Below are 56,237 nucleotides of genomic sequence, written 5' to 3'. Positions count from 1 at the left end.
ATTTATTCGTGTGATTATCTAATCAGCCAATCGTGTGGCAGCAGTGCGGTGTGTATTATCATGCAGATACGGGTCAGGAGCTTCAGTTAATGTTCACATCAACCATCAGAATGGAGAAAAAAATGTGATCTCAGTGATTTGGACCATGGCATGATTGTTGGTGCCAGACTGGCTGGTTTGAGTATTTCTGTAACTGTTGATCTCCTGGGATTTTAACACACATCAGTCTATAGAGTGTATCGAGAATGGTGCAAAAAACAAAAACAAAAATAGCCAGTGAGTGGTCAAAAATGGCTGGTTAATGACAGAGGTCAGAGGAGAACGGTCAGTCTGGTCCAAGCTGACAGGAAGGTGACAGTAACGTAAATAACAACACGTTACAACAGTGCTATGCAGAAAGCATTTCTGAACACACAACACATCGAACATTGAGGCGGATGGGCTGCAGCAGCAGAAGACCCCTCTGGGTACCACTACCGTCTGCTAAGAACAGTAAACTGAGGCTGCATTGGGCACAGGCTCACCAAAACTGGACGGTAGACGATTGGAAATACATTGTCTGATCTGACAAATCTTGATTTCTGCTACAACATGCAGATGGTAGGGTCAGAATTTGGCGTAAACAACATGAATGTATGGATCCATCCTGACTTGTGTCAATGATTCAGGCTGGAGGTGGTGGTTTAATGGTGTGGGGAATGTTTGCTTGGCACACATAAAGCACCTTAATACCAATTGAGCATCGTTTTTGCCACAGCCTACCTGAGTATTGTTGCTGACCATGGTCTACCCATCTTCTAATAATGGCTACTTCCAGCATGATAACGCGCCATGCCATTTAGCACACGTCATCTCAAACTGGTTCCAGGAACATGACAAGAGCTCAGTGTACTCCAATGGCCTCCACAGTCACTAGATCTCAATCCAATGGAGCACCTTTGGAATGTGGTGGAACGAGACATTCGCAGCATGAATGTGCAGCTGACAAACCTTCAGCAACTGCATGATACTGTCATGTCAGCATGAAGCACAATCTCTAAGGAATATTTCCAGCACCTTGTTAAATCCATGCCAAGAAGAATTCAGGCCATTCAGGGGGCAAAGAGGGGTCCTACCCAGTATTAGATATACTGTACCTAATAAAGTGGTCGGTGGGTGTACATTCTCATGCTCATTTATTCTAAACGTAATAAGCAAGAACTCTGAGGAACATGATGTTGCAAATGTTCCAAAAAACATAACAGTGTAGTAAATTGTAACTGTTCAAATGTAAACAATTGTGTGTAGATAGTGATGGCCTAATCTTAGCTTTAAAAAATAAAATAAAAAAAGTTTCCATGTTCAAAACTGGGTAGGGATGTATTAATTGGCATCTCATGTGCTTTTGAACAAAGTGCCATTATTTCTCCAGGGAAATGGTCCATTTTGACAGTGTGCAGTAAGCTGAATGCTTGTTAGGCACCAAACATCTAATATAGATGCAAATGCATGCACACATAATTCACTTAAACATCTGTTTAAGTTATTAAAAAAATTATGTGAATGCCATAAATAAAAGTAATGCAACAACTCAAAAGCCAGCTCCACTTCCATGCACTGAGGGAAAATGGCTGAGATTGTTTACATTTCAGTAAACAATAAGACAAAGCAAAGCTGTATGTTTGGCGACTAGCCATAGTATACTTGGATCAGTTTAATTTTGGAAACTCAATTATTAAATATGGTGCAATGACAGGGTGCCAGATTTAGTGGGACAGTCTGTGAGGTGGAAACTGGTACCAGCTAGTTGTAAGAGGATAATGTCATGTCTGTTTGACATACCCCACTGTTGCCATTCCAAAGCTCAGATGGGTTGACATTTCTGAATACCAACACAGCATGTTGCTTTATCAGAACATCCTTTTTACCCTATACAAATATCAGTGATACATCCTATCCAGTAAATACAAAGGATGTTTGATTTTGGCCAAAGGAAAAGGAAATGAATTGCAACATTCCTACCACAGAATACCCTGAAGAGTTATGCAAGTATAAGGTATGGCTGAAAGAGATGCATTTCAGTAGTCTGCATGACAGACTGTCAAGCATTGTATGTCCATTGCTAGAGGATAATGGATAAAAATAGCAGTGGGAAATGGCTTGTTAACAGCTACTACTTTTGGGCTAAAACAATGACTTTTAAATGCATGAGCAGACTTCATTACTTATTAAAAGTAGAAAGACTTTGTCTTACAACAGCAAGATCTTGTATATCTTTTTAATCAGACACCACCTGCATTACAACAAACAATAAACAATGATATATTTTTTTAAATTCTTCATTTACATTGCACTGCTTTCAAACAGTTCATATATTGTGAGAAGTGCATTCATGTTTTATTTTTATAAAATTATAAAATCATCTTTATGTACATACAAACATGTGGATGTAAAAATGCACAGTTCTTGCATTTCTTAAAATCCATTTATACCATTGTCGGTAGATCGATGCATGCCAGCACTGCTAGCGAAGCCAAAAAAGAATACAACTAAAACATTCTTGATATAAATGAACTTAACTGTTCTGACAGGAGATGAGGTGCTTAAATCTGAACGGTTAGATCTGCCGCAATGGCACAATGAAAAGTTTTAAGAAGAAGGTCCGGGGGGCCAGGGCTGGCAATCTGTGTGGCAGCTGAACACAGAGTGAAGCTTCTCTCTTAAAATGCAGGCACATGAGTGTATCTGTCTGAATCGCTGCCGTCCCGAATCAAGTCCACGCGGAGGGCGAGCTCCTTGAAGGTTGGCCGAAGACTAGGATCGTTGTCCCAGCATTCCTGCATGATCTCGCACATCTAAAAGAGTTAAAGTCAATATTTACCACTCCTGCCTATATGTTCTGAAGCACAACTGTCAGGAATTGATGAAGAATTATTTTTGCATCAGTATTTAATACATTTTCACTTTATCTTATATTACATTAAATGAGAAGAGACTGTATTTACACCATTATAAATTATAGCAGGATTTCCCAAATGGGGATTTGCAAAACCCTATGACGGTGACAAAACTGCACCTTTACTGAAAAGTACATTCCATACAAAGTTACGCTGTAACAGTTACTTTCATTATCAGCAACGCAATCATGTTCTAAAATAAAAGTTGCAATCATGTTTTAAAAGTAATGTTGGAGTCATAATCCTAACATTGCCCTGTAGTTGGGAAAAGGCAGTGGGCTCTGGCTGTTGTAGATTACTGTTTACTACTTTTGCATAGGTTAAGTTCACTGCGGAACAGACCAGTTGGTAGAGACATCTGCTGGGTCTTAAAGCTGTCGTTTTATGCAGCCTGCTACTATGTCCTTGTATGATGGCTGAAACTCTTCAAATACAATGTATAATTTCCTAAAATATAAATATAAGGTTTTATTTCCTAAAAATATTTTCAGAAGTAAGGGGTACATGTTCCCCACCCCAGGTTGTAATGGTTGCTACGCCCCTGCTTTGTTACTTCTATAAAAAGTTTTTAATTATTTAAATCGTAAAAAATAAAAATAAATTTAAATACAAACTTTTTCCGTTGAATATTTGACAACTGTTACGGTTGTGACAGATAATGATTATTCAGATGTGACGCATGATTATTTGTAGTCAAATCTCAGATTTGAATGCCAATGGTGAATTAAATAAAATAAATAGTATAAATATTATAAGAAAAACAATCGTAAATGTAATACGGATAAGTATAACAATAATATGAAAAATGCAGTGTAAAGTAGTACAATTAATTATGTTTTGAAAGACTAACATTTCTTAAAATATCAGGGGGTACTTCAAGTGAATAATTTAGGTCATAGAAGTTAAGCTGAAAAAAAAAAAAAAAAAAACAACCATGAAAAAAGGTGGGGACCCATTACAGGATGGGAAAACAATAGGAGAATCAAAAACGAATCAAGACAAATGAGCGCATTTAAATCAACATACATAAAAGTTTTCTGTATAAAAGTAATTAAGTAATCTGTATCAGTATAAACAAAACATACCAAGCAATCAATCGCAAAATCTCCTATGCATGTTAAAGACATTTTAAAACAAAAATAAATAAAATAAAATAAATAAAAATAATTATAAAATAAACTAGTTTTTCATACATTTTCCCCTGATATTTAACAATGTTTCAGATTGGAGATTTTGAGTGTATAAATGTCTAAAATTGTAAAATATTAAAACCTGATCATCTGAAACAAAAGTAAATATGATACATTCATAGGAAATCAGCTCTGTTAAAACAGAAACTACTCTCGGCAGGGGCACATTAATGCACAGGCTTACACAGGCTGAAGCCCAGGGGCCCAAAACTCCCATGGGGCCTAACGCATGGCATCTGCCACTCCATTTTCCCCTATCCATGTTCAACGCACTGCAGTTCCACCAATTTTGCAACTAGCAAAAATGTTTATAAAACACTATGCTGTACAGAAGCGAGCTAATAAGATTAGAGATTAACCAGCTCTGAACAGCCAGTCCATTCATGGCTATGTTCATTGTTATTAAATGATTCTGAGGGGATTTGAGGGGATTGATATGTGGTACCTCTGATGGACAGCCCACAGGTTGAGGTAAACGGTTTCCTCTTTTCAACAGCTCGATGAGATGATAGACTATGGTCTGTCCCTGCTTGTCACCTCCCATCATACGCAAGAAAACCTGAGCAGAACAAAATAATGGATGGGTATAAGGCACTCATCAGCAGCAATTCTATCAGAAATTGACACATTTTTAAAAGGTGGCATTGACAAGATTTGTGGCCATGCCTTATGTGATTTACACAACCAGAGCAATTCAAATACATTCTTACAGCAACTTTAAATGTTTGTCAGTTTTACATGACAATTACAGGTGCAAGGAATTCAAATATACAGGAAAAAAAAAGAAATGACAATTAAGCAAGCTGTAATACATACTGTAGGTGGGCTACAGAGCTTGTCGCTGTATGTAAAGAGCTCATACAGAACCACTCCAAAACTCCAGATGTCTGATGCTACTGAGAACTTGCTCTCAGTAAGGGACTCGGGCGCATACCTGTCAAAATGTATAACAATTCAACTGCTTGTCATGCATCTATTTTTCTTAACTCCTCATGAATTGACTCATGTGAGTCCAAAGGTGTGCAGCAATACAAACCCTATTACTCTGAAAATCTGGCTAAAAATGTAGAGTCTTAAAGTATTTGAGCCCTTCTTTATACACGTTGATCTGGTTATAATTGTCTACACACCAAATTCAAACAAAACAGGATTTTCTAAAGATGAAGTGTGTAACACTTCCTATGTTAAAATACATACTCCTATCCCAGCTTAATATGCAGACACAACTACAAATAAACCATTCGTAGGTTGATTGCTGTCTCTTTAGTGCTAAAAGTTTTTATCTGTTTGTTTTGAGCGGCCCGTCCAACCAATGGCCAATGGCAAAACCAATGGCGTGAGTTTGTGGCAGGACTATCTGTTTGTTTGTTTGATCAACAGTAGATGGGGGGAGTGTTCGAATAAGCTGTTTGAAAACAATGTTTATATTTGCAATTCCGTTTAGTGATGCTAGTGGCACATAAATTACACATTTCAGCTTTAAGTCAAAGTTAATTTAGTGCAGAGGGGCTAGATAAAACTTACCAGAATATTGGACTCTCCCCAGGTTCTTTAACCTTGTAGTATTCTTTGCCCTGAGGCAAGACCTTAGTCAGGCCAAAGTCACCAATCTTCACCCGGAACTCGCTCTCCACTAGGATGTTTCGTGTGGCCAGGTCTCTGTGAATGTAACGCTTCGTAGCAAGGTATTCCATGCCCTGTAGAGACACGCGTGGATATTTCAGGATGTTCAACATGGAAATTCAATGCAAAGTGGAAATGGAAAAATGGAAAAGAAGAAAGCATGTTGGGATGTAAAAACTAGTGGTACCATGGTACCATTGTTGGGTGTAAAGTGACTCACTTTAATTAAAAAAGCAGTGTTGGGGGCCTGGGTAGCTCAGTGGTAAAGACGCTGGCTACCACCCCTGGAGTTCGCTAGTTCGAATCCCAGGGTGTGCTGAGTGACTCCAGCCAGGTCTCCTAAGCAACCAAATTGGCCTGGTTGCTAGGGAAGGTAGAGTCACATGGGGTAACCTCCTCGTGGTCACTATTATGTGGTTAGTTGAGCGTGGATGCCACAGTGGATGGCGTGAAGCCTCCACACACGCTATGTCTCCATGGCAACGAGCTCAACAAGCAATATTCTCAAGAATATATTTAAAACATGAATGCACCCCATAACGAGTCATTATAGACGAAGAGGAAATACTGTTTTAGAAAAAAGTTACTAGTAATGTGTTTACTTTTCCCATGAAGTAATGAATGGTGTAATCTGAATACAATCTAGAGAAGTAATTCGTAATCTGCAGTGATCTCTTTTAGTAACGTGTCGAACATTGTTTGGTACCAAGTCAATGCTAAATTAAAAATGTGCAAGTATAACATTTATAAAAAATGTAATACAGACTCAATTCTGTGCTGTTACCGCTACGAAAATATTTGTCTGTACCTATTATGAAAATGACAGTAATCTCCAGGAAGACCAGAAATTGAGTTGGCTTTTGAGTCTTGTAGGCTAGTCTGAAGCTTGAGATTTTCTGCCTTTACCACACATTTTATTAGTAGTACACAAATGACATGGTTAAGCTTTTCAATGTCCTTAACGGTAGATAGATGATCCCCTGCACACTCAAACAAATAGTTCCGCCCTAAACTCACACTACTGGTTGAGTCAATCTTGCCATGTTAGGCTGGTCAGGATGCTCAGCATAATAGTTTTGCTTTGGTATCTCAAATGGAATTGTGAACTGGTACTAAAATTGACTACAGAAATGTTGGTATCTTGACAACCCTTAAAGCATGCATGTTTGGACAGTAAAGAAATACTGAAGAGAAATAAGAGGCTTACATATCAAAATTATTAGAGCTGATAGACTCACACTAACATTACTACAGAAGGAATAGTCCTCATTACCTTGCATATTTGAGAGGCATAATGCACAAGTTTCATGTGGTCAATCCTGTCTCTATTCTTGTTGAGATAGTCTCGTAGACTGCCGTATGGTAGGTACTCCATAATCAGCCGAAGGTTTCTCTTTCCTGAGGAAACAAGAATGCACAAGAATGAACAAGAATTTTCCCTTTCGACCAGCCTTTAGATTAATTTAGAAGATCTACTGTATTTCTTACTGGGTTCCAACACTTTTTGACCAATAAACTTTGATGACTTTTCAAGTTGTGTAATACCTCGATAAGAATTTCAAAAATAATTCACATTCAGACCGAATCACTAATGAATCACTCAGACCAATTTGTAAATCTGTTAGACTGATTTATGGAACTGAATCATTACTTTGATTCAGTACTCTCATAAATCTGTGACCACTATGGCTTGCAAGCAAGTTTTACTCTTCTGTAGAGTAATATCTGGCTGAAGAAACACTGTAGAGCAGAGGATAACTAGAAAATGAATATTGGCAATCGAAATTTCTGACTTTTACGTTTTTGTCACAATTAACACTCAATAACACAAAATTCCTTGATATTTCCAGGTTTGCCATGACAGTGTGAACCCTGTTCTAAAAAATGCAGCATACTTGATGACTAGAAACACACAGAAACTGTATCCTTTTTAATATTTTTTGCACTGATTGCGGAAAATCTATGAAATTCTGCACCGGTTTAGATTAAAGGGTTAGTTCACCCAAAAATGAAAATTCTCTCATCATTCACTCACCCTCATGTCATCCCAGATGTGTATGGCTTCTTTCAACTGCTGAAGACAAATGAAGATATTTAGAAGAATATCTCAGCTCTGTAGGTCCTTACAATGCAAGTAAATGGGTGCCAAAATTTTTAAGCTCCAAAATCCACATAAGGGGAACATAAAAGTACTCCAGACGACTCTGGTGGTTAAACCCATTTCCTCAGAAGCGATATGATAGGCGTGGGTGAGAAACAGATCAATATTTAAGTACATTTTTGTCATAAATTCTCCTCCCTGCCCAGTAGGGGGCGATATACACGAAGAATGTGAATCACCAAAAACAGGAGGAGAAAGAGAAAGTGAAGGAAAAAGGCTTAAATATTGATCCGTTTCACACAACCCTATAATATCACTTCAGAATATATGGACTTCACCACCAGTCGCCTGGAGTACTTTTATGTTGCCCTTATGTGGATTTTGGAGTAATTTGGGCACCCATTCACTTGCATTGTATGGACCTACAGAGCTGAAATATTCTTCTAATAATCTTTGTTTGTGTTCAGCAGAATAAAGAAAGTAATGCACATCTGGGATAGCATGAGAGTGAGTAAATGATGAGAGAATTTTCATTTTTGGGTGAACTATTCCTTTACGAACACTTTCACACTAGAGCTTTTGGTGTGGATCAGAGTCAGACTTTTTTTTGTATGAAAGCAATCAAGCCTAGTAGTGGAACCAGTATTGTTGACATATAATTTGCCAATTACACCTGCATTTCTCATTGTTAGCAGAGTATGTAATCAAATTAGGTTTAAATAAAGAAGTAGTGTAACGCAAACTCTTGTACTCAGATTACAGTTACTGATGTTCAATTGTTACAATTACATTATTTTGGGTTAATACATCTTACTAAAATAATATTATTTCCCAGGAATACATTTAAAACATCAATGCACTAGTTTTTCAATGGCCGATGCTGATACCGATATCTAGAGAGCAGGATGGTCGATATAAATTCCAATTAACATTACATTTTAACAAAAGCAAATCAAATGTACACAATTTTTTTTAAAAGTGAAAAACACTTATTGGTAGATTTTTTAAACTGACACAAAGGAAAGTTAACACTTCTGTCAAATGGCAAACGCAGTTAGCAGCAATGCCGATAATCGCAAAATGGCCAAATATCAACTGTTTAATCAGCCTGGCCATTAATATATGTCTATCACTAGAATGCTCCCCATACACAATGGCCCCGAAAAGTATTTGGATGCTTAAGCTGAATTTAAAAATGCATAAATTCCTTTGCATTTGAGAACAAAACATCAAACCAATTTGCATTTATTGTAAAGAAAGATAACATAAGCACACTTTTCAAGCAGAACATTTGACAAAAAGAAGCTTGCTACATTTTAAATTATAAAACAAAAGCTATATGGTTTAAAATTAAGGCAAAAAGTTATTTGGACACTTGATAATGGCTTCATTAAAGATTACAAGTATTTTGGTTTGTAATCGGTTCGTTCGCAGAACTTCTTGGCAACGTCTGGGCAGAGTATCAGCAAGTTTCTGTAAAAGTAGCGGTGAAAGCCTCCTCCAGGTTTCAGCCACCAAAGCTTTCGGTTCATCCACACTAGAACATGACGATCTGACATTTTCTTCTCCATTGCGTCCCATAGGTGCTCTTTAGGGTTTAGGTCTGGGCTCTGGTAGGGCCATTCTAGGACCTTAATATTCCTTTCTTTTTTTGCTAAGTATTCTTTGAAAGAGCCACATGTGTCTTAAACTCTTCACTGATTTCTGTAAGTTTGCATCCAGATTTCTCTGTACACTTCAGAGTTCATGTTTCCACCAATGAACACAAGCTGATTGACACCACTGTAAGAGAAACAGCCCCAGACTCTGAAGTTTCGACCTTGTGCTTTCCAGTACCCTTAGTGCAGTGTGGCTAGAATTCTTCCCCTGCCTTTCTCCACACAAATACTCATTTTGCCATCAGATCCATGCAGGTTCAATCTGGAGTCATGTGATAAGACAGTTCTCCAAAAGCTGCTGTCTTTCTGCGCATGTTATTTTGCCAATTTCATCCTGGCTTTCTTATTCTTGAAGGTAATGAACGGTTTTCGCCGCATACCTATGTGCCCATAATCATTGATCCTGTTTTGAATGGTCAGTGAACGAAGTTAAATCTGGTAATTCTCATTGATGTTTGAGGCAATCCGCAACTGTTTCTCTTGATTTTACTCACAATTATCCAGTCCATTCTGCTGGTTGTCTTTCTGGATCTGACTGTGCGCTTTCTGTTCTCATCCACAAGTCCTTCATCTTTGAACTTTTTTGTAATATACCCAATTGTGGAGGATGGAAGATTTTGTTTTTTGGCTTATGTGGCAAGAGCACCAATGAAGAAAATGCCAGATCATCATGTTCTAGTGTGGATGAACCGAAAGCTTTGGTGACTGAAACCTGGAGGAGACTTTCGCCACAGCTTTTCCAGAAATTTGTTGATTCTCTATCATTTATCGGGCGGTAGGGATATGTGGGGATGGGGGTAGTGTGTCTGTCTGCGGGAGAGCGTTAAGGCTCGTCACCTGGGTTGTAATTATCTCAAACACCCGTCTCTTGTTATAGTGATGGCGGAGGTAGACTTAAAGGCCACCAGCTCACCACAGAAGGAGAGAGACAGAGAGAGTATGAGCTTGACACTTACTGATGATCTGGCTGTGTGTTCCAGAAAAGGATATTTGTGTGACCTGATTGAGTGAAAAGACTATTAAAATACCATGAACCTGAGGTGGAAGGAAATAAAAAACCTTGCCTGCACTGCTTCGTTGCCTCCTGTCTCCTCCATTGCCCAAAGAACTTGTTACAAAGCTATTATCAAGTGTTTAAATAATTTTTTGTCTTAATTTTAAACCATAGATCTGTTGTTTTACAATTAAAAAATGTAACAAGCTTCTTTTTGTCAAATGTTCTGCTTGAAAAGTGTGCATTTGTTATCTTTCTTTACAATAAATGCAAATTGGTTTGATGTTTTGTTCTCAAATGCAAAGGAATTCATGCATTTTTAAGTTCAGCTTAAGCATCCAAATACTTTTTAGGGCCACTGTGTATATACCCGAATGCATTTCTCATTGTGAACACACAAGGAGCAGAGTATGTGTTTGTTTGTGATTTAAGACCGTGCCAGCTTCCATGACTATTTTAATGGCGGAAACCTAGTTCAAATGTAATAAAAGGTACAATGATAAAAGACCTATAATGTTTTTAAAAACAATATATTTTTTAAACTTTGTAAAACTAAATCTGGTCTGACTTTGTTAAAAATCCTTTCAAAATGGTTAACTGAATAAAACAGTTTCCTCAAGGAATTAAAATCACCACAATATAATAAGAGTGTGGTAAAAAGTTTGTGATTGGCAGGCATGCAAATTCTGTAGAAATCTGTGGAAACAGATTCTATGTGGGTTTACAGTGTATGATGAAACTGTAAAGTGCAACTTCCAGTACCTGCACCGTAGCACACGCCCTTATATTTCACAATGTTCTCATGCTGAAGGGATTTGAGGATCTCAATTTCCCGCTCAAAGTCCCGGATGTGCTCAGTGGTGCTGTGTTGCAATTTTTTCACTGCCACTACCTCACCAGTGTTGTCCTGCAGGGGATCATACCTGCACATTTCCACACTGCCAAAATTTCCCTACAAACAAGAGATGATTACTGTGGTTAGATAAGTGATGGGTGGCACACTTCAGAATTTTTCTTTAGGCATTTTTATGAAAGCTTTTCACTAAATAAGCAATAAATACTTGAAAGAGCAATGCTGCCATTTTATAAAGCTATCATGTTGTAATGTTTTTCAGAGTTTAAAGAAATGTTGTTATATTTGGTAAAGTATGTGGTCACCACTGACCTCAAGAATAACATGGATCATCATCATTATTTAATGTAGAAATTAAGTGCTACACAAATTCAAATTTGGAACATAAAGCAATTAAACAGAAATTTTTAAAATGTTTAAAACAGTATAAAAGGTTGTCCTACAGGGTAGGGATGACAAGTGTACCTGCTAGATTGAGCACAAATGATGGAATGGAACAGAATGCAGTTTTTTTTTTTTTAACTAATTGTAACTTGATACAAAATCTTTAAAACCTGATGCTTATGCTGCAAACTAAAACAAACAAACACAAAACTACCAAATACTTCTGTAACTAGACTTTTGCACACAGACCAACCATTTCAAAATACTGCAATATGAATATCTCTTCGTCCCACCACTTCGGTCTCTGAAGTTATTCAAAAAGTATTCTTATCTACCTTGCCCAGCTGCTGCAGGAAAATGAGATGTCTCTCCTCAAACTGCACTGGCTCCTCATTCTCAAACACTCCAGTACTGAAACCAGATGCTGCTGCTCTGCTGGGCAGTATGTCACTCTCCTTCACAATCTCATAATCTGACAACGCATTTAATCAATGAGTTAAAAAGCGAAAATAAGGTGAGACATGTCAAAATGCCAGTGTGTATATCTGTGTGTGTGTGATTAACCTGGACAGAAAAGACTGTTGAGGTCTCGTATAACAGCTCTGAATGAAGGTCTGAATGTTGGCTCATAGTCCATGCAACTGTTGATCAGGTTAGCGAGCTCAGTCCACTTGGGAGCGTGAAGTTGATGGCGGTTTTCATAAAATAATTGTTTCTAAAAAGAGGAACATAAAAATTGCTCTTCAAAAAGTAAAGACTTTGAAGATTTTTGATAGTAATTCCAAATTACAACAAAGATGAATTTGCAAGACTATGGATGGGATTAAATCACTTACATTACAATGTGATGTTATGGTTCTTTCATTAATGCAATTTCTACCTTCAAACAGTTTTTGTTGGCATTTATATGTATCATATACTGAGGACGCAGATTCTAGGTATTGTCCTACCTTGGAATTGTCCATATTGGCGAGTGGCTTTTCCCCTCCGCTGCATATCTCCCATAAAGTTGTACCAAAGCTCCACTTGTCTGTGGCAAGACTGAGGTTTTTGGGGTCTAGGACGCATTCAGGGGGCACCCAGGGGATTCGCTCCACAAGAACTAGGAGAACATTTACAGTTTAGTGCCAAAGGACAAAAAGACTTACTGGCAAACTTAAAGGCCAATATTTTGATAATATATATATAAAAAAATCATAATCTATTCTCAAATGAGACTGTATTTGTACCATAGCAACAAACCTTCACACTTTAACATGGGAAATTCTGCCCTCTACTGGTCAAGGCACTGGTAGAGTAAATTGTGCTCAAATAATTCCAACTAGTAATTTCATGGATTTACATTCTACTTCATAGGTATCTCCGCTTTAAAAACATACTTTGTCATGCCAACATACTGTTATTCTACAGACATTGTTTAGTTTGTTTTTCCCCCCAAAATCCCTAAAACCAAGACCAACATTTCTAACTGTAACTCCTCCTTGAGCTTTCAAGCAACATCCACCAAAATTAGCACTGATCTTCAGGCAAGTTCTGACTCGGGTATTGCTATGATTGTTCTAAATGATAAAAATGAAGGTTTTCGCACAGCGGGTGATCAAAAATCCCCAAAATCCCATTGAACTACATTAACGTAATGTTCAAATGGGCCAAGACTATTCAAACTCCAACTGTCAAAAAATGTAAACAAGGCCTTTAATCTGCTTCAACTGTCTCTCTCTCTCAATTTCTTGCCTTATCTTCCTTCCTTCCTTTCTGTCTGTTACATTCAAACTTTTTTTTTTTTTTAAATAGTGTTAAACTAAAACTTTTAGACAAGGCATTGTCAAGCCAACATCAAAGTTTGTCTTGACAAACTTAACCTATATAGTTTGGATTATTCTTGTTCATCTCTGATTGTTTAAATTTGGTTTGAAGCATATTGAGGTATTTTGTCTTCAGCTTTGAGGTAATAGCAGTCATTTTCCCTCTTAGCAGTCATTTAACATGCATCCCACAATATGACATCAATAAAAATAGAAGTTATGTAGTTTGACTACTTTTGACTCAAAATGAATGAAACCTTTGTTTCTTTTCATTAAAAATTGCACAAATGCACGCACAAACACACACATGCACACGCACGCACACACGACTGGTCAAACATTTCACATGGTAGTACAAATAAAACAGCTGGAGATTCACACAAGTTCCTAACAGCATTCACACCCTTTACTCACTCTCTCGGGGCAGCACTGTGATGCTGATGCCAGGGTCACTTAGTTTGATGAAAGGAAGGTTTCCCAATGTTCTGTCCTCCTCTCTTATCAAAAGGATATTTTTCGCACAAACATTCCCATGAGCCAGATTCTTCTCCTCCTGGGTGTAAAAATAAATAAACATCAGCCCATCAGCTAACCCCCCCCAAAACATTGTTCTCTTAAATCATTCCTGAATTGTTGTGTTTCTTACCAAGAAGAGCATAGCCCAGGCGAGCTGCTTGGCCACCTCCAGCTTCCACAGGATATTGACTGATATGGAGTTCTTGTTTTTCTTAAGGTATGTGTCTAAAGATCCAAATTTCACATATTCCTGTACCATGATGTCTAAGATAAAAAAACAAAAAACAAGCTCAGGTATTTGGTAGCATCGCAGATAAGTAAACCAGAAAGGCGTGTCATTTTGGTCACGTGTTACTCACTCTCTTCCCCACACACACAGATGCCATACGTCAACACTAGATGCTTGTGTGTGAGCTGGCTCATCATACTGGCAGCTTCAAAGAATGACTTGGAGGAAAAACAATAATATAGTTGCATAAGAAACACATTAAAATGTCCATTAAAGTGTTTTCAGACCACTTTTTCTTATACATATCAACATGTCAGCTGTTAATTCAAAGGAAAAGGGATAGTTAAGATCAGGGTTTCCCAACTGGGGGTTTTCAAACTCCTATGGGTTCATGATGAAACTGAGATAGAAATGTCAAACCTAAAATAAATAGAATTTAAATGTCAATGTTCTCAACATATAAAATGTATACAATAAAAAATAATACTTATTTATATACACAATTTTATGTAAATTTGTGATGATGATGCAAAATTTATTATAGCTATTTAGTGAAAGGTTAAACAGATAGTTTACCCAAAAATGAAAATTCTCTCATCATTTGCTCATCCTCATGCCACCCCAGATGTGTCTGACTTTCTTCAGCAGAACACAAAGATTTTAGAATATTATTTCAGCCCTTTAGGTCTATACAATGCAAGTGAATGATGATCAGACATTCGTAGCTCCAAAATCACAAAGGAAACAGAAGTAATCCATATGACTCCAGTGTTTTAATCCATATTTTCTGAAGCGATATAAGTGTGAGTGAGAAACAGATCAAAATGTATGTCCTTTTTTACTCCAAATCTCCACTTTCACTTTCAGATGTGAAAGTGAAACTAAACAGGCACCACATGTGACTTTCAGATGTAAAAGTGAAAGTGGAGATTTAGAGTAAAAAAGTACTCAAACATTGTTCTGTTTCTCACCCACACCTATTATATCGCTTCTGAAGAGATATATTTAAACACTGAAATCATATAGATTAATTTATGTTTCCTTTATGTGATTTTTGGAGCTACAAAAGGTATGATCACCATTCACTTGCATTGTATGGACCTACAGAGCTGAGATATTATTCTAAAATCTTTGTGTTCTGCTGAAGAAAGTCATACATATCTGGGATGGCATGAGGGTGAGTAAATGATGACAGATATTTTCATTTGTGGGTAAACTATTCTGAAATGTAATCTATTTCTTACCTCAGAGTAATTTCTGTGTGCCTTGTCCAAGACTTTGACGATGACCTCAGTCTTATGAGTCTCTCCATAGTCTCCCTGTTCCCTACGAATCCCTTTAAAGATCATGGTGAATGTTCCCTGACCCTGACTCACATCCTGGAAACAATGTCAATCAGCACATCATCATATGGAACGCCATACAACACAGTTATAAAAAAACAACAAAAAAACAAATATGGGACAATCCCCTGACTCCCTTAAACTATGAGGAAAATACAGGATGCTTACAAGATCAAGGTCTTCTTTCTTGATTTTGTGAAACACCATTTGACTGATGTTGTGTCTCTGCAGTGAGGAGGAGAGGGGAACATCCAAACCCCGATGACTGCGACACACCAACAAACTCGACTTCTCTATTTACATTGAGAACACAGCATAAAACAAAGATCATTAAATCAGGATAATAAATTCACAATAATATGCCTTCTCGGTTAATCTAACAAAACTGTCTTTAAACTGATTCATATTTAGTATATGATATGTTAATTGTGCATTTATGCTGCACAGAGCAGAATTATATGTGCCATACTGACCTTTGGCCTTTGGAGGACAGCACCTGCTGAACTGAAAGATAACAGTGTCTGATTTCACAGTTTCCTTTTGGTAACATTTGAGCAGTTCTTGCAAGCTTCTGAAACTCCTTTTGGTTCCACTAAGATTGTAGTCTCCACTCTCAGACCTGGTGATCAGACAGTGCTTGTACTCTACATCCTCATACGCCTGATGGAAAGAAATTATGAGGCTGTGAGAATGTATTTGTGGTATTGAGATTTACTTGTCACAAACTTGTGAGATGCCCTTCAGAACTTATTTAATTATATGAACATGCTATTAAGAGTAAAAATATTTATTTAAAATGGACCTAAAATGTCACTTTGTAAGACTTTTTTTATTAACATACCCCAACTGCAAGAGTCAGGAAGTATTTGTTGAAGTCTTTGGGGCTGCACCGTAGCACATACAGACCTCTCTGATTTCCTGCCTTGCGTAATTTACTGATTGCAAACTCCATTCTGTGGACGTACAACAAAGAGAACAATAATGGTTGGCTGCAAAAGACAGTGGAATGTAAATCTGCTGAGAATTGGATGAATATACATTTTATTCTAGTTATAAAAGGCATCAGCTAAATTGAAATAAGAGCCAGAAATTAGGCTCTGGATGCATTCTTTAACGTGAAACCTATGTTCAACAGCATGTTACTTGTAAGTACTTCCTGTTGTGCTTACGATATTGGCCCGTGGCAGTAGCTCTCAATTGCCTCTAGCAGATGGGGTGGGGCAACATCCTTGCAGAGGTAGTGGTGGCCATCTGTGGTCAGTCTGTAGTATCCATCGATAAGAGATACAAATGACAACGCCTCTATCGAGGTGGAGAACACCAGCTCCTGATTTAAAAACAAAACATTGTTTGTGCGTGATCTGTTTGTGCTCACTGATGATCACAACAGAAATAAATCAAAATGCTGAATGAGTTCAAAGGAACTGAACAAATTTACAGGTGAAATGTGTAATTTCTGTACCACTAGCATCACCAAATGGAATTGCAAAAATAAGGATCGTTTTCAAACAGGTTTCCTGAACACTTCCCCCATCTGCCACTGGTCAGTCAAGCAGATAGTCCCACCCCAAACTCTGTTTGGTTGAGCCAATGTTGCGATGTGGGATGCTCAAACAACCAAAGTGATGTTTTGATAGAGCCCCAGTGTTTACTCTTTTCATAGAAATCAACCTATAAATGGCTTACTTAGTTGTCTATACATATTAAGCGAGAAATAATTTTAGAGGGATAGCTCACCCAAAAATTAAAGTTCTCTCAATATTTACTCACCCTCATGATATCCCATGTGTGTATGACTTACTTTCTTCACCAGAACATATTTGAAGAAAAATAGACAAATATTTTAGCTCAGTAGGTCCTTAAAATGCAAGTGAATGGAGCTCTTTTGAAGCTCCAAATATCACAGACAGTCAGCATAAACGTCATCGATCTGACTCCAGTGATTAAATTAATGTCTTCTAAAGTGACATGATCACTTTTGGTGTGAAAAAGATAAATATTGAAGTACTTTTTTTAAACTCCAAATCCTGCTTCCGGTCAGCGGTACGTTCATGTGATATAATCGCACTGGCATTTGAAACACGCAAGAACTGAGGCACGTGCGTCACAGCCAGAAGAGCAGCGCTGTTTACAAGTGAGGAGGAATGCTGTACAGTATCTTGGTTGATTTTGCTTTAGATCTATTATTATCTGTTTATTAACTCACAATTGTGTGTTTGTGTACTTGGATGTCTCGACCGAGTGGAGAATGTGAGATTACGTTGGTATCATGGCAACACGAATACGTCAATCGAGAGACCACTTGGACTCCACCCTTAAAAAGTACCTAAATATTTACATTTACGCATTTGGCAGACGGTTTTATCCTAAGTGACTTACTTATTACACTTATTACAGGGACAATCCCCCTGCAGCAACCTGGAGTTAAGTGCCTTGCTCAAGGACACAATGGTGATGGCTGTGAGGAGTGCACCAGCAACTGTGCTTTACCAGTTATGTGCTTTAGCCCACTATGCCACCACCACTCCAGTATTTGATACAAATATTGATCTTTTTCACACCAAAAGTGATAGTTTCACTTTAGAAGACATTCATTTAACCACTGGATGACGTTTATGTTGACTGTCTGGGATTTTTGGAGTTTCAAAAGAGAAATCTCCATTCACTTGCATTTTAAAGGACCTACTGAGCTAAGATATTTTTCTATTTTTCTTCAAATGTGTTCTGGTGAAGAAAGTCATACACACCTGAGATATCATGAGGGTCTGTAAATAATGAGAGAATTTTCAATTTTGGGTGAACTACCCCTTTAACATCGAAAAAAGTTCAGTCTACAGACTTACTAGCATTTTTCCATCCTGTCTGTTGATTGAGACTATTCGGCTCGTGTTGGTTCCCTCTTTGCTGGCTTGTCTGATACTGATATCAACCACTTCTGCAAAATCACAATATGTCTGCAGGTCCTAGTGAGAAAATACAAGTATTAGAGTGGAAGATTTCACAAGCAGAGAGAAAAAAAAAATCCTCTTTTCATTAAAACACCAGTACAGAAATATTAATAAAATACATTTGCATTTCCTGGAAGAAACAAAAAAGTGCTTGCAAAGCAGCAAAAGAATACTGTTAAAGTTTTAGGTTAAGTTTAGCTTTTAGGTTATGGTTGTATGAAATTTAAATTTTGCATCAAAGCTGCTTTGCTGTTGACATGACAATCAGCATGTGACTTGATTTCTTGTAGGCTCTGCACGAGAATAAACATGATGAAACACCATCTTTGCAGTTAAATTGGCAATAGATGCAAGAAAAAAAGACCAATCGCAATTCAGTATGAAAATAAATGCAAGAAAGGAGATCAAATCGCAATTCAGTACGTAAATAATACAACCATACAATAGATGCAAAAAAAAAAAAAAAATAATAATAATAATAAAAAACGCAACTCAGTATGCAAATAAATGAAGGAAATAAGATCAATCGCAATTCAGTGCGTAAATAATAAAATGACGCAATCTCTGCTGGTTAAAACTTTGAATATTTTAAATGTGCTAACAAAGGTCATTGAGAGATTTTCAAACTCCAATAAAGTGCATCCTTGCAAGTACTGTTATAATAAAAAGTAAAAGGAATTTCAATATAGTGTACCAGTGCAAGCACTAAAATTAGAAGCAATAATAAAACCGTTCCTCAGAGTTGCAAACATCAAATCTACAAACAGGGTTAGTAAACCCTTATTAAAATGCTAGCCTGACAGTAGAAATGCTTCCTAATCTAAAGACGGTTCTGTTTCATCTGAAGTGAGTGCAGGCTCCAAGAACAAACACACTCTCACAAAAAGTTTGTAAAGTCAAAATGGTTTAAACATTTACTCATGTTCCTGAAATAGATTTGCTCCCAGAATCTCTTCAATCACACTAAATTAAAACTTGGTTTATATACCCGCATGGCCCCTAGAGCAAACTCTAAAACAAGAGATTTGAAAGATTCTGGAAGTACCCTGCAGAAGGCAAAAAAAAAACAAAAAAAAAAAGCAGGGTAAGCTGGTTTGCTGACCTTAGCTGCTCTCCCAGTCTGGTTTTAGGCACTTTTCAACAAGTCAGGCTGGGAGACCAGCTTGGTGTCCATGATGTTGAAATACAAATTGTTTTACTTTCAGCTGTTAAATCAAACTTACCTCAGACTGTGTGTCTTTGTGTCGTTCTCGACACCACTGGATACCGTGGTCTGCAGAGACGACGATGGTGACCTGCTCGGCTGAGGGCTCTTTGACCTGGAAGCATTCGGTGTAGAAGCCCGAGTTCAGAGACTCCAGGCTGATCAGGTATTTGAGCTTTAGGTCTCGTGCTGAGGCTCGGCACTGGCTGAGCTGCTGGATGACTTTCCGAAAGCGATAACGGATACGTTTCCGTGTGATGAAGTGATAGTCCTGGATACGTTCTCTCATGTCTTTAGGAAGGAAGGACTTGTAACTGCAAATAAAGCAGATAATGAGAGATATTTCCATATTTAATATGGTTTTGGCAAGAGTAATCTAAGATGTCCCATTTTTGTATGAATATCAACCTATATTTCAGTGAATAAAACCAAATGTACAGTAGGTAAACTTGGGAGTTTTTTACACTAGCAAATAAAGCAACATAGTATCATGTATGATGGTTTTCTGGACATGGTAATGTCATATTATTTTGGACATATACCACGGTAGCAACTGGTATTCTGTAGAGAACCTTGGGTTACCATGTAAAAACCATAATAAATGAATATGGTAATCATTCAGTACCATGATATACATTAAACAATCATGGTGTTTACTTGTGCCAGAAATGAACTTTTAAACTAAGTGCATCTAAGTGGTATTTGCACCGCTGGAATTGATTTTCGGGGGAATTTTTTCCTTTATAAGGGTGTATATTTTCATCAAGGAAATCATTTAATACACAGCGTGTGGTGACACTTTACAATAAGATTCCATCTGTTAAAATTACAACAACATTAGTTAACACAAACTAACAATGAACAATATTTTTACAGCATTTACTGAATCATGGTTAATGTAAATTTCAACATATACTAAATCAAAAGTAATCAAAAGTTGTTTTTGTTAACATTAGTTAATTTATAATGAATACACCATGAACTAACAAGAACAAACAATGAACAATTGTATTCCTATTAACTTACATTAACTAATATTCATAAATGTTGTAAAAAAAAAAAAAAAAATACATTGTTCATTGTTTGTTCACGATACCTAATGCGTTAGCAAATGTTAACGAATGGAACCTTATTGTAAAGTGTTACCCAGTGTGTTTAACACAGTGTTTGTTATATTACTAGTTAAATTAATTAATTGAAATTGTCAACATGGTGTCTGAACTCATAACAAGATATGTCTAGAAAAGAATATTATAAAATAACTGTTAGAAAATGAATTAAACACCAAAGTAATTCAATTTGGGGGGATTGTTTGCCCCTACATTTCAAAATACCTGGCCCTGGTTCATATCTGACCCTGATGTTTACTGTCTGATACCATCACTGTACCATGGCACCATCACAGTACTTTTTTATAAGGGTAAACAAAATGAAATTAGACTGTGGTTTGGGATTAGAAGATGCTTAAGGGCAATTAAAGGCCCAAAGAAGCCTGAAGAGATTACAGGGGCAAATAGGCCAATAACTCATAAAACTGGAGATATAGACCTTATTCACACTAGTGCCATATTTGATTTTTAATGGGAATGACAACGAGGCTGTGAGGGATTGACTTACAGTCTCTTCAATGGGCTGTACTGCAGTTTAAAGTGTTTTTGGATCACTTCGCAGATAAAACATTGATACAATATCTGTCCAAGAACATTCAGTATACAAAGAACTCCAGACATCATGAGTTTTGGAAAATCAGATGTGATCTAGGAGCTTTATACAGCTTTATACCATTCATGCCAATGAAATATGGTAAGTCTATCCCTCACAGCCTCATTGTCATTCCCATTAAAAATCAAAGATTGCTCTAGCGTGAATAAGGTAAATTGAGAGGAACAATAATCAGGCAGATTTTTGCATTACTGTTAGTACCTAATGTTATAATAGATGTCCAGCGGGGAGCACTGCCTCTCTTTGGCTGTCCTCATTATGTCCAGCACAGCCATGCCAAGGCACTCCTCCTGAGTCTCATGGTCATTGGATAACTTCACCCAGCCATTTACAAAGTCACTCCTCCACTAAACACAAAAGGAAAAATCACATAATTATGTCTGTAGAACACTTTTTCAACCCCAGGTTAAGGCCATTTTTGACCCTGGGTTAAGAAACATTTCACTAGTCATTTTGAAAGAGATTTAATACCATTTTTAACCTTGGGTTTGAAGCCCTGCTCTAGTGCAGTTTAGCACCCCAAATTGCAATGCCAAAAGTTTTAGAGATGGGTCATGGTGGTCAACTTGTTGTCCAACAAACAACTAGCTGATTACTGAGGTTGACTAGTTTATCTACATTCTTTCTTACTTACAGTACTGTGCATAAGTTTCTGGCAGTTATAAAAAAAATTTGTATAATGAGGATGCTTTCAAAATAATGCTTTTTTTTCATGTTAAATTATTAACATCAATGTAAACATAAAAACAAACAACATCAATATTTGGTGTAACCAAATGGCTTTAAAATAGCACCAATTCTCTCAGGTATACTTGTGCAGTTTTTCAAGGTTGTTGGCAGATAGGTTGTTCCAAACATCTTGGAGAACTTGCCACAGTTCTATGTATTCAGGCTGTCTCAGTTGCTTCTGTCTCTTCCGGTAATCCAAGACTAACTCAAAGACATTGAGATCTGGGCAGTAGAGTAGTCTAGCACATACGCAAGCATACCCCATATGCCCACCTATCTTTCTAAGGATTTTGCATATACTAACCTAAAATGAGTGATGATACGTATGGCGCCAGCACAACAAGTTAGTCTTTAGAACCATAACTTCGAGTCAACTACTCACTCAATACTGCAGTGCTGTTGAGTGAATTATGATTTTTAGAGATTCTCTCTAAATGCTCACGGAGCAGTGGGAGGCGGAAGCACTGAACTGAAGGCACAGGAAAGATAGACAGTCCGACTCAGCTGAGTAACCAATAAGAACATGTTTCAGTCGAGATGGGATATTTGCTAACCAATCAAACTTTGCAATTTAGTAAGGGGTGGGAAATTTCTTTTTATTTATTTTATCCCCTTTCCTCCCAATTTGGAATGCCCAATTCCCACTACTTAGTAGGTCCTTGTGGTGGCACAGTTACTCACCTCAATCCAGGTTATGGAGGACAATTCTCAGTTGCCTCCACTTCTGAGACAGTCAATCCGTGCATCTTATCAAGTAGCTCATTGTGCATGACACTGTGGAGACTCCCAGCATGTGGAGCCTCATGCTACTCTCTGCGATCCATGCACAACTTTACCACGTGCCCCACTGATAGCGAGAACCACTAATCGCGACCATGAGGAGGTTACCCCATGTGACTCTACCCTCCCTAGCAACCGGGCCAATTTGGTTGCTTAGGAGACCTGGCTGAAGTCACTCAGCACACCCTGGATTCGAACTCGTAATTCTTATGTATCTAGTAACAGAAGATAACATTACTACTCATATTAGCTACAATGCATACAATGATAATTTCAGAGTATGCGCACCTTTTCAGTCACCACTACACCACCGGATCCGGGCTCTGTGGAAGCCATACCATCAGCTACAGGACTACTTGTTTTACTTCTATTATTTTCTATTTGCAAAAGGAATGTATTAAATATCTAAATCTGATATGTTCTATTGACACACTAAAGAAGAAGACATAGATATCAGCTAATTAAAGCACCCCCGTGAAAAAAAAAAGAAAAATCAATACTATGCAAAAGTCTTTATTGTCTTAAGATGGTAATTTTACAACCCCAATACCAAAAAAGTTGGGACAGTATAGAAAATGCTAATAAAGCAAACAGGAGTGATTTGTATATTCTATTCACCCTGTGCTTTATTGTTAAGCACTACAACAACACGTTTTAACTTGTGAATATAACTAGGGTTTTTTTTTTGTTTTAAATGTACACTCATTTCAGATCCGATGATTGCAACACGCTCCAAAAATGGCTTTTGGAGCTGTAGCTGATAAATTGAAATGCAGACTTGTTGGACCACAAAACACGATTCCACGGTTCTACTTTCCATCTCAGATGAGACAGAGCCCAGAGAAATCAGCGCCGCTTCTTGACAGTGTTGATGTACAGTATGGCTTCTGCTTTGCATAGTAAAGCCTTAACTTGCATCTGTGGATGCAGCAATGAATGGTGTTGACTGATGAAGTTTTACCGAAATATTCATAAGCCCATGTCATGATATCCATACAGACAAATTACAGTTTTTAAGACAGTGACATCTAATGATAATAATAATAATAATAATAATAATACGTTATATAGTGCCTTTCTAGAACTCAAGGTCACTTCACAAAGCCAAAAAAATAAAAAATAAACATAAAAAAAAATTACAAGCAACACAAAACTAGTCAAAAACAGAAAATGCAAAACTCAGAAGTTCATAGGCCAGACTAAGACAGATAGTACAGAGAAAAGAGATACGTTTTCAAATGCGTTTTGAAGGAAGAGAAGAAAGGTATTTCAAGGAGGTTCTGAGGAAGATAATTCCAAAGTTTAGGAGCAGCAATACAGAATGCCCTAGCACCCATTGATGCTAATCTAAATTTGGGGACAACGAGCAGACCAGTATCAGAAGACTTCAAAATTCAGGCTGGGGAGTAGGGTTTGAGAAGTTCTGACAGATAATGTGGGGAAAGATTACATAGTGCCTTATATGTGAGGATGAGGATCATGTACCGTATACGATGACATCTGAGATCATTAAATAATGTGTAGCTCTAGTGCTTTCAATATAGTACAGGGTGAATAGAATTTACAACTCACTCCTTTTTGTTTTTATAAGCATTTTCCACACTGTCCCAACTTTTTCAGAATTGGGGATCTAAAGACTATTTTTTTTTGTGAAACATCTAATCTAATAAGACTTTTGCACAGTACTATTTTTGAGTGCTTTAATTAGAAAAGAGTCCTTAAATTCCTGTACTTTAAAGCAGCCATACACATTCAGACGATTGTCTTTGGCTGTTGTGCCACTTCTCGGCATGAGTGTTGCATTTTAAAATGTCAGGTTAAAAACAGTCCATCTTTTACAAACACATCTTGAGACTCCTGTATTCTGTTCCATTCTGTTGTGCACTTATGTAAACAATTCCTAAAGGCCAAAGAATTCTTAGATTTTATGCATGCAGCTCTGTCTCGCTCACAGGTTGCCAGATGCAAATATCGTCATCAGCACAGTGCGCACAGACTGTGCAAGTGCAGTCCATTCTTTCTAAACACACATTGTCTGTGCATGCACCTGCTGTTGACTGAACTTAAAGGTGCACTCAGTAACATTTTGTTTGTGTCATCTTGGACTTACAGTGACACCTAGTGGTGTGGATGCAGCATAATTCAAAATTAATAGTTTTCAGTTACAGATGCCATTGTAGAAATTCACTATACACAATCAGCCATGATTAATTCAATCCAAGAGTGAAAATGTCCAATAACAGGACAGTTACTAAGGCTAAATGAGTAGTATTCAGCTGGTCATGTGATCCTAAAATGGCAGCCCCCATGAGGGGACCCTCTCCATATAGAATAAAACAGCTTTTATAAGATTACTGATACGACTAGAGTCCTCATCTCATGTGAGTGGTCATATGTTTCAAAATTACAATTCATTTCTTTAGGAGTAAAACTTTTTTAATAGGGAAAACATTACTGAGTGCACCTTTAAGAGTATCTCAAAGCAGTCGTAGTGTGCATGCATCGAGCGTGTCCATACAGGCTAGCGGTCAAAAGTGTATACTTTGAAAGGCTAGAATGGCTTGACCAGGCGTGAGACGTAACAGTACGCAGAAACACAATGTTTAATGTTTAACCACCAAAAAAGTCTAAAAAATTATGAATAGTGTGAAACGCGGAAAAAGATGGCTTGTTTAAAAAAGTTTGAAAAGTAAAATGGAATGATATACAATAAAACACTGTTTACAAAGATGACTGCCAATCATCAGTTCAAGGATCAACAATTAAAAAAATCCTAAACAATATTTTCATTGTAAATAAACTATGGCACTAATAAAAGCATGCTAGCAGATCTAAAAGCAAACACATTGTGAGAGCTTCAACCACAAAGTTAGCAGCCACAGATTCTGCTGTGTCATCTTGTTTTCACTTGTCAGTCAAAACTGCTGTCTCAACAAGGTGTTTAAAATGACTCCTGACAGTGTCAGACTTGCTCTTTTCCAGGACATAAACCCATTTAATCCAATGAGGTCAGAGAGAGTTCACCTCAGTCCAAACAAATCTCAGCTTAATCTTAAACCTCCATAAACCTGCCATTTAAGGTCTGGCCATTAATTCCTTCATAAGATCTGGCTGAAGAACAAACATGACTTATACTCTTAACTAACAAATAATTTTTGATCAACTTTACTTTGAAAACAAACAAACAAAACATAATGTAATTTTAATATTTTAGGGCTATTGTTTACAAAACTAACGAGAAACATTTAGATCTGCTAAAGCCCTCTCACATTATCAACCCACATATGAAAACAATGGCCATATAGAAATGTCATTTTTACTTAAGAATGCATATAAATTAAATTTTCTTTTTGGAAAAATCAAAGAGAGAAAATGTCTATTCTTCCATTTTATCATCCTATTCAGTGAGGGAAAAATTAGTCCTGCAAATATTGTGAATTTGCAAACAATAGCCAGTGCAGGAGCCAGATTTTTGTGTAGGTAATCATTGCCAAAAGAACAACAAACTGATGCTGTTCGTGATTGAGAGTGCTGACTCACAGCTGTATAGAACAAAATATAATCAGGATATTTGCAGGTTCAGTTTCACATTATCATTTTTTTCCAAGCCCTACAGGCCCTGAACAGATGAGACATGATCATTAGGTACTTCAAGAATAGTGAATAAAAGCAAACTTTTCAGCGCATTTTATTTGAACGTTCAGTTTTCATCATCGATTTTTCTTTTGTTGCCCAAGATGTGCACATGCGCTGACAACACTTCTGTAACAACTGCGGTGATAATTTTTCCATCTGTAGATTTGACCGCACTCCACACAACAAAGCAATTTTCATAAATACATTTGATTGAAAAAGATGCTATCATATGCTCGCTTAAACAGTGTGATCCATGTTTAGCAAAGCAGTGCAACTAAACTATCGCCAGAAGAGCTTAAATGTGTGCTCTGGTCCGGACAACTGATGACGGCTGAATGCTGTTGCACATGCCAACGAATGCTCTAAAACTCACCGCAGATTGCTGAGGCTCGCGCCTATGAACGATCATAGCGCACGCTCTGGTATTTTAGATGGCGAGACAATTTGATCAAAAATCACTCAGAGGGCCAGACAAAGATAACTGGTGGGCCATATTTGACCCACGGGCCACCAGTTGACTAGCCCTGTCCTAGAGACTCGGGGGTGGGTTCAACCAAATAGCAACACCCTGGCAACCACCCACAACACCCTAGCATCACCAGCCACAAATTGTGCATGGGCAAGCACCATTCAAAAAATAAAATCTAACTGTCCTCGTGAGATTAAAGACAGAACAGTTCCCCATCTCTGAAAATATCCAATAGAAGATCATCTAGGCCAAACAGCAATTAAATAATATTTGGATATGCTCAATTAAGAAAGAAAAATTTCAGGCCAAGTGAAGCACAGACATTGTTGCTATGCTGATTCTTCAGATACTGTACATTCTATTAAAGCCCAAAATCACATAATTAATAACTGTGGGCAAATTTTATTTGCTAAATTGATTGTAAATATCGTGAAGTGTCACCTGGGCAAAGAGGTAAGCCATGACATAGTCATCCAGTACAGGACTCTCAGATCCCTTAGTTACTCCATAGCGATATGCCCGAGACGTCCCACAACTGTACCAGCCTGGAAAGTAGTACCTGAGGAGGTGGAGATTGACAGAAACTATCACAAGTTGACTGCAACCAACACAAAAATGTAGACAATATTACAAAATATGGGGCACTTACAAGAATATTCCAGGTTCAATACAAGTAAAGTGCAATCAACAGCATTTGTGGCCTAATGTTGATTACCACAAACAATAATTTCGACTCATTCCTCTTTTTCTTAAAAAAAAAAAAAAAGAAAAAAAAAGAAAACAGTGAGGCATTTACAATGGAAATGAATGGGGAAAATGAAAGTGTATGTGGCCAAATTTGGAGGGTTTAAAGGGAGAAATGTGATGCTTATAATTTTATAAAAGCAATTACATTAATTATTGTTCAAACTTGTGTATTATTCGAGCTGTAAACTTGTTTAAACTGTCATTTTTACAGCCGTTTTAGGATTTGTTGACATTACATCGTCATGGCAGAATTTGTTTTATAAAATTGGCTATTACTTCAAACTTAAAATGTTAGTAAGTGATTTTATCACACTAAAATCATGTTTACATGCAAACTGCTTATGTATTGTTGCTATACTTAAGTGAGTATTTTAATGTTCAGAAATCGCCCCCCATTCATTTCCATTTTAAGTGCCTCACTGTAACCTCGATTGGTGTTTTTTTTTTTTTTAAGAAATAGAGGGAAGAGTCGTAATACATTTCTGTGGTAATCAACATTAGGCCACAAATGCTGTTGATTTTTTTAATTTATTTTTTTTACCAAGTTTGGAATGCCCAATTCCCAGTGCACTTTTTTTAGTCCTCGTGGTCGCGTAGTGATTCGCCTCAATCCAGGTGGCAGACGATGAATCCCAGTTGCCTCCACGTCTGAGACCATCAACTCGCGCATCTTATCACGTGGCTTGTTGAGCGTGTTGCCACGGAGACATAGCGCGTGGATGCTTCACGCCATCCACCGCGGCATCTGCGCTCAACTCACCGCGTGGCCCACCGAGAACGAACCACATTATAGCGACCACGAAGAGGTTACCCCATGTGACTCTACCCTCCCTAGCAACCAGGCCAATTTGGTTGCTTAGGAGACCTGGCTGGAGTCACTCAGCACGCCCTGGGATTTGAGCTAGCGAACTCCAGTCTTTTACCACTGAGATACCCAGGCCCCCACAAATGCTGTTGATTGAGCTTAACTTGTATTGAACACGGAACATTCCTTTAAGGATATACAGCTTACGCTCACACACAGTTCAGTTATTTATGAGAGTGACAACCGCATTCTAGAACCGAAGTGACACCTGTTAATTTTCAGGACTCAAAACCGCATTTTCGGCAAACGCTGTGTGAACGGAACTATATAACAATTCAGTGAAAGATGATGCTTACTTTATTACAAAATTACCTAATTCTAAACAACAAATTCTCATTGGCTGTTTCGTCTAAATGAAGAACATGATTGGGTGATAGCCAGACCCCTTCATCTTCTCTGTACAGTCCAAACAGGCTGCAGTAGACTGGTGACACTCCTGTGGGAGAACACATGAACATAAAGAGCAGAAAGTGAGACAGAGAGCCCACCAGAAAGCAGCCTTAAGGTCAATTCATTCAAAATGTAATGGATATGTTTCTGTGATATAGGAATATATCATAGTATAATGATAGCAGTCTATGATAGCATAATAATAATGATAATAGATATTGTTTCATGGATATAATTTACAGACACTAATATATATATATATATATATATATATATATATATATATATATATATATATATATATATATATATACACACACACACTATTATTAATACCATATACAGTAGTATATACACAAAATATAATAGTGTGATATGTTATAATGCCGAAAAAAATTTCCGTTCATTAATAGTTGAGTCTTGTGTTCCAAAACATTACCAAGATCTTCACTATACATTTTATTTATATGTTTGTTGACAATTAATACCTGAAATCATGATTCACCAAAAAAAACAATCAGGTCAAGTGTTATGTAATTGTACCATTCCTTGCACACTGTGTGCGATATGTATCCTGGTAAGAGGTATTTACTAGTTATGTCTGGATGAATTTAGTCTAAAGCAATTACATTTAGTTTTTTTATAATACACACAATATATATATATATATATATATATATATATATATATGTAACAAATTAACTATAAAAAAAACAAATGTGTCTAAAAATTCATGAATGAATGAAACCGTTAAGCAATGCATTGATCGTACTAGTCCTTTGAATAGGTTTTAATAGCAGCACCATTCAAAACACTGTAAATGAAGTCAGCTAACAAGAAAAAAAAGTGTCTAAGTGCGACATCTAAAAACACAATCACACGTGTCACCATGGCCCTGCTGGGGTCCAACTGCAAGCTCTTGGGCTGATGTTTATCATTGTTAAACAGTAAATACAGGTGGACTGGCAGGATCTCATGTTATGTAAGCCATTAAAACTGCACCTGATACACACATTAGAATCCCCTTTCATTCAATGTGTCCCCAATAATTGTTTACATAATAATCACAGTAAGTGCACTGTTTGTGGCTTCTTTAGTTTCATTTTGTGCTTGAAAGAAAAACAAAACAAAACTGAAGACTAATTCAACACTGCGTGTTCTCAATCAATAATCATAATCAATAATGGACACATGCAATTCAGTAAGTGATTCAGATGTTAAATCAGTAACCACTCTGATGGATTCAGTTAAAGATTTGTTAGAGGGATTCGGATTTTTAAACAATATTTTAGTAGTTAGAGAGTCTTTTTTTAGTGATTCATTAAATTCACCGGCTCATCACACATTTGTGAAATGGGCTATGCTGTATGTTTGTTTTAACGTAAGCAGCCATCGAAGACAATGCAATAGAAAGATGTGTTGTCTTTGTGTTGTTTTGCAGTACCTGGCCCTTTTAACTCATTTAACCCACACTTAATTCAGAATGCAAATGCATTACTAAAGTAAAATATAATTTATTTTGCCATAGCACTGTAGATTCAGAAGTGGCACAGTGGACACGGTGTAACATATAGCATAAATATAAAGAATATTGAATGTTGTGATGGAGAATATCTTCTAATTGCTAAAACTAGACTACATTTGTAGGTTCTCTGTTTTTTATTACTGTATGATGTGTACGACTGACCACACTCCTTGGCAGTGTCGACGATGAGCTGTTCGGTAATGTACTCTCCTTGTGGGTAACTGAGTGTTGGGCAGTCAGCATCGCTCCGGCTGCTGTGGTAGAGGTGGATTTTGAGAACGGTGGGCTGCTTCAGGCAGAGCTCCTCACGGTGGACGTAACCATTCTGATGAGTTGGCTCACAGGCAGCTGTCTCCATGTCCATCACAGAGACACAAGCAACAAGAGATGAAGCAGCAACATTCACCTGGAAGTGGACATTTAGTGGGAAAGTAAAACAACAAAACTTATGTTAGGTTTCATCTAGGTGACTGGAAATGCATTGAATTTGCCAAACCTTTTTTGCTTGAGGAAAAAAAGATATAATGTTCCAATAAAAGGAATTTAATTGAATATAAAGATTAGGGCTGGGTAAAAAAAAAAAAAAAAAAAAAAGTTTTTCAGATTAATCCTGAAATTGATTCTTAAAATCCAGGGATCGATCTTTTACTCTATGTGCAAACCTGTACAATGAGAGCAAATCACTCGCAATTTTCTTGCTATACAGCTAAAAATGTCTGTAATTAGCCACTGGCTGGTAAATGTTCAGAGTTCACTCACCAGTGGTTGAGTACTATATTGGTGAAGCTGTTCAGCACCGAGATCCTTTCACTGAGTGTTGAGAGTAAAAGTTTGGTTTGACTCATTCCGTTTGACTCGGTTTGACATGTAATGTGTGTCCAAAGATCCATGCAACCCATTTGTCATTGAAAAATGTCTCTTTTAATACCCGTTGATCAAAAACAACAACAAAAAGAAACAGAAAAGTTTTATACTAACCACATAGCTAGTGATCGAACAATCTGGGTTTTTTTAATGGCCGATGCCGATATCCAGAGAGCAGGGTGGCCGATAAGCCGATACAATGCCGATATATAACACTATTTAATATAGTAAATAACAGAAACATAAAATTGCTTAAAAAATGAATAAACCTCTTATTTAACACTGTATTTACTCAATTTCACAAAAAACTTTAACTTTTTAAAAAATAATCTAAAATAATATTGTACTTTAAATGGTAGACAGTAGTTTCTTCTGATTTCTGTTTAGTCATCAAATTTTAGTAATTTATTTGCACGAAGTAATTGTTACTATATTAGGAAGAAGGATATAACAGTACACACAGTAGTCCAGCAACCATGGATGGCATGTGTGCATTAGTAATTGCATTTTCTCACAAAAGGCAGAATCAAACCAACTGTACATACAGTGCATAGTGAATAAGACATTTACTTATAGCACACAAAGCGCTTTTAAGTTGCACTTGCGTGCTCGTGCGGATCACCTACTTGGATTGTCACGGAGTTGACCGTCATGTTTTGTGAATCAGAGGAACATTTGATCCTGCAGTTTTGATTCTGGCTGATATAATACGCGCTTCAGATGAAGATATTAGATGAGCGCTCGATGGGAAGAAAACGCTGGATATTCATGAGGTTCATGAATTACATCTGTTTAAACGAAATATCTGCATATTTGCAGACGCTATATAATAGAAGTTTTATTGATATTTGCCTTTGATCATTAGAAAAGAAAGTTAAAAGTTACAGGGAACTGTTGAGGAGAGACTGTTAGAATACGTGCTTCAGAGGAAGATTTATGAACACTCCATAGGATGCTGGATCTGCTGAAGTTTTGTGAGGTTGGTTTATTACATCCGTTTAAACGAGATATGCGCATATTTGAAGACCGTATATGATATTCGTTTTATTGATATTTGCCTTTTTATCATTAGACAAGACAGTTAAAAGTTACAGGGAACTGTTGAGGAGAGACAGGGAGAATGAAACAGTCGAGCACTTTATCATTATGAGCTCAACCGTGTCTGCCGCGGCTCTGATATGCGGATCATTTAAATGACACTGTGTTGCACACCGGTCTATTATTGTAGTCAGATGGCAAGTAACAACAAAACGAACCATGGCTGATCGTTTACATGTCACAGTCGCGTCACATGCAAGCAGGCGATTCTCAGTGCCCTCAAGAAACAAATCGGCCAAAGGGGAAAATTTATCGGCTGATGCCAATAATTAAAAAAATTCTGAATATCGGCCGATTTATCACCCTTGGCGATATATCGGTCAACCACTACACATAGCACAGATGCGGTAAAAAAGCCATTCAATTTCATATTAAGCATTCAAACAAAACACTTCTGTGAGATGCTCAATGAACTGCAGCTATTCTTAAAGGGACAGTGCCCTTTTAGCACTTGTTCTAAAATGTGACCAAAATGATGAAAAACTAATAATTAAATATTGATAAAATAAACGATTAAATAAAATCTGTAAATAAACTTTTTCTTAATGTACCAAGGCAGAAGAAGAATTAACCACATTTGCTGAGGGATATTTCTTTTCCCATTTGTAATCAAAATGAACATCATATACACTAAAATATACTATCCATTAGGGATGGGCATTTTGGTCATTTTGTGTACTTGAGTATTCAATGTAATTACTCGAGTACTCAGGCGAGGGGGCACATAGACATGTACTTATATATACATATACACACCGATTAGCCACAACATTAAAACCACCTGCCTAATATTGTGTAGGTCCCCCTCGTGCTGCCAAAACAGCGCCAACCCGCATATCAGAATAGTATCCTGAGATGATATTCTTCTCACTCATTACTGTAGACTTTGTCAGTTCAAACCAGTATGGCCATTCTCTGTTGATTTCTCTCATCAGCAAGGCATTTCCGTCCACAGAACTGCTGCTCACTAGATGTTTTTGGCACCATTTGGAGTAAAATTTAGAGAATGTTATGCGTGAAAATCCCAGGAGATCAACAGTAACAGCAATACTCAAACCGGCCCATGATCCAAATCACTGAGATCACATTTTTTCCCCCATTCTGATGGTTGATGTGAACATTAACTGAAGCTCCTGACCCGTATATGCATGATTTTATGCACTGCTGCCACACAATTGGCTGATTAGATAATCGCAAGGATGATAGTTGGTGCCAGATGGGCTGGTTTGAGTATTTCTGTAACTGCTGATCTCCTGGGATTTTCATGCACAACAAGTTTGTTGCTGTGATGATTTATGCTTCCACCCATTTAACTCGGAATTTTAAACTTCATACTGAGAAAACTGCAATGGAACGCCACTTTACAACTCGTGCGGAAATCTTCAGCTCTGATTTAGCTGAAATGCAGGTGTGTAACATGTCGGCACCGAGGGAGATTTACAGTCAATAATAAACCTTCACTTTTATTAAATAATACACATTAATGAGCCAACATTTCTACATTATATGACAATAAAACCTGTTTAGCAAACGTTTGAAGAGACAGATGTTAAAAAAAAAACAGTGGATTAAACTCTCTATTGATTATCGTAAACCTGTAGAACAAACGCTAGCAAAAAGAAATCTCAGACTCCTGGTTTTGGCCTTAGAAACATGGAATGTGTTATGTGATGTTTGTTTTATGTAGATTATTATTAGAAATTGAATAACTAAGTGACCCTACAATAAGTCTTATTTGAGAGTAACAAATAATGATTCCCTTACAACTCAGTTCATTTGACATTGCGTTTGCTAACATATATGGGGAGTGTCCTTCCACACGACCTAGTTGAAACCTCTCTACAATAATGCCAATATTCTAATATTGGCTATGGTGTTTGAGCCCCGCCCTTTTAGGCGTGAAGCTGTCCGCTATAAAAGCAGGTGCGCAAACACCATTCTTCAGAATTTTCTTCAAGACAGCGATTCATCTCTCGTCTAGAAGCCTTCTTCTGCTTCGCTGTCGACTACACGAGTCAGCGGGCGGGATCTACACGGCAATGAGAAGACTCTCCAATCCCCTGCAGTGCTCCAGCAAACATCACTCCGCCTCGCTGCTTGACACTTCGCTGGTAAACGGGCCGCTTCAGCATCCTGATTCCCCACAGCGCTTCAGCAGGAGTTGTGTATCTTTATAAGCAATTGTGTATTGTTATTTTTGTATATATATGTCGCTATAGAGTCGCTTACGTGTTCGATCTTTTAAAAGATGTCCTGTAAGTGTTCCTTGAGGCACATCCCCCCATCAGATCAGCATTAGAGCTACATTCTCTGGGCGACGCCGTCTCAAGCTGCGTCATTCACAAATCACCCTCGTTCTGAGGGACGATTCAGCCTCCCACGCCCTCCCACCCGCCTCTTCTGTGACACCCGAGGGATCACAAGAGGAGGCACGGCAAGGCTGTGAGGTCAAGCAGGATGAATTTGAGGTGGTCCTCGTGCAGGCACATACCCCCCGAGCCCCTCAATCTCCATGTAAAGCATCTATGTCGATACATTATGTGTGTGACAAGCTCACACCTCCGCAGGAGCGCACGGCCTCGTCTCGTTCGGCGGTTCTGACGCTGGGGATGATGATAATGTCATGTCCCTCGCTGCGTTAGGCGAGTGGTCAGTGGATGACGCTACAGCCCCTTCACCCAGCGAGGGCGAGGAGTGCGTACGCGCCACTGACAAGGAGATGCTTCGCGTCCTTTCAAAGGTGGTCGAAGAGCTTGATATCGTGTGGTCTCCTCCAGAGGAATCTACACAATCTCGCCTTCATGAATGGTTCCTGTAGTCCGGATGCCATTAAGTGATCGCATCCCATAGATCTGCCCAGTTCTTCCCTGAAGTTCGTAACGAACTGTCAAAATCCTGGCGCGCGCCCTATTCTGCTCGCCCACGCAGCAATTACATCCTCTCTAATGTGGATCATGGGGAAGAAAACAGTTATGCCCAACTACATGTGTCTCTACCCTCCCTAGCAACCGGGCCAATTTGGTTGCTTAGGAGACCTGGCTGGAGTCACTCAGCACGCCCTGGATTTGAACTTGTGACTCCAGGGGTGGTAGTCAGCATCAATACTTGCTGAGCTACCCAAGCCCCCCATGTGAAGGCTGTTTAAAAATTCACCTTTTGTGTTCAATGGAAGAAAGTCAAACAGGTTTGGAGCAACATTAGCGTGAGTAAATAACTATTTAAATTTTGGGTAAACTATTCCTTTAAGACAAAATTCTGGTAAAATACCCAATCAGCTCCATGTAAACAGGGAAGTAACAAACAGCATTACAGGGTTTATCAGCATTATTTTTTATGCTGATACAGGGTTTATCGCCATTACAACTACATTTAAATATTGGATATAACTTTACATAGACAAGAGCTGTGTCCCAAATGAGGCCCTATACACTTAAGCTTTACACTATGCACTTGGCCATCTATGAATTTTCTAAGTGCAGTATTGTCCCAAATGGAACAAGGAACATTTCCAAAATGGAAATGGAACTTTTTTTTTTACTACAAGCAAGCATTCATCGTATTTCAGTTAACAGAAGGGATGTTTCAAATGCATACGATGTGTTGCCGCTAGCTTTAGCCAACTTCAGTCTAACAATTATATCCCAAATAACCTACAGATTCACATGGCGTGGGATGATGGTAAAGCCATATTCACCATAAATCATCACGGCCAGCTAACCCCGCTCCTTCCGCTACATAGAGCAAGCCGCGAATGCTGAGTGCATGAAGTGACCAACACGCCACACTCCATTATTTCGGTTGAAGACGTACATCGTCCAATAACTTGTAGTACTCTTTTTCTCATTGCATTTTCAGTGTGAACATACTATTTACACAACAAAATGGTGTAAAACAGTGCAGGAGTATGTGATCTGGGACACACTTAAGGTTAGCAGGTAAGGGATAATGTACAGTCAGCCAGCTGTTATCGCAAAATATCAGGATGATCAGGACCCCGACACGAAGTATCAGAAGGGATTGACTTTGCGATAACAACTGGCTGACTGTACATAATCCCGCTTATTACATGGCTACCAACCAAATAAATAAATACATGAACACAAAATATTGATTTGCGTTGAAATTAACAGCTGAAATCCACCTTTGGTTTTGCGTCGGAGTTCTGTAGGTGTTTATTTTGTAGACTAATTAATTAATGTCTGACTGCTCATTATGTATCTTATTACAAGTCTCCTTGCCAAATAAATACATAAATGCACACGAAACAATGATTTGGGTTTACATTATTTTATTACCTTACTTGTAGAGATCGCACAGTGATCCGAAAAGCAGGAATGATCAGAATTGAGTATTCCAGAGAGCCATGTAATAAGCGATGTTATTACACTAGTCATGTTAACACTTATTGTGTTAACATGAGTCACATAAGTCCTGTGGCAATACTTTTGAATCATTCATTGTAAGTACCTTACAGAATAAAAAATGTTTGCTTCTTTTTTTTAAATAACGAGGGATGAGTCGAAATTATTTTTGTTGTAATCAACATTGCCACAAATGCAGCTGATAGACCTTAACTTGTATTGAACCCTGGACATTCCTATAAAAGACAAAACAGGGCTATGCCAACAGCTTTACTGCAATACTATAGGAAGTGCGCCAGAAGAGGAACTGACTTGGGGAACTGCTATTATAGTCATTCTGAGTGTGTCACCATTGCTGGTGTTTGCTTTGGCAACATCAAAAAACAGGACACAAAGGCCATTCAGAGGATTATGAAATCTTCTCCAAGAAATATAAATGACTCCAATTAAAGTGAAAGCTTTTGTCTTTACAGCTTAAGGCTAGAGTTTTACAATAAGGCTTCTTCAGTATCACAAGCATCAGAACACTAGACTTTCAAAAGTTAGGCTAGTTTTTCTGTTTTTAACCAACAATCATGAATCTGATAGCATTCATCGCCAGCATGATCACAAGGGAAGTCAGCATGTTGTTTCCGAGAGTTCTGGTACCCTAGGATCGGCCACATTATGCAGACACACCGACAAGCAGCATCATTTTTGCATTGGCTCCAGCATGTTTACCTTTCACTGTGGCACAACAGGAAGCACGTTGCATCAGTGATGTGGGAGACCCAGGTTCAGACCTCATGTTGAAAATAGGAAGAAATCGTGTCTGCATAATCTGTGATGAGCCCGATTCAGAGGTTGCATTTTCCCTCTAACATAACATTTTTACTCCACTGATAGTTAGGTTTAGATTTGGTGGTTCAGTTTATAAAATATGCATTCCTCCTCACTGTATTACTGCCTGTGCTGCTGAAAACAACTCGCTTTATGCACCCCTCCGTGGACATTTCACCCAGAAAATGGAGCTCACATGTGCCCATATTCCCAACAACACTTGGGAATAAGGGCTTGATGACATCAGCAGAAAATGAAAGTTATGTTGCATTCCAGATTCAACTCAGAAAGCTGGAATTTCCAGCTTCCTTCTAGGAAAAGTGCAATGTAACGCCACTCGAAGTCGGACTTCCAAATTGGAAACTCGTGTGGAAATATTAAACTCTGATTTCACCGAGATGCAGGTGCATGACATCACACCAACATGTCGGCACCCAGGGAGATGTACAAAGTTAGTCATAAACATTCACTTTTATTAAATAATATTAAGTGCAATCTGCTGTCACGTCACAATCGAGTTGTATTGTGGGATATGGAGCTGCCTGAAGCGTACATCAGAGTAGACTCACTCCCTCTGTCAAAATCGAGGGGTTGAGGGTCTGTCAACAGAAACTGCCCTCGCTCACTTAAAGTGGAACAGACTTCAAAAATGGCGGTGGGGATTCCCCTGAGGGGAAGTGCTTAGGGGAGATAACAAGTGGATGTTTAAAGTGAAGTGGAACGCAGCCTAGGTTGCCTTAATGGTCGGAGATAGGAAATCAAGTAGGAACATCCCACTTTAAATGGAACGCAGCTTTAACTAATTTAGATCCTTTGGAATAATACCCACCGATGAACTGCTCGCAATAAGATCAGGAACATACATTTAAGAAGTAAACAGGGTGCATTTTGCTTTAGCGTTGACTTCTAAATTTCTTTTAATGTTCTATTAAAAGTCTTTGGTCTGATATAGTGATAACATGAAACAGCACAGTTCAATGACTTTTTAAAATCAAGTATTCAGTTTCAGTTCTTTATTGGCATAATAAATAGGCCTGTTAGTACATTTGTATTGCTAAAGCATTTATAGCCTCTGAGGACAGAATGTGAGTGAAGGAAGAGCTGAGTATTCAATCATATCTTAAACAAGCTAATTAAGGGCATTCAATCAAATGTCCATCTTTAATATTCATTTATATAGAAAAGCAGTACCACAAAAACGCTATGAAAGAGCAAGGCCTGAAAATGGAGTGATTATCGTGAGTCAGAACACAGAAGTGAGTGCGCTTGACTTCCTGCGGAGGAGATTTGTAGAGTTTTTTTTTTTCTTTTCTTATAAAACATCACTTTTTCAAACGCGGATGCGAAGCATTTCTGCAGTCTAACCACAACTTTGCTTTAATCCTAACATGATCACTTTGCAATGTGGTAACCTTTATATATATGGTGGAAGCTGCGTAGGCAGATTGGAGCTGTCAAAAGTTTCTAAGAGTTCCTTTAAGAGAGAACCTCACAAATATATGTATGAATTGTGGTAAAATGAGCGTACTTGATATTGTCTTCAGGTTACACTCATGTACTCAGTTCATTTACAAACGATAAAGGAAGACAGATTGCCAGTGTGCCAAACTGGCTACCCTGTTACATTGAAAAAACAGCATTTTAAAGCAAAGCATGCATTGAATCTGCAACACTGAGCAAAGTATGGCCTCACATAGTGCAATATACAAGTAAAAAGTCTTAATTTAAAGAAAGAGTCACATCTGTCTAAGAAAAATGACTAGTGTGAAGAGAAATACTTACTTGTTTGGGGTTGCTGAGCTAGCGTGCACGGCTAGCTAACTCGCGTGAGGAGCAGCGCACTTTAAACTTTAAATATTCAAGGGTAACAGTCATTTAATCCATTCTGCTGCTTATGTTCCCGATATTTTTCGCTCGTTCTCATTTACGTGAGGGTCGATCGTGTGTCCATCCCGTTAGTTGACTTGAAACGCAGCTCGCGAAGATGTTTAGGGTCAAATTTAGACGGCTAGCTTCGCGTTAGCAAGGGCTGCTGCTGCTGCTCTTATTTACAAAACTCGACCATAGGACTTTCGCACAAGACAACGACGACGACGACGGCCTTTCTGTTAAATACAGACACTTGGATGTATATGTTACTGACGCGACATGTCTAAAGATCTTCAGTCAAGTAAAGTCGCAGCTAGCAGACATGCTAACACAGCCGAGTGCCTGATACAGTCGGAATATCAACAGATCATGATTTAACAAACGCCAGCTGAGTTTGCCTTGAAAAGATCTACGCCCGTCTATGTTTATTATTTTTGAATACGACGCAAATGAAGACGAGCAGTCGCGAGCTTCTTGTGCTGTCTGCATATGCAGGTGGCACCCTGTAGTTGCTGTAGTTGACACGCCACCAACAGGCTTCAGTGGGCTAGGTGTCAAAACCTAGCGAGCTTCCTTTCTAGACAGCTTTTTGGGCATCACAGGCTGCTTGTGAAAATATGCATAAAGTCTTTATGTAAAGACGTTATGCAGTGTGAATAAGAAATTGACTTTTTAAAAATAAACCTACCTTGAGAAATATTCACTGGAGTAAAAAGTGTGACGTGCAGAGTAGAATTATAAGGGTTATGCAGGACACCTTCCCCTGCTTATTTTGAGGTTGCACACTTTCTCCTAACATGTTGTAAATGATCATCAATTGTTTAATGACATGTTAAGTGCTATTTGCAAAAGTAATTGGAACCAGGGACTTAAAACTAAATGTTTTTCATTTCGGTTCATTCTGAGCAGAAACAGTGTTTTTTCAGGTTCTGGCGTTCCACAGTCTCTTTTCCAAATGGTAACCAGTTAGAGCATAATAAAAGAACGGTTAATAACATTCTTTTTAAAAAAGACAGTACTCTGTGCTAAAGGTGGGTGATATACCAGCTGCAGTGTTTCCAGATCTCAAAAAAGAAACAATGCACCATTTTTGGAAAAACAAGCTCAAATTAGAAATTAGGCTTACCCAAAATAAGCAAAAATAAGCTAATTAGTTCTTTCCCACGTGGGAGAATTTTCAGGATAGAAATTATAACAAAAAAAGTATACAGTAGCCTATATAAAGTAAATCTTTTCAGTAAATGCATTCTTAATATTAAATATTTCCCCCAAAATATTTAAAATGTTCATTTGGCCACCTAAAGTCAATTAATAGCCTAAATCTCTCTCTCCTGCATGCATGCACACACTGCGTGGGTGCATTTGGACTAAACGTCACCTTTTGCAGGCCAAATTATTATTATTACTTTTTTACATTGGTTTTTAAACTAGCGGTGTCCTTCAGAATCAAAGTGCATGCTTATGCTCTACTAAAAAGAGAGAAGCCTCTTTTTTCATGAAAAATTATCGAGCAAAATTAACCGGTTATTAACCGGTTATTAACCGGTTATTAACCGGTTGCCAGCATTAAGAGGGATTTCGTTCCTGTTTTTGGTTACGTTCTGCAAGAAAAAATCTTTTGTTTTCATTTTTCGTTTTTCGATTTTGTTTCTTCAAATGTTTTTAGTGCCTGATTGCAGAATTATGTTTTTTTTTTTTTTTTCTAAATTGTTTAATAGCAAAATCCACATGTAAGATTGTTTCTCAGTGGGCAGTATCTCAAAATGTAGACCGCATTTTTGGGTATCATAGGTTGAGCTGATTTGGTACGCACCTATGATTACCCCAAAATATGCTGTACACACCTAATGCCCCAAAATGCTGTCAAGGTATGCAATTCATTAGCTTTTTGAAACGCAGCCAGTGTGTAACAGTAGATTGCAGATTCACTGACCCTTTGCTGTATCACCTCCATCAGATTACAATCAATTATTAACTCTAAACGCCCTCAGCGCTGATCCCTTAGGCTTAAATTATATTTGCCTTTTATATTTGGTCATTTAGACATGCATGCTTTTTGACTTTGTTTAATAATTTTAGGAAAGTAACGATGGTGAACTTGTCCTTGATGTCAGACTCGTGTTTGACCTCTCACACTGGTTTAGCTGAAAGCAAAGTGTGTTTGCTATACACATGCTCCATTGCTTATTCAATCTATATTGAGCTTGAAAAGGCTGTATCATTTCATGCATATCCCCCTGACCAAACACTAAACAATGTGATTAATACATCAACAGTAGATTTTCACTTGCATTTTTGAGCTCACAAGGAAGTAAACTTTGCATTTAGTCTTATTCAAATTGTAAAAATAGCCTTAAATACTAAGCATTATGCTATAAGGGAAACACTCTGTATTTAATATTTTTTAAAGCTGATATATGCAGTTTCTTTGATGTTAAAATTATTTCTTGTATCTCAGCTTAAAGGGATAGTTCAGCCAAAAATGAAAATTCTCTTATCATTTACTCACCCTCAGGCCATCCCAGATGTGTATGACTTTCTTTCTTCTGCAGAACACAAATTAAGATTTTTAAAAGAGTAACTCAGCTCTGTTGGTCCATACAATTGAAGTGAATGGTGGCCAGAACTTTGAAGCTCCAAAAAGCACACAAAGATAGCATAAAAGTAATCCATACGACTCCAGTGGTTAGATCCTTTTCTTCAGAAGTGATATGACAGGTATGGGTGAGAAACAGATCAATAATTAAGTCCTTTTTTTTTTTTTTACTATAAATCTCCACCTTTGACTAGCCCCAGCTAGTAGATGACAATATGCAAGAAAAAAAATAACCAAAAGAAGAAAGTGAAAATGGAGATTTATAGTAAAAAGGACTTAAACATTGATCTGTTTCTCAACCACACCTATCATATCACTTCTGAAGATATGGATTTAACCACTAGGGTTGTATAGATTGATTTTATGCTGCCTTTCTGTGCTTTTTGGAGCTTCAAATTTCTAGTCATTTGCATTGTAAGGACCTACAGAGCTGAGATATTCTTTTAAAAATCTTTGTTTGTGTTCTGCAGAAGAAAGAAAGTCATTCACATCTGGGATGGCATGAGGGTTAGTACAAAATTAGAAAATTGTCATTTTTGGGTGAATTATTCCTTTAACCAAGGCCCAAGGGTTATATCTTGTAGGATACAATATGATCAATGTGGGTGATAAGTAAAATTCAGAGGCACAGGTTTGTTAACCTGTTAAAACATGGACTGCATTAATTAAAGACCTTAACTTTAGCAATTCACATTGTATCATTAGCATATTATTTACTAAAACAGTAATAAATTAAAAAAAAGATAATTTAATAACAGATTCCTGCATTGAAATCAACCCTAAATATTTCCTGAATAGATAGATTATACTTATAGCCTACATATTATATCCACACATTTGATCAGGGAAACTAGTTTTTAAGAGAAATGTTCACATAGCCTGTATGGCATGCACACATTATAAGATTGTTTCTTTGAGTATTTAGTCACTAGAGGGAGCCAGTTTCTTTAGTAACACCCAGACAGCTTCTGAATTCTTCGGGAAGAGAAATAACACTTGTTAGAACAACCTCCATCCCTAGCTGCACTATTGCAAAATAGCTGGATAGAAACTGAAAAATCGACAGAGGCAACTGTATCTATTGGAATCTTGTGTTTTTAAAATGGCAGGGATGGGTCGAAGAAGAAATCCTTTGAAACTAGGGAGTCTAGGGAGTCTACCTAGTATTTAGAGAACATTTGGTCTTGAACTGTTGAAAAACACGATGCATGCATGAGTATTATATACCAGTTATAAGGGTTACTAAAGTGCAGCGTCTGACATCATGATCAGTGTTGCCTTTTCCTGGGGATATCCGTCACAAACAGAGAAGCAGAGAGAGGGACGGGAACAGGAAAACATGTGCTCATTTGGTGGAGGGTGGGCTGTGCTGAGGAGGTGAGATTATTTCAGCAATGGCAACTACGCCTCAGACACACTGTTATCTACTGGATTTTTGACATTACTTTTTGGCTGACACAATGTATCTGTATATTTTAAGCAGCATTAATACACAGAAATACAATATAACCCATATTAGGTATCCAAAATGTAAAAGAAAGTGCCTGAGTTTACAAGTGAGTACATATGAAAAACTAAAATGCTGTCTAAATTATTGGTGGCCATTACATAATTATACATTATAATAACTTGTAACATGACAACAAGCCTAATTTGTTAATACAATGCATATGATGGAAATGACAAAGATGCATCTGAGGCCTGACAAAATTGTAAACATTAAAAACGTATTTTTGCTAAAATATTTGGTCTCTCCCTCATGTGTTTAGCTCGTTCTCTCTCACTTTCTCTCCCTCATGTCTGAACTTATGAGTGTGAGCACGTGGATCTCCTGCCCTACAGCTGTTGTGGTTCAAGGGCAGGAAGCAGCTTGGTGGTTCCCACACAAAGGTACACATCAAACACCCAAACCAGTACAGACTCACTGACTTACACACACACACACACACACACACACAACAGCACAAATGCCAGGCACACAAGTATAACACTGTGCACAGTGAACAAATACACACCAAGACAAACAGGACATTCCTACTGTCTGACGCTAAAAACCAACAGATTGAAAGGCCTTATTTCCACTTAAACTAATGGTTTAGCTCGCAAATGACAGTTTGATTCTTATTTCATTAGTGTATAGTATGTATACTATAAAACCATATAGTATTTTGTTCAAGTTTCAAACAAATGACAGCTCTACCTATACTTCTGTTCTTTATGCACTCTAAGCACAGAACAATGATTTTCAAAAGTCTTTTTTAAAAATTATTTTGCCTTTCAGTTATCGCAACTTAAAATGTAAAGTTAGAATAATTGCCTTAGATTGATCTTGTTGAGATAACTCAATTACTCAAGTTTTTGTTGGCTGAACTTAATAAGTTATTGAAGTTATTATTGAAACTATTCAGCTAAAATCAAAATATAAGTCAAGAGAACTATGCACTTCACGCTTATGTATTTGGATACCCATTATGCACTGCGGCATGAAGACATCTTCATTTTTTTTTTTACTGTTTGCTGCTTTTATTTATGCTGTTGGTTGCTGTGTTTGTTGTCACTTTCAGGTATTTGTCATGTAGCAATAATTCAAAGCTCATCTTTTACTCAATCTTTTACTGTCTTTTGTGTTGAGGCCCATGCATGTCTCCTTGACTAGTTCAAATCTAAATATGACAGAGGGATCAGACATTGGTCACTGATTTATCATCTGGCTGTTAACCATCAAAATGGCAGTTCATTATCTCTGGCAATGGGATGGTCCTAACTACTTCTATGGTTACCAATTATATCACATGAAAATATACGTAATTGAAATTAATTAGAACTGAATGAGAATAAAGTTGACTGAATTATGAAAGCTGAGTTTACTTGAAAATACTTTAAGCTCATTTAAGTTGTATTGATTTAATTGAACTTTATGTTGTGTTTGAACATCTTTCCCTCTTAAGTTGACACAACTTAAATTTTTAAGACAGAACAAATACTTAAGTTGAAACCACAAGTGCATCTGAGAGTTATTATCAATAGACACCCACTGCTAAATTTCCAGCGCTAAATAAATGGGTTAAAATAACGTTTTAATTGCTACTTATCATGCACGTTGCATTCAAAGAAACCCTACAGCACATTAATAGCAAGGGCTGTGACCTGGAGCAACCTGGGGTAAAGTGTCTCACTCAAGAGCAAATGACCCCACATAACAAGGCCTTGTTTGACACAGATTCACATTTAAAAGCACACATAATTTGCATGCTGAATTTGCAGAAGAACCTCAGAACTCAGTTTTACCAGAAATGCCTTACAAGAAGAACTTACAAAATAAAATATGTCACGTATTGCACATAGTGATAGTCGGATTATTGAGTCATCATTACATCTGGTTCTCATTGGAAAAAGAAAACTTAGTCAGTAAAGAACAGGTTTTCTGGTGACTATTTCTGTAAGAGAGTACACTACAAATAACCAACTGAATTTATCACTCTCCAGTTTTTCGAAACCATACAACATGCCAACTTTCCACAGGCAACTGTTTTGAAATATCTACCTTCTCTCTCTCTTTCTCTGACTTTCTATCTGTGCATACGCCTATGCTGGGAAGAAAGGCTCAACTCTTTCCCACGGTCCTAGAGCACGTGGTTTAAAATTGGATCCTAAATGACCCACCCTCCCTATTGAAACGTCACCGCAGCTCAACCATTGAGATCCTGTTACACTGCTAAATATTTTTTTAAAGCATTTGAATGAGAGTCTACTGAACTGGCAAAGACACATTCAACAAAACCAAAGTACCTAAAGACAAGTTAAGTCAGGTTTGAGAGTTGAGAAATGCTTGAAATGATGTTTTCACAAGGGGTTTGAGTGTTCAGTATTAATACATGATGTTCCATTCTTGTTTCTCAGTCCAGAGCATGCAATATTTAAGTCCTCACAATATTTTTACCCCCTTTTTCTGTTTTTGTAGTTCTGATGATTTTTTTTCAACGCAAACTTATTCTTAATAAATGTGGTACACACGTGAAAATAGTTTTTAATCTAATTATCAATTTAATTTTAATGTTTACATTTTTACATATTCATATTTTAAGTGTAAAATCCCATTTGATACTTTAAGAATACATATAGTGTACACTAATAAAGCAATAGCATGTCATGCCTCTAGAAGTTAATAAATGCCCTAGATTTGGGCTTCAGTCTCTGTGCCAAATTGAGGCTACAGGGTGATACAAAAACAGCATGCAGTAGCCTAGTTCCCATGGTGCCTATAAGGACACTGTTTCACTTCATGAGAACTCCACTGTTGCCAGAAGAAATGTCAGGCAAGTTGTTCCCCCATTTGTTCATATATCTTTAACAAATGGATTGCAGATAAACAAATGTTTTGGAGTGTGAAGATCTGTGAAACTATCTGGGAGTATTGCCCACTCTACACTCACCCCATAATAATTTTGTAATTTATGTATTATTTACAGTTCGCCTTTATGCAACCCCAACTGGTCACACTTTACAATATGTTAACATTAGTAAATGTGTTAGACATCACAAACTAACAATGAACAATTACAGCATTTATTAATGTTGGTTAATGTTAATGAATAAAAACACAGTTGTTTATTGTTAGTTCATAATGCATAAGCTAATGTTCACATAGGCCTATTCAACTTTTAATTTGAAATTGCTTTAGTAAATGTTGAAATTAACACTAACCAAGGTAAATAAGTGCTGTAAACTTACTGTTCATTCATACTAACTAATGTATTAACGCATGTTAACGAATACAACCTTGTTGTAAAGAGTTCCCCGTCCATTATACTGCAGTTTTCTACTAAGCAGCCTATGCAATGAACACAGTCCCCACCCCTAAAAGACAAACTTCATGACGGGCTTTTATTATTCAAATAAGTCTCAACAGGCGGAATAGAGTCGATCGGCTATAACGGAGCATACAGTCAGAACACAGCGCGCGGAGCAGGAGATCATTCAACACCCGCTCGTGGGAACCACCGAGGTAAACAAAACACACATTTAGGACATGTGCTTTACATGTTTATTGTTTGGACTATTGTTATTCTTAAATTCTGCATTTGCAAAGATTAAGCTAATGCTCCGTAACACATTTCTCTTTGGAACAGAGTATTGGATCACCAGTGGGCTATGGAGGAAAGTTGCCACCTCTCGCAATAAAAGGACGCGTACGGAACTTTTATTAATATCGAGCGCACTGGGGAAGATTGGACCGGTCACTCGCCTTTCGCTCGTTTATTTCTTGATTCGGTGTGCTGTAGAGTTCGGGAGGGAGCTCTGGCTCATTATATCGTATCTAAAGCAGACGCGACGAGCCGCAGTCGTCTACCTGTTGAAATCATGAGTCAGGCGGACATGACTTGCTCTGCGCGTCAAAGGGTGTTTCAGGAAGCGCTCAGGAAGGGCAACACCAAAGAACTTCACTCCCTCTTACAGAACATGACAAACTGTGAATTTAACGTCAACTCGTTCGGACCGGAGGGACAGACGGCGTTGCACCAGTCCGTGATCGACGGGAACCTGGAGTTAGTGAAGCTGCTGGTGAAGTTTGGCGCAGACATCCGACTGGCCAACAGGGACGGATGGAGCGCGCTGCACATAGCAGCGTTTGGTGGACATCAAGACATCGTTCTGTACCTCATCACACGGGCGAAGTACTCATCAAGCGCACTCTGAGGCAATCAAAGACAGTCTGACACTGTACCTTATGCCTTGCATACATTTGGTCCCTTTGTGCCAAAGCTTTGTGATGTAACGTGCTTATGAGCTTGTCTTGAATTGATATGAGTCGGCACACAATTCAAATCCAAAAGGCAGTTGTAGGGAATGTTGGTAATGTAGGGCAATGTTGCGTTGGTACAATATCTTGCCAACTTCTGATGCATGGTAAAAATGATCATTGCATTCACTGCAAAAAATCATTGTCTTAATTTGAATAGTTTTCCAGTAAAATAAAATATGTAAACATCCTTAAAACAAGATAAATCTACTTGACTAGCAAATTGGATATTTTGTCATGTTTTCAGCGAAATCTAACTAAATTTAGTGAGGTTTATGCTTGAGACAAGAAAAACTATTTGTCAGTTGGGTAAGAAAAATAAGCTTATTTCAAAGTGAAAACGAGTTTATTTTTCGCACCTCATGGCAGATTTTTTCTTCTCGTTTTAAGCATATCTTGTAATACATTGAGTTACATTTCTCTGAAAACAAGACTTAATATCTCATGCCACTTTGCTTGTCAAGTACATATATCTTGTTTTAAGAATATTTAGATACTTTTACTGGAAAACAAGACAAAAATACTAATTAAGTAAATGAGGTTTTGCAGTGTTATTTATAGATTTTTGCAAAGGACAAACTGAACACTCAAATCAAAGTATAAAAGTGGACACTTGGTGGTCCATCAAGATGACTAGACTGACACATGTGGCATTATCATATACATTTATGCATTTGGCAGATGCTTTTATCAAAAGCGACTTACAGTGCATTCAGGGTATACATTTGATCAGTTTGTGTGTTCCCTGGGAATCGAACCCATGATCTTGGTGTTGCTAGTGCCATGCTCAACCTATTGGGATAGATCTGTAGCTCAATGTTCCTGTAGCTCAGTGGGTAGAGCATTGCACTATATACTGAAGGTAGTGCATATATAGTGCCATGCACTACCAGTAGAGCAACAGGAACCCAGACCTATACACACACACACAGACACACACACACACACACCCACCCACCATCTGCATGTTCTCTAAAACAGGGACTGATGTCAGCTACCTCAACTGTAATGCATTTTTGCATGGTGACATTGCAACAATGGTCATCAAGGTTAGTATCATATAGTTGACATTTCAGGATCTGTAGTTGAATATGTATCAGTTTCGCTCCTCTTAAATGGAAATATTCAAATAACACTTCCAGACACTACCAAAAAGAACTGTATTTTGGGACTGTCCAATCATCTTCAGGACTTTGCTACTGGTTTCTGATTAGTTCCCATTTCTATTGAGTTCCTGACACTAAAGAGAAGCTCATTTTAGAGAAACTGAAATGGATCTGTGATAAGAGATTGTGTTATTTTCAGCTGATATCTAAATGTCAGACTCCTCACATTTCAAGCCCAATTTTACAGTTTTGTCATTCAGATGTTGAGCAAATCCATAGAACGATGACATCTCACACAAGTCTATAGACTGCACTGTATCCTAAAGCAAAAATAGGCCTTTTCTGCTTAGACCCCTTGCCAACTCAGGCAAGATGTGTTAAGGTTTGATTATGTTGTGACTTTTGGAACGCTTGTTATGAAGTGTCATTCAAAGCCAGTATGGAATTATGCATCATTACTTATACTTGAGAATGTTTTAACTATTGCACTGATGGCTGTTTTATGACTTGTTGGTGTCATGCCAACTTTTAAAGATACTATTTTTCTAAATGGGAAAAGAATTCTTATTGTATGGAAGCTCCAGGGTGGATTTCACTCATTCTTCGCAAAGGCATTTATATGCCTATGAATTGAAATATGTTTCATTTTGTTACACACTCTTCTTGAATGTTCCTCTGTATATTCTAGACTTATAATAACTGTGTTAAACTTTAGCAGTGTTAACTGGGTGTCATTTTGACCTGATGGGGGAACATACAAGTAGAGTGTCTAGAAAAAACTCTTGGAGCACCTCCTATCTGACGTCCCATCCTCCTCTTTTTAAGGGGGATGCTACATAGTAAAACCAGTGTAACAAGAAGTTGCACAATGCAAGTCTTTACTTGATAATGCCATAACATTTATGACATGAAAGTAAAAGTAACTTCTTTGAGATAAAAGTGAAATGACTGATTTTGTTTGGACCAACTTTTGATATATTATTTTCATCAAAGAAAAGTTTGTGGAAGAGGCCTACAAATTGGACTCTCATTATGTTTTTGTCTTTTGTGAATTGTTACTTTGTTGTGTTTATATATATATCTGTTTAGCTGTTCGTTTATGTTTGAAATGCTGTAAGTGGTCATATTTTAGAGATATTACTTGCTGTATTTTGAACTTTTGTACAAAGGCATTTTTTATATTAAATTTTGTGGTTTTAAGAAACTTGTTTGTGTAATGCACAGACCTGCACATGGCTCTATTCGTGAGTGAGGATTCTCTTGGAATGTTGTTCCTTGAGTCAGTCTTTGGCTCTTCCTGTGCCTCAGGTAGTTGTTCAATAGTTGCACAATATTTCCAAGAAATACAAGGGACAGATAAATTAATTGTGAAAGCACCTAGGGATGCAGCTAAACTAGTCCAAACAAGTGTCTTTAAAGATAAAGGTTTTACAGTGTTTTACAAGTCAGTGAATAACATGTTTCACATGCTTATGTAGCCTCGAGCAGATGCTAGCCTTAGCATGCATCAGCTGTTAGCGTAAACACCAGTTTGGCTGCAAAGAAATGAACTAGCTCTGAAATGAAACAAACTCTGCAGAGTAAAACTTTATTTTTCAATTACACTACTATCAATCTTGTGCCTTATTTTAAATTTAGAGGAATTAATTGAACGCACTCCATTAAATGAAAAATGTAATGCAATTTCTCTGCCAGCATGCTCGTCACCAATGCTGTGAATGTGAAAATGCTGATGTAGCACTAAGTAACCAACCAAAAAGTGTCAGCTTCTGCATTATCTTGAACTTGAACTCTGAAAATAATAATTCAGAGAAGCATTGACATATTTGTGTGACTTAGAGGGACGGCATTACCAGTGCCCTCATAAAATTTCCATAGATAGCTAATACAAGCTACAGTGTGATATTAGCTGAAAGAATCATCTCTATTTTTATAAGTTAGTGCTATATTCCTGCATAAGGAGTCATTTTATTTCTAAATTATTTTCAGGGAATCACTTTCAGAGTGGATGGTTACTGTGAATTGCATTTACATGTGCTGGTAAAGCAGATATATTTTTATAAATGTAACCTAATTACTGGTTAGGGGAACTCTGGCAATAATGGGAAAGGGTTTTAAAATGGCCTGAAGTGTAAACCTGCACTTCACTGAGTAAAAACCTCTCATGTTTACAGATGGTATATCAGGGCAAAAACTCTGTCTTGCACTTGCTACAATAGGGTTGCCTAAGGTAACTGTAGGGTAACAATTCAGAAGCTTAAAATGGTTTATTTTACAACCAACTTCAAATGACATACCATTACATAATTCTGTGAACCGAGTTATACAACGAAAGGCAGAATTAAAAAAATGATTTTATTATTTTGTGATTCTTATATTCAACACAGAGTAGGTTACAACTAAAAAATGATCTTGTACGTGCTTGATTATGCAATTAACTAGAGCATGAAAGTAGACGTTTCAAAGATATTTCACTTCATAGAAACTGCTTCATGCATGCTCTGGTCATCAGGTCACCAAATAAAAGTACAAACCACCATATTAGATTTATTAAAACTATGGTCGCCGGCTGTTTTCGAAATAGTAAAATACTTTTTCATCAGTATTGCTTACAGTGCTTTTTTTGTTCTTCACAAATCGCGCTCTCATTCTTCCAACTTTTAGTCTGTCCATTGACAGAAGGGGCAAAAGACAGAGAGAGAGAGACAGGTGGCCAGGCCAATCCTTGCATGCCCTCTGCTCCTTTTAAATTTCTTTCACTATTTCACTCCATTCTGTGCGCTCTAGCTCGCAGTGACAATCACTCGTCCTTTCTTCTCTCCTCCTCTCTTTTGTTCAGCCTGCTCAACTCTGTGCACCTCTTTTCATTCACCAGACGGCCCACCATTGACGGGAGCCCCATGCCTAAGTCACACTGCCCGACCCGGACCCCCTCCCTTTACACACACACATATACACATACAGCTCTGCAGCTGCTATGGTAATGAGAGAGGGGACAAGCAAGAGAGAAGACTGGAGAGAGAGAGAGAGAGAGAGAGAGAGAGAGAGGGAGGGAGGGGAAAGAAACAGAAAGGGAGATCCTTCTCATGCAACTCAATAACTAGTGGCCCTGTTTTTTGTTTTTTTTTTACAAATGGAAAATCCGTGTACCCGCTGCACACCTCCTTTTCTTCCACCCTCCTGTTGGCTTCCCACCCTGCTCCCTCCCCTAGCCTCCACACCTCCTCTCCTGACCTCTTCTTTCTCATTCAAATCTATTTCACACCAGGCCCTAAAAGGGATGTTCAAAGGTATGTAAAGTAACCCTGTTCCAACCCTTCAGGCCTGAGAAATCTTCATGTTTATGTGGGTATGCACTTGTGTGTGTGTCGACCCCATCCAACATGGTCCAATGGCAACTTATAATAATTCATGCGAGATGGCGAAATCGTAAGATATTGTATGACTTGGCATCAAATTTTACCGATAGCCTCCTACCCAAAACTTTATTTTAAGAAAGGAAACATCTGTGAACAAATATGGTCACTCATTTCATATTTTGCCATTTTACAGACTGACATATGTCAATAACCTAATACGCTTCCCTCGTCTCATTCCACACCCAAAGTTTTCTTTCTTCCATGGTACACAAAAGTCTTTTTCCAATTAAAACCATGGTTAGGTTTAGGTGTGGGGTTTGGCTTAGGGGTGAAACTAAGTACGAGTTGGCTCATACAAAAATGTATGACTTTTACTCTTTTATTCTAATATTACTCTTTTATAGAGAAAAATAAATGAATGAACAATGTCATTACAATGTTAATAACACATTTTTAATGTTATTAATAACAATGTTATTAATGTTATTTTAATGATTTTTTCCCCTACATTTAACCTGTTGCCTAAATCCAAAACCTAACCATGATTTACATTTTTGCTTTGTTAATTATTTTCTATGGGTGTAAAAGTCGTACATTTTTTAAACGAGCCAACTCGTAATTTTTTTTTACGGTTTCGCTTTATCGTAGACTTGTCTTGACACCAGGTTGGCCCAATCATACAGTTGTGTGCATTTGTGGTTGTGTTATATATAGTTGGCACACTTAAATTTCTCTCATGCATTCCTGTATTTCACTGCATTAGATAACAAAATATCAAACCAAGTGACATCTGCAAACAAGTGATTATTTTTACGTCTTAAAGTGATTTTTAGTGGATGTTTTAATTCAGTTCCCCTCAAGTCCACACAGGTATTCTAGTAGAGTAGCCACAGATGTAGTTCAGATGTTGAACACGTTTGTACACATTTGACAATCTAAATAAAGTATCTAACTGTGAAGTGTCTAAATATGTGATCTTAAAGGAATATTCTGGGTTGAGTTAAGCTCAATCAACAGCATTTGTGACATAATATTGATTTCTACAAAAATAATTCCAACTCGTCCCTCCTTTTCTTTAAAAAAATTAATAAATAAAGCAAAAATCAAGGTTTTGCTTGAAAAGTGTGCTTGTGCTATTTTTCTTTAAAATAAATGCTACGTGGTTTAGTATTGTGTATCCAAATACTATGTGGGGCCACTGTACATAGCAATGTTTTGTCCCCAAGACCTTGTTGACATTTGTATATGTAGGACATGCACTTACACACTAAACAAAATAAGAACAAGACAAGACCACACAAAAAAGATCACTGTATAAGAATTAAAAGGAAATTGTAGTGCTGAAATATTGTATAAATATGAATACATAGGAAACACAAGGTTCTAAAATATAATAAAACTAGGATGTAATATGTGTATTTGTGTGTGTGTGTGTGTGTGGAGAACGAGGTGAACTGGGGGACTCTACTGGCAGACGGCTGAGGGGCCCCTTGCAGTCTGTACTGCACAGCTATTCGTCTTATGTCTGTGCAGGGTGACCTGTTTGACCATGCGACATCTGCCTGGCTGCCAGCACAGAAAAGAGATGCAGGAGTGCCCATATGGAGCATCCTTTCTCCAAATACTGACACACTGCTCAGCCCAGTGTTTGCGTGTGTCTGTGTTTTGTTTTGATTAATAAGCACAGACACACTTGGATGGCTTGGGTTACGCATCTGTGAGGTAACAGGCGGAGAGCCCATAAGTGAAGTGATAGATTTCATAAACCACACACCAGACAAAAATATTTTAAGCTGTGCTTTTAATCATACAGATATACTTTCAGTTTGTTTTGCCGTGTTAGTCATGACTGTCAAATACATGCTTAATTTAAGATGTCTAGGCATATATTGTAAAACGTTCATATGTTGTCTTAGTTAAGAATTTAGTTATTCACTGAACTCTATACATATGACAATAAATATCTGGCTTGATTTGGCTTATCTTTGATTTCCACTCAGTTTACAGTGGAGGTCTACGTTTCACTTAACTCCATGCTCGTGATGTCAAATGTTAAACAATGGCTTTATAATTATGCAAAATGAATGTCCATCAAACAACGACATAAACCACTTACTGATATGCCAATGTCTGTGTGTATGTTGTGTGACAAGTGTGCCTGCTAGTGTGTATGTATGTATATGCTAGCGTGTAATTATGGAGAATAAAGACCCAGTTGTACTAAGTGAAACTTCTGGGTTTGGGAGAGCAGAGCTGCTTTTCTGTTTGGCTGGATTTGCTGAATGTAGCCATTCGTAAGCCTCTAACCGCATGCTTTCTTTATCTTCATTGTTATCCCTCTCTTCCCTTCACCCACCGCAGCATAATGGCACTCTGTCAAATGGGAGGGTGGGGGAGCAGTTTGAAGGGGGGGTGGGGGGTGTACTTGGGTGAAAGTGGAGAGTGGGGGAAGGACATAAAGAGGAGAAAGAATTAGAAAGGGATGGAGAACCCCAAAGAGGGGTATATGGAGACAGACCAAAGGCCCAAACCAAGCGACGAATCATTTGTTGCCAACAAGCCATGATAATATAGTAGACGAATGCTTTTTAGGCCTTGGTTAACTGATTGATTGTCTGATTGACTGATGGGTTTATGGACTAATTGATTAACTGAGCGATTGATTGACAGATTGATTAGCTAATTTTCCAATATAATATGATACAAAACTGAATAAAATATAATTTATGTGAATTAAGGAATAAATAAAGCTATACAAGATTACTTATTTCTGTTGTGATCCAAAATTTACCTGCACAAATAAATGAAAAAACGTTTTCCACCACAATACTATTTTCTCTTGAGACCTATTGTTTGATGTCTAATTTTAAAATCTTAATTAAACATAAATAACTTTGCAAACATTGTAATGTAAAAAATAAAACATTACTTAATACCAATCAAAACTTTTTTCTTGGGTCTCAAGAGGACTTATCAGTCCAATATAATTAATGATTTGGTATATTTTGCTTAATGGACAGTCATCAGCCTCTCTAAGGTTAGTAATATTATACATTTCATTTGGAAGATGACAATATTTTTGAATCATATGAAAATGAATATGTTCTTGCCTGACATGCTTCTGAAATGACAGATTGTCTAACTTTTTGCACTGTCTCTGGTATGATGACGAGTCTGACACCACCCCCCCCCCCAAAAAAAAATAAATTTTTTTTATTTATTTATTTATTAGTTTTTTATTGAAGTTAAAGTGGACTTACAGTATAAAAGTGAACTCATTTATAAATTATTTATAAGTGAACATCTCATAATATGGAATTACTACACTGCCAAATCACAAATGTACAGTACTTCATTGTTCTTTATAACACATTCACATAGAGCACTAATTCTAAGCGCAATTTTTGTGCCAATGTAAAGTGCAAGTGGCCGTGGGTGGAAGTGTTTGTGCTATCAGTGGGTGTATGCGCGCAAACTGTGGGAGTATTATAAGTAAATTAAGTGGCGCAAAGTGCAATTTGCTATTTTCCTGAGAAATAGGTCACTGCGCTAAGATGTTTGGGATGCACATCTAATCTCGCCGCAAAGTCTAAACTCAGTTCCTGCAATTGCAGTTTGGGGATTCCACCAGCAGATTATATTAAAGAGCTATCAATCACTTTTAAAACCAAAACATTAAAACACTAAACAGAGTATACAGTATAAATACAGTATATAA

At 37.6% G+C, this 56,237-nt stretch overlaps 2 protein-coding genes across 2 annotated transcripts; one reads left to right on the top strand and one right to left on the bottom strand.

Annotated features, from left to right (window-relative positions):
• Nucleotides 1-2,243: 2,243 nt before the first annotated feature.
• LOC127438542 (tyrosine-protein kinase JAK2-like) lies at nt 2,244-40,189 on the bottom strand. The gene is made up of 24 exons (XM_051694188.1): nt 39,572-40,189; nt 30,810-31,053; nt 29,045-29,168; nt 27,562-27,679; nt 21,708-21,853; nt 19,804-20,098; nt 18,476-18,595; nt 16,802-16,959; nt 16,474-16,585; nt 16,106-16,292; nt 15,801-15,925; nt 15,534-15,668; nt 14,420-14,507; nt 14,191-14,324; nt 13,959-14,097; nt 12,690-12,841; nt 12,304-12,454; nt 12,075-12,211; nt 11,265-11,454; nt 7,023-7,147; nt 5,651-5,823; nt 4,943-5,060; nt 4,572-4,685; nt 2,244-2,834 (listed from the first exon to the last, which is right to left on the bottom strand). Exons 2-24 carry the CDS (start codon nt 31,009-31,011, stop codon nt 2,700-2,702), a joined length of 3,378 nt encoding a protein of 1,125 aa, XP_051550148.1. The 5' UTR covers nt 31,012-31,053; nt 39,572-40,189; the 3' UTR covers nt 2,244-2,699.
• A 6,725-nt stretch (nt 40,190-46,914) lies between these two features.
• On the top strand, nt 46,915-50,364 carry LOC127440075 (notch-regulated ankyrin repeat-containing protein B). Its single transcript, XM_051696456.1, has 2 exons — nt 46,915-47,259; nt 47,384-50,364. The coding sequence occupies exon 2, from the start codon at nt 47,616-47,618 to the stop codon at nt 47,949-47,951; it is 336 nt and encodes a 111-aa protein (XP_051552416.1). The 5' UTR covers nt 46,915-47,259; nt 47,384-47,615; the 3' UTR covers nt 47,952-50,364.
• Nucleotides 50,365-56,237: the final 5,873 nt, after the last annotated feature.

This window comes from Myxocyprinus asiaticus, chromosome 4 (genome assembly GCF_019703515.2).
Source record: "Myxocyprinus asiaticus isolate MX2 ecotype Aquarium Trade chromosome 4, UBuf_Myxa_2, whole genome shotgun sequence".
Lineage (NCBI taxonomy): Eukaryota > Metazoa > Chordata > Actinopteri > Cypriniformes > Catostomidae > Myxocyprinus > Myxocyprinus asiaticus.
This window is presented reverse-complemented; position numbering and strand designations above follow the sequence as displayed.

What these genes read in the sequence shown, in the direction of transcription:
- LOC127438542 (XM_051694188.1), bottom strand. Translation starts at nt 31,011, where the DNA reads ATGGACATGGAGACAGCTGCCTGTGAGCCAACTCATCAGAATGGTTAC. An exon ending in GACATCTATTATAACATTAG is followed by an intron (nt 20,099 to 21,707) that starts GTACTAACAGTA and finishes CTTTATTTGCAG; the next exon opens with TTACAAGTCCTTCCTTCCTA. An exon ending in TCCTGCAGCAGCTGGGCAAG is followed by an intron (nt 11,455 to 12,074) that starts GTAGATAAGAAT and finishes TCTTGTTTGTAG; the next exon opens with GGAAATTTTGGCAGTGTGGA.
- LOC127440075 (XM_051696456.1), top strand. Translation starts at nt 47,616, where the DNA reads ATGAGTCAGGCGGACATGACTTGCTCTGCGCGTCAAAGGGTGTTTCAG.